Here is a 72,089-nt window from a genome sequence, read left to right as displayed (position 1 = left end):
GAGGAGCAGAGAGGTCTTGGTACAACTTTATAAACATTGGTTAGGTCACAGATGAAGTATTGTGTGTAGTTCTGGTCGACGCACTGTCAGAAGGATGTGATTGCACTGGAGAGGGTGCAGAGGAGATTCACCAGGATGTTGCCTGGGATAGAAAGTTTCAGCTATGAGAATAGACTGGATATGCTGGGTTTGTTTTCCCTGGAGCAGAGGAGGCTGAGGTGGGATCTGGTAGAGGCACACAAATTTATGACAGGCATAGATAGGGTAGATAATAAGAGTCTTTTCACTATGGCAGAGACGCCTAAGACCAGAGGGCATATGTTTAAGGTGAGGAGTGAATGGTTTAGAGGGAATCTGAGAGATTTTCACCCAGAGGGTGGTGGAAATGTGGAAAATGTTGCCTGAGAGGGTGATGGACGCAGGTAGTCTCGCAACATTTAAGAAGCATCTGAATGAGCTCTTAAGTTGCCAAGGCATAGTAGGCTAAGGCTGAAGTGCTGGTAAATGCGATTAGTATAGCTTGGTATTTGATGGTTGGCATGGACATGGTGGGCCGAAGGGCCTGTTTCTGTGCTGTATATGACTGTATGACATTATGACTAAGTGGGCAAAACTTTGGCAAATGTAGCATAATATGGGAAAAGTTGAAGGCAGAAGAATAGAAAAGTTGTGTATTATTTGAATGAGAATGACTGAGAACTCTGAGGCACAGAGGAATTTTGTTGTCCAAGTACACAAATCACAAAATGTTAGTATGCAGATACAGATGATGTTAGGAAGCACTTCTGCACACAAACGTTGGTAGAGGTTTGGAACTCTCTTCTACAAATGGCAGTTGATGTTCGATCAGTTGCTATCTTTAAATCTGAACTAGATAATTTTTTATTAAGCAAAGATATGAAGAGATATGAAGAGATATGGAGTTAAGCCACAGATCAGTCATGATCTCATTAAATAGCAGAACAGACTTGATGGGCTGAATGGCCCATGTTCCTATGTACAGCAAGAAGGCAAATGGAATGTTGCTGGTTTTTGCAAGGGTAACTAAGTATAAAGGTGGGAAAGTCTTGCTACACTACAGGAACTCATTTAGACCGCATCTGGAATACTGTGTAGAGTTTTGGACTCCTTGTTTAAGAAAGGTTACAATTAATTTGGAAATATTTCAGAGGAAGTTCACTCACATGATTCCTGGAATGAAGGGATTGTTTTATGAGGATAGAATGGGCAGATTTGGTCAATGCCCTTTGTAGTTTAGAAGGATGAGAGCTGATCTTATTGAAACATATAAGATCTGAGGGGACTTGACTGGGTAAATGCTGAGAAGTTGTTTCCTTTATGGGGCAGACTAGAACTAGGGGAGGCAGTTTAAAATTTAGAGGTCTCCAATTTAAGACTGAGATGCCGACAATACTTTTTATTCAGATGGTCGTTTGGCTGTGGAATTCCTTTGTCTAGAGAGCAGAGGAGAGTGTGTCATTGGATATATTCAAGGCTGAGTTAGATAGATTCCTGATCGACACAGGTTAGGAAAAGCAGACGGAAAATTCGAGTTCACTATCAGTTCAGCCATGATCTTATTGATTGGCAAGGCAGGCTTGAGGGGCCAATTGGTATAACCCTGCTCGTAATTCTTGTCTTCTTTGTACCTAGGGAGTGCTGCAGCCACGTAAATTGAAGTCCATCCAAAGAATCAAGATGGATGGATAGCAACCATAAGTCAACACTTCCATTTCCCATGCACTTTCAGCCCCAGTTCTGCCCCAATTTTATGCATAAATAGGGTAGTAGGGATGCAAACTGTTTCTAGTAACTTATTTATTCTAGACCCAGATACATATCAAATAAAGAGGAAACATTTGATGCCATTTTCAAAGTCCAAAACATACTGCGATACATATGTACTGTGCTTCTGGTTGGAAATAAAATGCTTAAATTATATTGAGGTTCAGAATTTGGGTAATTACCATCATTTTACTCAATTTAGTCTTGAAAAATTATTTATCACTTAATTTTCAGAATTGGTGGTACTTGGAATGATGCTCTATTGGAAAAGTTATCTGCTGGGAACCAAACTGAGTTGGAGGAGGAGACAGCACCACTCTGTCGGTCTGCACCTTCCGGAAGCCCAATTTCCATTAAATCAGCAAAAAGGATGGTTCTCTAATCAAATGCATTGCCTGTCGGAACCTCAAACATCGAGGTTTGAGAGAAACATAGAAATATAAATTTTAAAATAAATATCTTTGTATCCAAACGTTGCACCCATAGACCAGAAAGTGGATTTCAATCCTTTTTGAATATGCGTTTTTACACTTCTACCGACACCTTGGTGCAGCACTGAGGTCTTATTAATAATCATGTGAAGCCACCACAATTTGAATAACCTGACAATAATGATTCCCCATGCCACTAACCATAAAGAATGGGGGGAATCGAGTGTCAGGTCTAATATTTCTTCACAAATCCTTCAGTCCATTACTTTTGTCCTTCGCTCTCTAACATAACTATCTAAAAGGATTATTGTAATAGATGCTATCAAGCAAATGTGAGCAGTGGGCTGTAAAGGTATCAACCAGTGAATTGCTGAATTAATCAGCTCTGGAAGGACTGTTAAATAATTTAATCGTTATTTCAAAACATACAATAAGTCAAAAACTCACTTGCATCTGGCTTCTCTAAATTTATCAGAAATACATACATACGTTTATTACTGATGATGGTTGTTGGTTATACAGTAAATTGATCTGAGAGTTCAGCCACCGATTGATCAAAAGAGGCCAAATCTAATAATCTCTTTACCCTACAGTCAGGACCATTCTGTCGCAGCCTTAACCACTGAGAAATGGTAAACTTACCTGAGAAAACCTATTATCTAGTAAGTAAGCAGGACCCATTGACCCAAACATTTTTGTCCTTGACAAATTACGCGTCAGATTTTTTTTCTGCACCCTCTCACCGACCTGTCTCACGTATCTCACATTTTTATGCAATCAACACACTGATGGATGATCAGCAGAACCTGTCACTCTCAACCCATCAATGTTGTAAAGTGTTTTTCAAATCACATTTATAATTGACAACCTTTGAGCAAAGAGGCAGACAGGGTTCCCTAACACAAAGGCCTTGGCCTGAGGAGAAAAATTCCTTCTCAAGAATAAAAACCTGACACAAGGCAGACCACACTGATAACCAGGGGCATCAAAATTCAAGCTTATTACTGGGCTGTCTGGCAGGGACTCGGATTGAATTTAAGGTGCTTTAGTCTCCCAGTTGATAACAAAACCAACCTCAGATATTAGAGTGCTGGAATGATCACCTATTGTCACCACATTTCAGAGCAACTATGACTTACAAAACACATTTAATTACTTGTTTTGTGTGAAATAGAAAACACCATTCACAGAATGTAAATGCACAAATTCTGTAACAACACCTTGCCGAATATAAATGAGTTGAAAGACCACATTATAAGGACATATAAATGTATTTATTGTGAAAAGTAAAGCTCCGATAATTCATGGACCAATGAAAATTTCCAGTGAATGAGTGACAAGCCATTACTGCCATTCTATCCAAATTTGAGTCCATTCATGTGGATTGGTCTTGTATGCATTACAAAAATCTCACATAGGGATATTTTCAACTGTAGCTTTAAACAGATAGCAGGGAACTAATGTAAGCTTAATAATTTCTACTGGTTAGTATGTCATTAGTATTTAATAGCAGTCAATAATAGGTAACATAGGGTCATGCAACTGAATAGTCAGGTAAATGTGGGATCAAATCTCTTCACGATACTTTGTGAATTTGAGTTAAGTTAATTGAATACATTTAGATTAAAGAGTTAGTATCAGTAATGTATATTGTCATAAAAATACATAGGTTCACTAACAGTCTTTAGGGAAGGAAATCTGCTGTCCTTTATGTGATTCCAAACCCAAGACAATGTGGTCGGCTCTTAACTGTCCTGTGATATGGTCTAACAAGCCATTACGTTGCATCAAATCACTACAAAAAAGTGTGATAAGGACCACCCTTAGGACACAGCAAAGTCATGACCAGCCCAATTGATGGTGTAAAGTCCTCCTCACTAACATCTCGTTATTTATACCAAAATTGAGAGAGTCAAGCAACATATCAGTGGAATGTAAGATCCAACCGATGGCATCAGTGGAGAAGAGTCTTGTCAAATTAGCTAGCAGTACTCTTCACCAAAATAGACGCAAACAGTGGATTTTAGCAGTTACCACTAGTTATCCCAATTGATAATTACACTTACAGTTCCTTTGGCTCATTATTGAATCAATAGATTTCCATTTGGAATTCCATCCACTCTGAGATCTTCCTGAGAACACTAGAAGGCATGGGTAGAGTAATATGCCATGTGGACGAGATACTTGTTCATGGCTCTGTGAGAGAAGAGCATGATCATAGAGTTAGAGCAGTCCTAAGAGGATCCAAACCGAACACTGAATGAAAATGTGAGTTCACCAAACCTATGATCAAATGTTTAGGTCACATAGTACAAGCCAACGGAATCACAACTGATCGAAAAAATGTCAGAGAATTCCCACAACCCAAGAACATCACTAAACTTCAAACATTCCTCTGAATGATCATCCAAGTGAGCAAGTAACTATCAAACTTGGCAGAGGTCAGTAAGCCTTTGAAGCATCTATTGAGAGAGGGTAAACAGTGGTGCTGGACTTTGAACTAACAAAATGCTTTTGAAAATATTAAACAACTTTTAATCTCCTCTGAAATTTTATAACTCAGAGTTATCATCCATAGTAGCAACAGATGCATCTCCAACATGTCTGGGGGCAGTATTATTCCATGTGTAGAGAGGGGGCGAATGTAAACCAGTTTACTATTCCTTTGGGTCCTTATCAGAAAAAGAACAAAGATATGCCATGATTGAAAGGATGTATTGACAGCAACTCGGGCGTGCAAAACATTCTCATACTGCGTGATGGGATTGCAGTTCAGAATAGAAACTGAACATAAGCTACTAGCTACTCATCTGAATGTCATAGAAATTCATAGAAATCATAGAAATCATAGAAACCCTACAGTGCAGAAGGAGGCCATTCGGCCCATCGAGTCTGCGCCGACCACAATCCCACCCAGGCCCTACCCCCACATATTTACCCGCTAATCCCACTAACCTACGCATCTCAGGACTCTAAGGGGCAATTTTTAACCTGGCCAATCAACCTAACCCGCACATCTTTGGACTGTGGGAGGAAACCGGAGCACCCGGAGGAAACCCACGCAGACACGAGGAGAATGTGCAAACTCCACACAGACAGTGACCTGAGCTGGGAATCGAACCCGGGACCCTGGAGCTGTGAAGCAGCAGTGCTAACCACTGTGCTACCGTGCCGCCCCGGTTTACTATTTTGGTTTACTATTTTTCAATAAGAGCATTTTCACTTGGTACACTTCAAGATTTCACCAAGGACACTTAGGGATAGCAAAATGATTTCTAATTGTCTTCAAATTGTGAAGATACTGGCAAGAATCCAATGATTCAAATTATGATTCATGAGTTATGAATCCGTAACAGAGTATGTTCAAGGGAAGTATCAAATGACAGCAGACACACTGGCCTAAATCTTCCAGTCCCACCTGCCTCAGGAATCATTGCGGGTGGGATGGTAAATATGATGGACAAGTCAAAGATTCATTGATCTTGGGTGGGAATTTCCAGTCCCCACTGTCGTGGATACCATCAGAGGATTTACACTTCATCGAAGAGGTGGAAGCATATACATCCCTAATCACTCAACACTTAACTGTTACTATAAAAATGCTGCAGGAAATTAAACAAGCACAGCAACAAGATGAGAAGTAAAGTTCATTTATTAGTCACAAGTAGGCTTACGTTCACACTGCAATGAATTTACTATGAAAATCCCCTAGTCGCCAACTGCGGCGCCTGGTCAGGTACACTGAGGGAGAATTTGGCTTGGCCATTGCACCTAACCTGCACATCTTTGGACTGTGTGAGGAAACCGGAGCACCCGGAGGAAACCCACACAGACACAGAGAGCACATGCAAACCCCACACAGTGACTCAAGCCAGGAATCGAACCCGGGTCCCTGGCGCTGTGAGGCAGCAGTGCTAACCACTGTGCCACCGTGCTGTCCCGAATTGTCTCCAGATAAGAGAATATTGTCCACAAGGACAGTCAGACTAAATCCCCAGTAATCCAGTACCATGACAATACTCTGAGCAGCGTAAGCACCTCATTGTCAGTGATGGTTTACTATTCTTCAATAAGAGGATAGTCATACCAAGAGCACTTTCACTTGGTACACTTCAAGATTTCACCAAGGACACTTAGGGATAGCAAAATGATTTCTAATTGTCTTATGTGTGCAATGAACAGCCAAGAGCAAAAAGAACCACTATCGCCTCCTACTTTTTCATTAAGGGCATGAGAGCGACTGGGAATGCACCTTTTTGATTTTAAGGGTAACACATTCCTTACTGTCATTGATCACTACTCAAGGTCAATTGAAGTAAACAGATTGTAAAGCATCACTGCAGAAGCAGTCATTTAATCACTGATGAGAATGTATGCAACACATGGCATTCCAGACATTGTAGTGTCAATCATCTGCAATTTGTTAATGAGTTATTCCCAAATTATGCAAAGGAATACGGCTTCATTCATGTAACCAATTCATCTCCTTAGCCTCAGGCAAAAGGAGAAGCTGAGAGAGGTGGACGAACCAGCAGAGCTGTGCTGAAGAAAAATGAAGAACTTAATCTAGCTCTTCTGAGTTACAAAAACCTCACCGCTACAGAACAGTTTCTCACCATCAGAGTTATTGATGGGAAACAGATTGAGAATGCAACTTCCATGTCTGACACAGAAGTTTAAATCCAATATCACTTTGAGCGATCATGAGAGGATGAAACAGCATGAGGAAGAACAGAGAAACAAACAGGCTCAATTACTTCAACCACAGGCACAAAGCATAGTGTTACCAGTACTGAAGCATGGGGGTGGGGGGGTGGCGGGGTGGTGGGGGTGCGGGGAGTATGAAAACAACAGAGAGAATGCACAATAATCAAAAGAGCTCCACAACCAAGATCACCCAGGATTCAGACAGACCAAATAACTATAAGGAGAAACCACAGCAACTTAATAGCCATGAAAAGAAAACAAATAGAAACTCAGACTTACTATGTAGATTCTTACACAATCCCGACAGTGCAGAAGGAGGCCATTCAGCACATCAAGTCCACACTGACTTTCCAACAGAGCATTTCATCCAGGCCCTATTCCCATAACCCCACATATTTACCCCACTAATTTACACCTCTTTGGACACTGAGGGGCAATTTAGCATGGCCAATCCATCTAATCTGCATATCTTTGGACTGTGGGAGGAAACCGAAGCACCCAGAGGACACGGGGAAAATGTGCAAACTCTACACAGTCACCCGAGGCTGGAATTGAACTCGGGTCCCTGGGGCTGTGAGGCAGCAGTGCTAACCACTGTGCCACCGTGCCACCCTGCAGAGAAAGAAGAAACAAGATGAAGCTCTATAGCTACCCAGGATAAGAACACTCACTCTGTCAGAAGGGAGAGCACGGAATATCCTTGACCTCTGAAAGAGATCAGAACAAGGTTAAAGAGATTGGTCAAGGCACCTCAGAGACTAACTCTATGAAGTTTGAGACTTTTGGGGAAGATGAAGGAGGATGTACTTTTGAAAGGGATAAGGATTTGGAGGGAGATGTAAAGGGTTAATAGCATGATGTAACATCACATGATTGAGTAACAGTTTTAAAGTTTTTTTTTAAAGTTTATTTATTGGTGTCACAAATAGGCCTACATTAACATTGCAATCAAGTTACTATAAAAGTCTCCTCGTCACCAGACTCTGACACCTGTTCGGGTACACTGAGGGAGAATTTAGCATGGCCAATGCACATAACCAGCATGTCTCTTGTGGGAGGATAACGGAGGAAACCCACGCAGATACGGGGAGAACGTGCAGACTCCACACAGATGGTGACCCAAGCTGGGAATCAAACCCAGGTTCCTGGCACTGTTGAGGCAGCAATGCTAACCATTGTGCTACCGTGCCGCTCATCTCCAACAGAGATTTGGAGGGAGCAGAGGTTCCAATCCTGTGCTGAGGTCCCAATATGTAAATAGTATCTGTAAATAAAGTGTTATGCCTGGCCCCTAGGTGAGGACTCCAATTTGTAATGATTCCGGGGGAGAGACCTCCAAACTGTTATGCTACCAGGTGAGGAGGGATGAACTGGCTCCCCTTCTTTATACAACCCTTTGGTTAGTCACAAAAAGGTTAATTCAAAAAGTATCCCTTCCCTCTTGGATACCTTTTCTGATTCCAAATCTATTTATATTTTAAATGGAGACTATTCAACTAGGCTTTTTGAATTAAGGAAAGAGTGAGTTTATTAGTTACTAAATGCGAGAAAAAAATAATAAAATGCAACACACATGCACATAGATCAGAAATGTGAACTCAGTCCAAAAATAAAAGTTAAAAAGATATCCAAATCAGTCTTTGGCTTGTCTCCCTGAGCAATAGATGGTGAAATGGTGCGGCTGTTAAATCGGGTGATTCCAGTAGTGCTGACTTTGCAGTTGAAGAGTTGAAAGCATTCCCTACCCCCATCGACAATCATTGTCAGCATTCACTTGCCCCTGAAAATCATCACCAGCATTCCCCCCCCCCCCCCCCCCCCACCCCCCGCCTCCCCCCCCCACCCTCGCCCCCCCGGCACCCACAAACATCATCAGCATTACCTTCACCCTGCCCCAATCATTGCTGCCATTCCCTCCCCCCACCCCTGACAATCATCGTGGCATTTACTCTGCCACCCCCACCACCCCTCCCCCATCTTCGACAATCATTGCTGCCATTCCCTTCCCCCATCTCGACAATCGTTGCTGGGATTCCTTGCCCCAAAATGTATTACCGGCAAGCACCCCCACTAAGTGCCTACTCTTCCCCCACCCCCCCCCGACCACACCTAAATGAATCCTCCCCATGGGCCTCCCATAACAGCCTGCCCTTGGCACTGCTAAGTTGGCACAGCGCCAACCTGGCAGTACCAACCTGGCAGTGCTAACCTGTACTTTCTGGAGGGATGCTCTCAACTGTTTCACGTTTGGGTCAAACCTGCTGTGAACCTTGCTGATGTGATGCCATGGCGGGGAAGTATGAATACTCAGTAAGGCGGCGGGGGTGGGGGGGGGGGTGCAGGGTCATGTGGGGGAAGGGGTCCATTAATATTTAAATTCATGAAAATCCATTTAAGTGAGGACTTCCCCCACCCCCAACCTTGTGAGTGTGAACCTCGTGGCATCACCGACAAAGGGTGGGAGGAATTGGGAATTGTGATGTCTCCGGAGATTAGTATTTGTGTTGCATTGACTAGAATAATTGGATGTGCAATTCTGAGGATGCGAGAACGTAATGTTTAAAAGCAAGTTGTTCCTCTCTATAATCAGCTGGAATATACTGTCCAATTTTGGGCACTACACATTCGGAAGGATGTTAAGGCCTTGGAGAGGTTGCACACAGGAGATTTACCATAATGATACTAGGGATGAAGAGTTGTTCTCCTTAAAGCAGAAAAGGCTAATTGGTGATTTAATCGAGGGGTTCCAAATTTTGGTGACTTTTGACAGAATAAATCAGGAGAAACCTTACACTGGTTGATAGGTCAGTAACCAGGTGACAAGGGGGCAAAGGAAGAATGAGAAGAATTTGTTTGACTCCACAGGTTGCTATGCATTGCCTAAAATGGTGGCGGAAGCTGATTCAATAACAACCTTCAAAATGAAATCAGGTAAAGGAAAAATTGGCAGGGTAATGAAGAAAGATCATGGAAAGAATGGAAAACTAATCGGATAACTCTTTCAAAATGCAAGCACATGCATGATGGGCCAAATGGCCTCCTTCTGTGCTATGAGCTTTTATGATCCTCTGAACACAAAGAATTGAGAGCGATCAAATAAGACGGTTCAACAGCTCTGGCAGAAGTACAGTAGGCGAAATGGCATGTTGTAGTGAAGTTTTATTCTGTGCTACTTTCCTGTGCTATTTTTATTCAGGCATTAACTTGTCTAAATGGGCTAACACCCGCGTAAAAATAGTGCACATAGGGTTGTGTTGCAAGCACATTAAGCGCTTGTACATGAACTTCGCTGATCAGAAGTTCTACCCTATAATGACTTAATGCCCTGCTGGACCATAGGGAAATCAATGCTTAATGACCCATTTAACTTCCAGCAGCATTGACTTTGGCAGGAGCACTGTAAGGTAAATGAGGTAGTGCTCATGCCTCCAGAGACTCCCAGACCCACTTAAAGAAGTAGTTTTTGCCAACATCTCTGGTGACAGCACTACCAGAATATAAGTATTACCTCTGAGGGCAGAGGCTACCATTCCTTCTGGTGCCAGTGGGCTAAACCAGCTCAGTGCCTACATAGAGGCGAGAAAAATCTTTTTCTTTAGTCATTAGGGAAACAAAGCTGAGGATCACAATTCATAAATAACTGTATGGATGGAAGCTTAAGCATGCTTGAGCATGGTTAATACTTAACTGAGTAAAGGGACCCGAGATGCAATTAGAATCATAGAATCCCTACAGTGCAGAAGAAGGCCATTCGGCCCATTGAGTTTGCAATAACTCTTCGAAAGAGCATCTTACCCAGATCCAACCCAGTAATCCTGCATATTTACCATGGCTAATCCATCTAACCTACACCTCTTTGCACACTAAGGGGGGATTTAAGCATGGTGATATAATTCACATCAGAAAATCCAAAGTGTTCTATGAGTCCGCCTGGATCATAAGTTTTGCACTTTGAATTCGGCTAGGGTGAGCATGAGATATTTCACTTCAGGTATGATTCAAATGACCCACTAAGGAGCTTTTATCAAACAAGGTTTATTTAACTATACAGTTAACATGCATGGAAAAAAAATTAGCAATAACTTTTACCAATTACAAACAAGAAAAAAAACAATGATATAATACAAACCTTAACAGCTAAACACTGTTCCAATGAAACAAATCCCATAAACAAAACTTTTGCCACAGGTTTAACACAACAAAGGCTAATGCTTACGTGATGCTGGAACTTAGTGCTTTGGGTGGAGAATTGAAACTCTGACTTTCCAGTTTTGTAACTTCTAGCAGCCCTCTTGATATACACCCAGAACAGCTTGAAGTCAGAACAGCTTCCCCAAAACACCAGGGAGAGAGACTCTAGGCAAGCTAACAACCAACAGCAGATTTTCCACTCAGGAAGGCCAGGAGACCTGCTTCCAGCTAGTCAGCAGACTCTATACCCGGGAGAGAGATAGAAAGACTGCTTTCCAGTCTGATGGTCACCCACTTCTAAACTAAAACTGAAAAAATGAACCCTTAGGTTTTTCTGCGGAGGAACCACCTGACTTTGACTTGTCGGTAAATCTTCCCTCTCACAATGCAAGGTGATAAAAAATTCCAGAAAGTACCTGAGCCCCCAGAGTAAAAATAAACAAAACTCCATTTAAGCTATTGAAGCAACATTAAAAGGACATCTAGCAGACAGCCGGTGCCATAACGAAAAAAAAACTGTTTTAGCTGCAGAGAACATGATTAAATAAAAAAAAACTCTTCAAGGTTCACGAACATCACAATGGCTAATCCCCCTAACCTGCACATTGTTGGACTGTGGGAGGAAACCCACGCAGATACAGAAAGAATGTTCAGACTCCACCCAGTCACCCAAGGCTGGAATTGAACTCTGGCACTGTGAGGCCACTATTCCACCCAGTATACTGTGATTGTAAAATTAGCATCCCTAAAGCAGGCAACATGGTTCATATAAACAGATTGATGACGGTTACTTTTCCCTCTGTGTAGTAAGGAGTTAAAGAAGCTTCTTTCATCTCTTATAAAACTTTAACTTTTTGAAAACACTAACGTTCATTCATGACACAAATGCTCATTTATGCTGGATCTATGACAATGGGGCATACAGATGAATAATGCCAATGATATTTGTGGGTGAAGAGCCCTTAACTCTTACTTTCAAAATGAAGAGCCTGATTATAACTCCTAACAAGATTATTTACATAATTATTACTTCATGTAAATCCTCACTTTTTTATAAAGGAATGAAACACAGAATTAAATATAATTCATTGGATTATGCCACTGTGTGGTGGGGAAAACATTAGGCTGCCTTTCCAAAATTTCTGTCAAGGTAATATGTTCTTACAGGCATTGCAACTTTAATTATTTGATTTTGTACAGGTTGGGAACAATCTCAGCATTATAATACGTGTGGTATTCAGCTTCACTTCATTTGGCATCTATGCTAATTGGCTAATGGATGAAGTTTTATTTATCTTCTGCGAATGACGTTCAAACACAGTACAAAGAAAACATTTCAAAGGACTTAACTTTAAAAATAAAATAAAGCCTTGCTGAATATTGGATGATGAACTGAGAGAACGAACGGAACTGTGCTGGTGAGGTGAGATGTTCAAAGGATTCTGTAGCATCTTCGAACAGAAGGAACAGAGAATCAGAAGGGAAGGTTTTGCCTGGGTACTTGCTGGCATTCCTGATGAATTTGTTAAATATTTTTCTACTGAGGGGTGTCCTCAAGAACTCATTCCACAGGCAGGTGTCAGGGAATACAGGTATTTATTGCAGGTCTTATTTGCTCCACACTCCAAATGTCAACTGTCCTCTCCGGGCGGTTCCCAGGCCGATCACCCCATGCGCAGGGTCACCTGATCTGTTCCCTTAAAGGGACTGCACCTCAACATACATAACAGAATTGATTGTGGGAGGCATGATGAAAGTCTGGAAGGAAACTGATCCCCAAGCATCTTGGTCGCGGAGTACAGACAAAGCTAAGGAATGTGAGGATAAAATGTAAGAGTGTGTGAAAATGAGCATAAATACTATTGATAAATATTAAGGATCCAAGTCTACAAAATCCATTCACCAATTCAACAGGAGGCACAATTGAACTGTTACGTGTGACCATAGTTTCCCAATGATCCTATGTGAAATCCTGGGAAAGATTCATTTCCATATTCACAGTGGGCACTTCCTTTTACCGGGTGTAATTCTGAGGGAGGGAAGCCCAAGAGCTTTATCAAGCTACAGATAGAAAAACAATTCTGCATAGAATGGAGGGTAAGCAATAAGAAGTTCTCTCTGCGATCAATTACTTGCGCTCAATTATATTTCTGAGGCCTGTAGTAAGGCTATGCCAGAATGACTGAGCTTAATAGGGGCAGAATTCCCAGGATAGCTTGAGGACATCCCCAAACATAACCTGAAACGCTATGGGGCTATTGGGGCTTTGGACAGAGGAAGCGCACCATTGGGTCACACTTCCTTCTTAGTGTTAAATGGGATGGTGACCTGGCAGACCTGGTCTCCACCTCAAAATGTGGACTTCCCCCCTTCCTCTCCTCCACACAATACTGTTATAATTCCTGCTCCTCTGGAGCGGCAGGAATTTCTAATCCTTTTATTTTGATCCCTCTGAAATTTTGAATCAAGAATAATGACGCCACAGAAATATTGAAGTCGGAAATACATTCCATTCTATCTGCTGATTAATAGAGAAATAGAAGGCTCAGATACATAGCCACAAACAGTGGCAGAACTGGAACAACTCAATAATGGAACTACATAGAATGAATGACCTGCAAAACCTGTGTAGCTGCCAGAATCAGAAACCACAAAGAGTCAGAGATCGCATCATCTTTTGTTGCACATGTGAATGCAAAAATCTCAGTCCACTCTGCAAACTAGGGATGGATTTAACGCGTGGGATAAAACCTCTCAATCCATATCATCCACATTAATCCAATATTTCCAAACGTTCAAAAAAATCCCTTATTCTCAATTCAGAGTTTCAACTGATAAAAGGAATCATCCATATTAATACAGCTGGATCTTGTAATAAAGAAGTCCTTTTAAGGTTTTTTAGCATAGTGGTTAGCTAATTTTTCTATTCAAACAAAACTTAAAGGTGTGTGGTAATAGCAGGGTACTAATTGGTGGAGAAGCCTAGGGCTGAAATATTGCGGCCCTTTGAAGGCAGGCCATGAAGTGGGGGGCTGGGCAGGGGGGGAGGGGGTAGAAGGGTGGAACAGAGAAATTGGGCCCTGCTGCATCAGGATGGCTCCTGACACATTCCTGCCATTGTGTTGTTCAATTGTTCTGCGTTTGATTATGTGAGTCTGTTTGCTATTGATGCTCACGGTACTTGATCGATTAAGCCTAGCTGTGGACCCTGCGTAACTGTAGAAGTTGCTGGAAGCAGAGAGCTGTAAGGATGGAGCCGATAGCCTAAAGTACAGTGAATAAAACCTATTACATAGAAACATAGAAGTTGTGTGAGCTCTACATAGATCTCCTTCCACAGCACCTTCCATGACCATTGCCACCTTGAAGGACAGGGGCAGTAGATGCATGGGAACACCACCATCTGCAAGTTCCCCTCCAATCCACATAGCATTCTGACTTGGAACGATATCACCGTTCCTTCACTGTTGCAGGTTTGAAATCCTGGAACTCCAATCCGAACAGCACATCCGGTCATACACCACATGGACTGCAGCGGTTCAAAAAAAACAGCATACCAACAACTTCTCAAGGGCAATTAAGAGTGGATAATAAATGCTGGCCTAGCTAGCAACATCCATATCCCTTGAACAAGTATTTTTAAAAATGCAACCACCGCCATCAGAGAATTTTCAGTGGGGATGCAGGGACCTAGATCTGCACCACTGACGTGGGCATCCTTCTAGATTGATTATGCACCCAATTTGGCCCACCTTTACAAGTGCGTGGCATTTTACCATCACTAAAATGACCCCCCCCCATCTCAATGAAGGCAGCCTCCCTGCAGCAGGTCAGATTCATGGTGCTGAATCCACTGCTCCCATTGGGGTTGCCAGCCATATGATTGGGCAGGCAACATCAGGGTCCCACATGCTGTTCTTAACAGGATTGTGAACATGGAGATGACCTATTAGGATGCTGCCTCCAGGAAGGTTGTGCTGCCGGGCGATCTGCCAGTAAGTGCAGGCTTACGATGCCCATGTGTTCCTGCTATCGGAATCCTGAAGTCCATGGGGAAATCTAGCACCTAAAGTCCTGCTCCCAATGCATCTTGCACGCACAATGCTCCAATCCAGGGCATGAAATGCTGGAAGCTTTCACATGAAAAGTGCACAAATTCAATAACAGCCATGAATTATTCAAACTCAAACCTCTACATAATGGCCTTGATTTTCACTTCTGGGTAGGAATATAGCAAAGTGAGTGGAGCGGAAGTAGTTAGGCTTCACTGATTCTATTGGCCAGGCCTCTTTTGGATGCTGTTTGCTGGCATTTGGACCAAATTGCTTGGAAAGTTTGTAAGATGCATCTGTCCAATAATTAGAGCCATGCTTGTTGGAGCAGAGGGAACAGCTCTGGCATTAAGTGAATGAGAATGTTTTTGCTCCTCTTTGTCTACAAGCCAAAAAATGTGTAAATAATAAATTTTATTAGTCCTCTTCTGGCCCTGGTTCCTGTTCTTAATCCTAATCTCCCTGCCAACCACTTCTCTTGACCGCCGCTTCTGATTTGTCATGCTGCTTACCTAACATCCAGTAGTGAAGAGGCAGATATTGCCTCCAATTACATAATAGGATGAGATAATCCATTGTCTTCAGTCCACTCTGCAAACTGGATTTAATGCACAGGTTAAATGGCAGCTGCACTCACTTATTCACAGGAGAGGATCTGCATCAGATACCTGGGAGCAGCAAACCTTTCCCTGATTCAATCAGAGGAAGGAAGGACTGACATGGGATTCCAAGCCACTGGAGGCAGCTCACCATCACCTTCTTAAAGGCAACTGGGATGGGCAACAAATGCTGGTGCAACCAATGATGCCCACATCCTGTAAAATTGGGGACCAGAACTCAGCACAGTATTCTCGGTGCGATTTCACCAACGCTCTGTACATTGTAACTATAATTCCTTATTCTTGTTCTCCAATCCTCTTGCAATAAAGTTCAACTTGCTAGCTGCCTCCCTAATCATTGCTATGCCTGCAAGTTAGCTTTTGCATCCCTTGTGTGACTACACTCAGTCAAACTGAACATCAACAATGACAAGTTTTGCATTTTTAAAAACATATTCTGCTTTATTATTCTTGCTCCCCAAGTTACTAACCTCACATTCTACTCCATCCACCTCCTTGTTGTCCTTAACCTATTTGTATCTCTTTGCAGCCTCTTTATTGTTCGCCTCACAGCTTATATTCCCACTTAGCTTTGTGCCATCAGCAATTCATAGAATCCCTACAGTACAGAAGGAGGCCATTTAGCCCATCGAGTCTGCACCGACCACAATCCCATCCAGGCCCCATTCCCAAAGCCCTCATTTACCCTGCTAATCCCCCTGACACAAGGGGCAACTTGTCATGGCCAATCAACCTAACCCGCACATCTTTGGACTGTGGGAGGAAACCGGAGCACCCAGAGGAAACCCACGCAGACATGGGGAGAACATGCAAACTCCACACAGACAGTGACCCAAGGCCGGAATCGAACCTGGGTCCCTGGTGCTGTAAGGCAGCAGTGCTAACCACTGCGTCACCATGCCACCCAAATTATAGGTACTCTTGGCCTCAGTCATTTTCTCAGTCATTAATATAGATTGTAAATAGCAGAAGCCCTGGCACTATCCTTGCGACACTCCACTAGTTGCAGCCAGCTGCACCGAGTTCCATTCACACATCACCTCCGGGCTTGCAAACCTACATTGATCCATCTTGATTTTGAAGCTCTCAGGCTTGTATTCAAATTTCTCCATGACTTTGTCCTTTCCAACTCTATAATCTCCTCCAAATCTATGACTCTCTAAAATGTCTGGACTCCTCCAATTCTAGCCTCAATTTCCTTTGTTTCATCACTGTTAGTCATGCTCTCAGCTGCCAAGGCCCTAAGCTGTGAAATTCCATCCCTAAAATTCACTGCCCCACTACCATTCAATCAGAGTACAGACTGCATATTTAAAGAGGATGCCCATTCCTGGGGTGGGAAAGGATTGAGGAAGTCCCCCACATCATTTTAACTGCCTGGCAGGTGTTAGGGCTATTTTGGGGCAGATAATAGCAGCCCAGCTATCCCTGACCCTCGTCCCCACCGAGTGGCCAGACAGAGATTTTGGCGTTTTAAATCGGCCTTTATTCAAGTTGTAGCAGGGAAGTCTGCCTTCCACGAGGTGATGTACAGACTTCTTGAGTGATACATGATATGAGTGATACTTTTGGTTATCTTACAAGTAATTTGCATATACCAATCACAAGTATGCATCTATTCTGAAGTGATTGATATCCAATTACAGCTAATAGTTCTAATTACTTAATTCATGTCAGGTAGTATAGTTAACCAGTTACAGTATCTAAAAATTTGTCTAATTATAATATTCAATTACAACAAAACAAGCCTTCAGAGCTACACCATCCAAACATCAATACCTGCAGACTTAGTTGTTGGGGCTATTCTCCTTGTTTATCAAAGTTCCCATTCTCTTGTCCCTTGTTCAGCTTGTTTGTGCAACCCATCTGTAACTGTGGGAACTACACAGAAACTACACAGAAACAACTTCACAGTAGCCTCCCAGGAGAATTCTGCTGGACTCAATTCACAGGGGAAATCTACTGCATTCAATTATTTTAATCCCTTCACAGGGGTATTTAAAATCAGTGTATCTGAAGCAGTCTTCCCATCATTTAGTGCCCATCTGGTGTTTTCTTTTTATTCATTTGTGGGTCATGGGCATCGCTGGCTGGCCAGCATTTATTGCCCACCCTTAGTTGCCCTTGGAGGCAGTTGAGAGTCAACCACATTGGGTGAGAGCAGAGAAGATCAGGATGGCAGATTTCCTTCCCTAAAGGCCATAAGTGAACCAGATGGGTTTTTCCGACAATCGACATGGTTATCAGTAAATTTTTAATTCCATATTTTTTTTATTGAATTCAAATTCCACCATCTGTTGTGGCAGGATTTGAACCCAGGTCCCCAGAACACTAGCTGAATTTCTGGATTAATAGTCCAGCAATAATACCACTCGGCCATCGCCTCCCCACTATGACTGTTTGAAGGGAGGTCCAGGAAGATGGGTGGAGTGGAAACAATACTGCTGTCTAAATATCTTCCTTATCTTTTTTGTCGGGCAATTTGTTTCAACCTTCAGCATTCAAATCCAGCAAGAGAACCAAAATACCAACAGCTGTGAAAGAAATAAAGAAAAAGTAATGGCAGCGTTGTCATCAACCAGTTTTCAATAGGTATTAATGCCTGGCATTCTAGGCCTAGAAGCACCTCAACAATAATTTATTGAGCATATATTTTATTCTCACATGTGATCAGAGCACTTCAGCACAGAACCAACTGGGACCATGTTACATACCCCAATATTTAAATTAGTACAGCAGCAGTCAAGCCCTGAATCCCTCTTCAGAAGATAAATTGCAACAAAGATAACTGCTTTTATGGTTCATGTATGATGACACCCAAATCCTGATGTACCATAGCATTCTGCAGTGTCTCCCCATTTAAATATTGTTCTGTTTTGCTATTACTCCTTCCAAAGTGGACATCCTTTCATTTTCCCATGTTATACTCCATCTGCCAGTAAAATGAGGAGCTAGTCATCGACTTCAGGAAACATAGTGGAGGACATGGCCCTGTGTACATCAATGGTGATGAAGTGGAGATGGTCGAGAGCTTCAGGTTTTTAGGTGTTCAGATTACCAACAATCTGTCCTGGACCCTCCACGCTGACGCTATTGTTAAGAAAGCTCACCAAAGCCTCTACTTTCTCAGAAGGTTAAGGATACTCGGCATGATCACTACGACTCTCATCAATTTTTACAGATGCATCATAGAAAGCATTCTTTCTGGATGTATCATAGGTTGGCATTGCTCCCTTCTCTGACCAAGACCACAAGAAACTACAAAGGGTTGTGAACGTAGCCCAATCCATCACGCAAACCAGCATCCCATCCATTGACTCTGTCTACACTTCCCGCTGCCTCGAAAAAGCAGCCAGGATAATCAAGTACCCCACACACCCTAGACATACTCTCTTCCACCTTCTTCCCTCGGGAAAAAGATACAAAAGTCTGAGGTCACATACCAACCAACTCAAGAGCAGCTTCTTCCCTGCTGCCATCAGACTTTTGAATGGTCCTATATATTAAGTTGATATTTTCACCCTAGCTGTGACTGCAACACTACATTCTGTACCTACCCTTTTCTTTTCCTTTATGTACTTTATGAATAGTATATTTTGTCTGTATAACATGCAAGAAACAATAATTTTCACTGTACCCCAGTACATGTGACAGTAATAAATCAAATCAAATCAAATTTGTAATTTGTTTAATTGGCAGATTTTTGTTTCCTCCTTGCAACTTGCTTTCCTAACTATTTTTGCATCATCAGCAAATTTGGTAACAACGTAGTGTGTGCCTTCATCCAAATTATTAATATAGGTAGTAAAAAGTTTATGCCCCAGCACTGATCCCTGTCTCACTCCACTAATTACAGTTGCCAAGCTTAAAATGACCCATTTTCTCCAACTCTCTGTTTCTTGTTAGTTATGATGTGGAGATGCTGGCGTTAGACTGGGGTAAACACAGTAAGAAGTTTAACAACACCAGGTTAAAGTCCAACAGGTTTATTTGGTAGCAAAATAAAGCCGAGGGCTTAATTTTTGCCCCACCACCAAAATAGACCCCATCAGTCTCGCAGCAGACACAGAGGAATTCATCAGGTGAATGAGGCTGCGGGAATTCTTCCACAAACCCCAAGAGGCCAACAGCGAACACAATGAGACAGCCAATGAACCGGAACAGCCGACAGAGAGATCCGCAGTGCATCCGAAGAGGAAAGAGTCAAATTGGACTCCTCCGGAATGCCGCTGCCCTCGGCTTGACATGTATGCCCAAGCCATCAGGAGGTGCGTCAACACCAAATTCATCAGCCGCACTCACAAGACAGCCCCAAACATCACCCAAGCACAACGCAACGCCATCCGCTCTCTCAAGACCAACCGCAACATTGTCATCAAGCCAGCAGACAAAGGAGGGGCCATCGTCATACTGAACAGAACGGATTACTGCAAAGAAGTGTACCGACAACTGAACAACAAGGAACACTACAGACAGTTACCCGCAGATCCAACCAAAGAACACACCCGTCAACTCAACATTCTGATCAAGACCTTTGATCCAGACCTTCAGAGCACCCTCCGTGCTCTCATCCCACGTACTCCCCGCGTTGGAGATCTCTACGGCCTCCCGAAGATACACAAGGCAAACACACTGGGCCGTCCCATCGTATTGGGCAATGGGACCCTGTGCGAGAACCTCTCCGGCTATGTCGAGGGCATTCTGAAACCCATTGTACAAAGAACCCCCAGCTTTTGTCGCGACACTACGGACTTCCTACAGAAGCTCAGCACACATGGAGCAGTTGAACCAGGAGCACTCCTCGTCACAATGGATGTCTCGGAACTCTACACCAGCATCCCACACGACGATGGCGTTGCTGCAACGACCTCAGTGCTCAGTGCCTACAACTGCCAGTTTCCAGATGCAATTTTACAACTCATCCGCTTCATTCTGGACCACAATGCCTTCACCTTCAACAACCAGTTCTTCATCCAGACACACGGAACAGCCATGGGGACCAAATTCGCACCTCAATATGCCAACATCTTCATGCACAGGTTTGAACAAGACTTCTTCACCGCACAGGACCTTCAACCGATGCTATACACTAGATACATCGATGACATTTTCTTCCTTTGGACTCATGGTGAACAATCACTGAAACAACTATATGATGACATCAACAAGTTCCATCCCACCGTCAGACTCACCATGGACTACTCTCCGGGATCGGTTGCATTCTTGGACACACGCATCTCCATTAAGGACGGTCACCTCAGCACCTCACTATACCGCAAGCCCACGGATAACCTCACGATGCTCCACTTCTCCAGCTTCCACCCTAAACACGTTAAAGAAGCCATCCCCTATAGACAAGCCCTCCGTATACACAGGATCTGCTCGGATGAGGAGGATCGCAACAGACACCTCCAGACGCTGAAAGATGCCCTCATAAGAACTGGATATGGCGCTCGACTCATCGATCGACAGTTCCGACGCGCCACAGCGAAAAACGGCACCGACCTCCTCAGAAGACAAACACGGGACACGGTGGACAGAGTACCCTTTGTCGTCCAGTACTTCCCCAGAGTGGAGAAGCTATGGCATCTCCTCCGGAGCCTTCAACATGTCATTGATGAAGATGAATATCTTGCCAAGGCCATCCCCACACCCCCACTTCTTGCCTTCAAACAACCACACAACCTCAAACAGACCATTGTCCGCAGCAAACTACCCAGCCTTCAGGAGAACAGTGACCACGACACAACACAACCCTGCCACAGCAATCTCTGCAAGACGTGCCAGATCATCGACACGGATGCCATCATCTCACGTGAGAACACCATCCACCAGGTACACGGTACATACTCTTGCAACTCGGCCAACGTTGTCTACCTGATATGCTGCAGGAAAGGATGTCCCGAGGCATGGTACATTGGGGAAACTATGCAGACGCTGCAACAACGGATGAATGAACACCGCTCGACAATCACCAGGCAAGACTGTTCTCTTCCTGTTGGGGAACACTTCAGCGGTCATGGGCATTCAGCCTCTGATATTCGGGTAAGCGTTCTCCAAGGCGGCTTTCACGACACACGAGAGCGCAGAGTCGCTGAGCAGAAACTGATAGCCAAGTTCCGCACACATGAGGACGGCCTCAACCAGGATATTGGGTTCATGTCACACTATCTGTAACCCCCACAACTTGCCTGGAATAGAATAGAATAGAAACCCTACAGTGCAGAAGGAGGCCATTCGGCCCATCGAGTCTGCACCGACCACAATCCCACCCAGGCCCTATCCCCACATATTTACCCGCTAATCCACACATCTCAGGACTCTAAGGGCCAATTTTCAACCTGGCCAATCAACCTAACCCGCACATCTTTGGACTGTGGGAGGAAACCAGAGCACCCGGAGGAAACCCACGCAGACACGAGGAGAATGTGCAAACTCCACACAGACAGTGACCCGAGCCGGGAATTGAACCCGGGACCCCGGAGCTGTGAAGCAGCAGTGCTAACCACTGTGCTACCGTGGACTTACAGAATTTCACTGGCTGTCCTGTCTGGAGACAATACACATCTCTTTAACCTGTCTGAATGCTTTCTCCACTCACATTGTTTGTACCTTTAAGACTTGATTAGCTGTAAGTATTCGCATTCCAACCATTATTCTGTAAATTGAGTCTGTATCTTTATATGCCCTGTTTGTGAACAGAATTCCCACTCACCTGAAGAAGGAGCTTAAGGCTCCGAAAGCTTGTGGCTTTTGCTACCAAATAAACCTGTTGGACTTTAACCTGGTGTTGTTAAACTTCTTATCTTGTTAGTTAGCCAGTCCTCTAATATATCACCCCAACACCATAAACTTATCCTGAGTTGTAACCATTTCTATGGCATTTTACGTAAAGCCTTTTGGAAATCCAAATACACTACTTTCACTGGTTCCCCTGATTCCATCCTGCATGTTACACCCTGAAAAAACTGTAATAAATTTGTCAAATATAATTTCACCTTCATAAATCCATGTGTTCTCTGCCTGATTCTCAGTTTGGGTTCCGCTAGGGCTACTTGGCTCTGCATCTCATTGCAGCACTGGTCCAAATATGAACTAAGCAGTTGAATTCCAGGGGCGATATAAAAGTGACTGCCTTTCACATCAAAACAGCATTTGACACTGAGGGCCCCATTTTACCATTTTGATTCTAAGTGCTGGGCAGATTTGAAACTGGGAGTGTTTCAGATCCGACTTTTAGACCCGTTCTCAGGCGCCCTCATATGCACTCTGTCTGAAAAAATACCAGGAATTCTGAATCGTGCTGCAGAAGCCTGTGGGAGGGGCTTACCTCACCCGAAATCCTGCAGCTCCGATCGGCGCACATGCGCAAAAATAAAATGATAGGATGCGGCTCCCCTGCCACATCGCTCCTGGGCCAGATAATGCCTCCCCGTGCCCCCCACAGACATTGCCCCACCCCCACAACATAACTGACCCCCTTATCCCTCCACCCCCTCCACCACTCAGACCGATTGCGGGCTCCTTCCCCCCTTCTCCTCACCGATCTCAGGCAAAGTAGCAGCGGACCCCTCTTCCCCATCATTGATCTCAGGCAAAGTGGCAGCGGACCTCCCTTCTCCCTCACTGATCTCAGGCAGAGTGGCAGCGGACCCCACCTTCCCCACCCCACCCAATCTCAAGCAGATAGTCTTGACACTCAGCACTTACCTACTCACTAACTGGAACGCCCAAATTGGACTTATGTGGAACATGTCTGTTTTGCGCCGATTCTGGATGGGTGAACGTGGTGGTAAAGGGGGAAGTGCTGGTAAGGATGGGTGTGCAGTCCATTAAGTCAATTTAAATTCATGCAAATGCATTTAAATAGCTGTCTCGCCCATTTTGGGCACAATCCTGATCACCACCATTTTTGGGCCTTGGTAAAGAGGGAACCGGCATGGAGGTGAGCGCAGATCGCGCTACTCGCCTCACGCCCAACTTTACCATGTTTTCGCACCTGAAAATGGCCGCAACTTGACAGCAAAATCAGGCCCAATATGGTAGCTTTAGTAAAAATGAAATCAATGAAAATCAGGGAGAAATCGTTCCACTATTTGCAGTCATAGCCAACGTAAAGGAAGGTGGTTGTGGTCGTTGGAGGCCAATAATCTCAGTCCCAAAATATTTAGGGATAGTGTTCTAGGCCCAACCATTTTTAACTGCTTCATTAGTGACCTTCCTCTAATATAAGGTCAGAGATAAGGATGTTCATCAATGACTGCAAAGTCTGGACCAACCATATGAATACTGTGATCACAAGTGCAAGTCAGAGGCTGCAGATTCTGTGGTGAGAAACCCAAAGCCTGTCCACCATCTATAAAGTTTATAACGGGTTCAAAGCGTGATAGAATACTGTCCACACACCTGGATGAATGAACTCTAACAACTCTCAAGAGACTTGATACCATCCAAGACAAAACAACCTCCTTGATTGGCACCCCATCCATCATCTTAAACACTCATCCCCTCCACCACTGGTGCACAGAAGCAGCAAGATGTGCAATATACAAGATGCAGTGTGTGAACTCAACACAACAAAGGGTATAGATTTAAGGTAGGGGGCAGGAGATTTAGAGGGGATTTGAGGAAAACATTTTCACCCAGAGGGTGGTGGGAATCTGGAAATCACTGCCCGAAGGGTGGTGGAGGCAGGAACCCTCACAACATTTAAGAAGCATTTAGATGAGCACTTGAAATGTCATAGCATAAGTGCCGGATCATCGACACAGATGCCATCATCTCACGTGAGAACACCATCCACCAGGTACACGGTACATATTCTTGCAACTCGGCCAACGTTGTCTACCTGATACGCTGCAAGAAAGGATGTCCCGAGGCATGGTACATTGGGGAAACTATGCAGACGCTGCGACAACGGATGAATGAACACCGCTCGACAATCACCAGGCAAGACTGTTCTCTTCCTGTTGGGGAGCACTTCAGCGGTCACGGGCATTCGGCAGCTGATATTCGGGTAAGTGTTCTCCAAGGCGGCCTTCGCGACACACGACGGCGCAGAGTCGCTGAGCAGAAACTGATAGCCAAGTTCCGCACACACGAGGACGGCCTCAACCGGGATATTGGGTTCATGTCACACTATTTGTAACCCCCACAGAGTTTCACTGGCTGTCTCGTCTGGAGACAATACACATCTTTTTAGCCTGTCTTGATGCTCTCTCCACTCACGTTGTTTTGTTTCTTAAAGACTTGATTAGTTGTAAGTATTCGCATCCCAACCATTATTCATATAAATTGAGTTTGTGTCTTTATATGCTCTGTTTGTGAACAGAATTCCCACTCACCTGAAGAAGGGGCTTGCAGCTCCGAAAGCTTGTGTGGCTTTTGCTACCAAATAAACCTGTTGGACTTTAACCTGGTGTTGTTAAACTTCTTACTGTGTTTACCCCAGTCCAACGCCGGCATCTCCACATCATAGCATACAAGGCCATGGACCTCAATTGCTGGACAATGGAATTAGAATAAAAGCTGCTTGATAGTGTTGTTGGAGCTGCACTCATCCAGGCAAGTGGAAAATATTCCATCACATTCCTGACTTGTCCTTGTTGATGGTGGACAGGCTTTGAGGAGTCAAAAAGTGAGTTACTCTGCACAGAGAGGGAGTGTGTTTCAAAGTGTTCTGGTGATGTGACCATGATAGGTGAATAACTGTTCAAGCTGTGAAATGTGTGGGACCTGCAGCAGTGGCATGCCTGTAGGTTAGGTGAATTGAATAAATATTAAGTACTGCCTGTGCTTGATAGAAAATCTCTCCCCCATCCACCTCTGCACGAAGGCCTCCAGTGCTGTATCAGAGAACTTTGGCAGCACACACTTTTTCCCGTGACACCATATTCGCTCTGTTGGTAAGTCAGATACACTTCCAGTACTGCTGCAGTCAGAATACACCTCCTCATTAAGAAATGCAGCCTTGCCTTAGGAGTGAAATCTACTTTAAAGTGCTGTGAGGCTCATACAAACTTGGATCGCCATCTGAACTATGCACTCACTCAACAGTGTGTTTGGTGCTGGGCTGCAAGCTACTACCTTTTAGATTTGAAGACAGTCTAACTTTTGCTTACCTCATGGTGAATGTGCGGGCATAGGTTAATCCCATTATGATCTCTACAAAGGCTTTGGGCCTTATCTAATGTTTCCCCCAATGACTCCAGGAAGCATAAGTTCAATGTTGTTGCACTGGCATTATGGGTGTTAAATGGCCCCGACATTGACACCTTCAGCAGAGCAATGGTCCAAGCTGAATTTGCCAATAGTGACCCACGAAATTTATTTGAGTTTTTTCTTTTCTGGAGGATCCTGGTTCCTGCCTTGAATAAGCAGAGAGACCTCATTTCAATATTGGAATGAGGGTTCTGCACTTTTTTTCAAGAACTGTTTGCTAAATTTGGTTAAACCTGTTTTTCAGGCTCATCAGCTGCAAGTTTCTGAAGAAACCCAACTGTTAAGTTTGCAATGCAGATTCAGGAGCAGAAGTATGATCTCGGTTAAATGTCTCACAAACTATCAACAGTCTGTCAACAAATGAAAAACTGAGACTGAGTTTGGAGGTTAGAGCCAAGTCGGCTAATGCCACACTGAGCTCAGCCTCATCAGTACACCTTAGTGCGAAATGAGTCTGCCCAAAGCTAATCTCCTCACTAACAATAGCTTAATACCCTTTTAATTAAGGCATATCATCCTGTATTACAGGCCTCACCTTCATTTCATTGCACCCAACGTTAACCTCTCCTCCAAAAAAGATTTTCGTGTTCCAGAAAGCCTGAGGGTGCCTTTCTTTACAGGAGTTTTACCAAAGATCTCCTGTTGAACACTCCAATGCCAATGCTCCATAAAACACTTCAAGGACAGGATGCCAACATTAGTGCCTGAACTGGTTCCCCTCTCTCTCTCTCATTCCTTCTCCCGTTTCCTCTCTCTCTTTCTCCACAGAACATTCTTTTTTCCTTGCCATTTTTTTTCCAGGAGTGGGGGGAGACAAACATTAACTCTCCTAGAATATGCCACCCAGCATTGCTCCAGTAGTTACCAACAGCGAACCAGAACTTGACACAGAATAACAAACAGGAAACAGAAATAAGTCTGAATCAAGGTGCTTGCATGAATGTAGACATTTGTGGTTTTAGAGGTAAAATGTTGCGTTATTATAGAACATACTTGCTATCTTTTGTCCACAATCAATTTGTCCCTCCATACTTATTAATGTTTTCCAAATATTTAAAACTGAATGCATCTGCAGTCATGTAGGTCCTTCTGCCTTTTGCCTTTTGATATAATTCAAAATCTGAAGTGACATCATCTGAGAGAGAGTTGGGAAATCAAGTATTTAAGGTTACAGGTGGCACAATGTTTGGTTTGAGGGTCTCATAGAAATCATAGAAACCCTACAGTACAGAAAGAGGCCATTCGGCCCATCGAGTCTGCACCGACCACAATCCCACCCAGGCCCTACCCCCATATCCCTACATATTTTACGCGCTAATCCCTCTAATCTACGCATCCCAGGACATTAAGGGGCAATTTTATTTAGCATGGCCAATCAACCTAAACCGCACATCTTTGGACTGTGGGAGGAAACCGGAGCACCCGGAGGAAACCCACGCAGACATGAGGAGAATGTGCAAACTCCACACAGACAGTGACCCAAGCCGGGAATCGAACCCAGGTTCCTGGAGCTGTGAAGCAGCAGTGCTAACCACTGTGCTACCGTGCAACCCTGAAATGTAGGTTTTAAAATATTTTTTACTCCATCCTTAAAGTTACAAAGCCGGTGTGCAAAATGAACCGGGCAGATCAAAATCCATTCCTTGCTTGCACCAAAAGCCAAATTCAAATTCCAATTGAATCTGATTCTTGGTCCCCTTGACAGAGCCAAACAAGATCCATGCTGATGAGGTAAGGCATTGTACCCCATCCTGGGCTTGATCTGATGCTTGACCTTAGCCAAAAGGCCGAGTAGTTAATGTAGTTAGCTAATGTAGTCATCGAATGTTCAACAGTTTTCGAAAGCTCATTATCATAGAAAAAAGTAAGTAGTTCGCTGTGTCCTCAAGTATCTTAGTTAAAGAAATAATGTACACACTTCAGATAGTCTTGCAGCCAGTTGCTATATTACAAGTGAAGCTCTCTGACCAGAACATGAAGCAAGCAAATTACATCGGAACTTACACTTTAGACATCTCTAGATGTAGTTGAATGTCTTAGCATCTCTCACTTGACTATTCCAATGCAAAGTCAGCCCCCCATCTTCCAGTCCCCATGAAATTAAGCTCATCCAAAACTTTGCTGCTCATATCCTAAGTCACATCAAGTCTTATTCACCCATCACCTTGCTCTTGCTGACTTACACTAGCTTCTGATTCAATTTGAAACTTCTGATCCTCATTTTCAATTCGCTTCATTGTATTGGAGTTTTCACTCGTCGATGTGGTATATTTGGACTTTCAGGAAGTGTTCGACAAAGTCCCGTACAAGAGATTATCACGCAAGATTAAAGCGCATGGGATTGGGGGAAATGTATTGAGATAGACAGAAAACTGGTTGGCAGAGAGGAACCAAGGAGTAGGAATTAATGGGTGCTTTTCAAATTGGCAGGCAGTAACTAGTGGGGTGCCACAGGGATCGGTGCTGGGACCCCAGCTATTCACAATATATATTAATGATTTGGATGAGGGAACAAAATGTAACATCTCAAAGTTTGCAGATGATATCAAGTTGGGTGGGAGGGTGAACTGTAACAAGGATGCAGCAATCCTTCAGAATGATTTGGACAGGTTGAATGAGTGGGCTAATCAATGGCAGATGCAGTATAATTTGGATAGTGTAAGGTTATTCACTTTGGAAGGAAAAACAAGAAGGCAGATTACTACCTGAATGGCTGTAAATTGGGAGAGGGGAGTGTGCAGCGGGATCTGGGTGTCCTTGTGCACCAGTCACTGAAGGTAAGCATGCAGGTAGAGCAGGCGGTAAAGAAGGCAAATGGTATGTTGGCCTTCATTGCAAGAGGTTTCGAGTACAGGAGCAGGGATGTGTTGTTGCAGCTATACAGGGCCTTGGTGAGGCCACACTTAGAGTATTGTGTGCAGTTTTGGTCTCCTTTTCTGAGGAAGGATGTTCTTGCTCTCGAGGGAGTTCAGCGAAGGTTTACCAGGCTGATTCCAGGGATGGCAGGACTGATGCATGAGGAGAGATTGATTAGGTTAAGATTGTTTTCACTGGAGTTCAGACGAATGAGGGGGGATCTCATAGAGACTTAGAAAATTCTAACAGGACTAGACAGGTTAGATGCAGGGAGGATAATCCCAATTCTGGAGGAATCCAGAACCAGGGGTCACAGTCTCAGGATTCAGGGTAGACCATTTAGGACAGAGGTGAGGAGACATTTCTTCACCCAAAGAATGGTGAGCCTGTGGAATTCATTACCACAGGAAGTAGTTAATGCCAAAACATTGAATGTATTCAAAAGGCGACAGGATATAGCACTTGGGGTGAATGGGATCAAAGGTTATGGGGAAAAAGCAGGATTAGACTATTGAGTTGGGTGATCAGCCATGATCGTAATGAATGGCGGAGCAGGCTCGAAGGACCAAATGGCCTCCTCCTGCTCCTATCTTCTATGTTTCTATGTTTCTAATGCCATCGTGACTGCAAAGCAAACTGAATGTTGGTGTGCTTCTCAATGCGGGCGTATGAATAATATACCAACTGCTCTCAACCTAAAATTGAGGCCATGGTTGGCAGTGCTATTTAAAGAAGTTCCTCTCTATTAAAGCCACTGTAAAATGAGAATGTGTTATTTGAAAGCAGTCTAAAAAGGGAATATCTGTAATATTTGTCCTGATTTGGGAAGAAAATCTTTCCATTTTAATCCCTGATCCTGATGGAGTGCAGCAGTGCAAAAGACGGCTCATCACCCCTTTTTGAGGAAATTAGGGACAAGCAACAAAGACTGGCCTTGCCAGCAACACTCACATCCCGTGAAAGATCAATCCAAATAGATCCTGGCTGACAAACTCTTGGGATTCATTTGGTGAAAAATCATAACCATATAGCATGCAAGTATAATTATGAGCAATAGAAATGCGATTCCATAAAAACATAGAAACATAGAAAATAGGAGCAGGAGTCGGTCATTCGGCCCTTCAAACCTGTTCCACCCACTATACATTATGTTCATGGTTGACCATCCAACTCAGTAACCTGATCCTGGCCCTCCCCCCATATCTTTTGATTTCCTTCGCCCCAAGAACTATATCTATCAGGGTGGCACAGTGGCACAGTGGTTAGCAATCCGCCTCACAGTGCCAGGGACACAGGTTTGATTCCCGGCTTGGGTCATTGTCAGTGCGGAGTTTGCATGTCCTCCCCGTCTTTGCTTGGGTTTCCTCTGGGTGCTCTGGTTTCCTCCCACAGTCCAATAGACGTGCTGGTTAGGTGCATTGGCCATGCTAAATTCTCCCTCAGTGTAACCAAACAGGTGCTGGAGTGTGGCGACGAGGGGATTTTTGCAGCTTCATTGCAGTGTTAATGTAAGCCTACTTGTGACTATAATAAAGAAATTTTTAACTTAAACTAATTCTTCTTGTAAACAAACAATGCTTTGCCTTCAACTGCTTTCTGTGGTAGTAAATAGTAAATTCCTTAGCCTTACCACTCTCTAGGTGAAGAAAGTTTTCCTCATCTCAATCCTAAAAGGTTTAGCCCATATCCTTCGACTATGACCCCTGATTCTGGACACTCCCACCCTCGGGAACATTCTTCCTGCATCTACCCTGTCTAGTCCTGTTAGAATGTTATAAGTTTCTATGAGATCCCCCTCATTCTTCTGAACTCCAGCGAATATAATCCTAAGCGACTCAATCTCCCCTCATACATCAGTCCTGCCATCCCTGGAATCAGCCTGGTAAACTTCACTGCACTCTCTCCATAGTAAGTGCGGATAGTCAGAAGCTGAAGTGGGTAGTCAGAGGTTTAGTTGGAAGGTGGGTGGGGAGGGGAGGGGGGGGGGGAAGGGGGGGAGGTGGGGTGGGGGGAGGTAGGATGTACAAAGGGTGCTTAAGAGAGGTGGAAGGTTCAGTAGTATAGCTACCCAGGAGTTAGAGATGGTTTTAATCCTTCTATCTTTTCCTGGCAACTATTCTGTTGAGAAAGTCGGAACCACCCAAAGTCTAACCTTAAATCAGAGTTTTGGAGATTTCCAAATGGAGGGTTTAATGGAAGTTGAAACTTCCTGGGCAACCCTGTGTTGTCCTTGCATGGGGACTTCCGGGCAGTGTCCCAGTGCATCTCCGGGGTACCTTAGCTTTTTCTGACATGAAAGATGGAACAAAACGGAGTGTGGCGTTTTGTAGTAAGATAGAGAGTTATAGGTAAGCCTAGTAGGTAGGGACATGTTCGGCGCAACTTGTGGGCCGAAGGGCCTGTTTGTGCTGTTGCTTTTCTATGTTCTATGTTCTAAAACCTAACTAAACTTTTTACCTGGTTGTAATAGCTAAATCTGATTTGTGCCACATCATTTAAAGTTGTACATTTCAGGAACACAACTACAATGTAAGCGATAAATTATAGCATATGGGGCTCCGAAGAATGAAAAATTACTGGATAAAGCAAAGTAAAGATGGACAACTTGTTGGGTCGATACAAATCATGGTTTAAACAAAGAATACTCGGGTATCGTATTTTTAAAAGAAGCTTCACTGGACAATATGACTTGTCTATATTAAAAACAGAAAATGCTGAAAAATCTCAGCAGGTCTGACAGCATCGGTGAAGGGAGAACAATGCTAACATTTCAAGTCTGGATGACTCTTCATCAGAGCTAAAGATAACTGGAAATAGAACGAGAATTCAACTGTTGTGGGAGGGAGGGGTGGGGCAGTGGGGACTGCATGCAGGCTAAGAAGAGATTGACAGGGCCCTCAACTGTGGCTCATCTCCCAGGTCTCTCCTCTTACTCCCCTCCCCTCCCTCCTTTGACAAAGATGCCTCAGACAAAAAGATGAAGGAAATGTAAATATTGGTGATCATGGCTAAGAATGGCACTGAAAGCAGCACATTAAGAGATCAAAATGTATTAATGGCAGACCAAAGGTGTGACAGAGGACAACCTGAGAGAAGTAACAGGTGGCCCAATGGGGTGGTGGAGGGATAGAAGACAGAGGTAAGAGAAAAAAAAGATGGGAAGCAGGATAGCGTAGGCAAGGAAAAATGAATCAATGGAAGAAATGAAGATAAATGAGTAGAAATAAAAACAGAGTGAAGGTGGGAGACAAAGTTCACAGTATGAAGTTGTTGAACTCAGTGTTAAGTCCGGAAGGCTGTAATGTGCCTAATCAGAAGATAAGGTGCTGTTCCTCCAGCTGGAGTTGGGCTTCACTGGAACATTGCAAAAGGCCAAGGATGGACACGTGGACAGAAGAGCAGGGTGGTGTGTTGAAATGGCAAGTGACAGGGAGGTCTGGGTCCTGCTTGCGGACAGAACAAAGGTGTTCTGCAAAGCAATCACCCAGTCTGCGTTTGGTCTCTCCGATGTAGAGTAGACCACATTTGGAGTAGCGAATGCAATAGACCAGATTGAAGGAGGTACATGTAAGGTGCTTCTTCACCTGAAAGGAATGTTTGGGCCCTGGGATGGTGAGCAGAGAGGAGGTAAAGGGGCAGGTGTTGCAACTTCTATGATTGCAATAGAAGGTGCCGTGGGAAGGGAGTGAGGTGTTGGGTGTGATGGAGGAGTGGACCAGGGTGTCCCGGAGGGAATGACCCCTGAGGAACGCTGACAGGGGAAGTGAGGGGAAGTTGTGTTTGTGATGGCATCATGCTGGAATTGGCAGAAATGGTGGAGGATGATCCTTTGAATGCAGAGGCTGGAGGAATGAAAAGTGAGGACAAGGGGGCCTTATCCTGGCCCTGGGAGGGAGGGGATGGGGTGAGAGCAGAGGTGTGGGGGTTGGATCAGACACGGTTGAGAGCTCTATCAACCACAGTGGTTGGGAAACCATGATTAAAGGAGAAGGAAGACATATCAGTAGCAACATTTTGGAAAGTGGCACCATCGGAACAGATGCAATGGAGGTGAAGGAACTGAGAGAACGGGATGGAGTCTTTACAGGATGTGGGGTGTGAAGTGCTGTAGTCGAGGTAGCTGTGGGAGTCGGTGGACTTGTAATGGACACTAGTGGACAGTCTATTGCCAGAAATGGAGACAGAAAAGTCACGGAAGGGGCGGGAAATGTCAGAGGTGGACCATGTGAAAATGATAGAAGGGTGGAAATTGGAAGTGAAATTGATTAATTTTTCTAGATCCGAACAAGAACATGAAGTGGCACCAAAATAGTTGTCGATGTACCAATAAGAGTTCTGGGAGGAGGCTGGAGTAGAACTGGAACAAGGAATGTTCCACATACCCCATAAGGAGACTGGCATAACTGGGACCCATACAGAGACCCACAGCCACACCTTTTATTTGGAGGAAGTGAGTCAAGCTAAGTGAGAAATTGTTGAGGTGAGTGAACAAATTCAGCCAGATGGAGGAGAGAGGTGGTGAATGGGGATTGGATTCCTCTGTTCAAGGAAGAAGTGGAGAGCCCTTGAACAATCCTGGTGGGGAGTGGAGGTATCCACCATCTCACTGGGATCATCAGTTATTTGTCTCAGGTTGTCCGTTGTCACACTGCTTACCTTTGTTCTGCCATTAACATATTTTGATCTCTTAATGTGCCGCTATCAGCACCATTCTTAGCCATGATCACCACCATTTCCATCGCTTTGACTTTTTGCCCATGACATCTCTCCATCCTAGTCTCCATCCAACCCCCACTGCTCCACCCCGCCTCACTGACAACAGCAGCAATCTCATTCTATTTCCAGTTCTCTTTACCTCTGACGAAAGGGCATCCAGACTCAAAATGTTGGCTCTATTCTCTCCCCACAGATGCTATCAGACCTGCTGAGATTTTCCAGCATTTTCTGTTTCTGTTTCAGATTCCAGCATCGAGATAAAGGGGGAAAGGTTTAGTGGGAGATGTGCGGGGGAAGTTTTTTACACAGAGGGTGGTGGGGATCTGGAATGCACTGCCGTGAGGTGGTTGAGGCAGCTATGTTAGTCACATTTAAGCCTTATCTTGATCGGCATATGAACAAACGGGGAATAGTAGGATAAACAGTTGGTTTAGATAGGTAAAGGTGATTGGCGCAGGCTTGGAGGGCCGAAGGGCCTGTCTCTGTGCTGAACTTTCTTTGTTCTTTCTTTTATTTTCTTTCTTCAACTGCAGCATTTTGTCTTCACATAAAGCAGCTGATGCTTTTAAAAAAAACTTTCCTCTTCTTTTCTCTGTTAAGGCTGTAACTATTTCCGTAGCCAGTTTAATTTTCCTGTAATCATGTCAAATCTGTGCCCATTTAAAATCTGGATATCAAATCACTAACCCCATAAAGCACAACAACAATCTGTGTAAGTCGTCAGTTTATTCTCCAGTAATTGATGGGTTGGAAAGAGTACAGTTAGAGTGAGTGCTTTATAAAGATAAATGGCCCCCTGCACTCTGGGGAATCCAGCAATCCTGTGGAATGAGATGGACTACTCCTTTACCACGCTGGGGTCCTATCACAGATAATGATACTCTGCAGAGTATGGTATCTGTGACCCGCTAACTCGTAGAACTCTAGGCAATGTTGCCCATGTGCCTGCCTGAAGTGACTAGCATGCATAAAATGTGCATGCTGTAGTTTCCTTCATTGCCACTTAGGAGACCCTATGGGAGCTTGAATGTGGCTCAAGGTCTTCTTTTCATATTTCACAGAGATGGTCGATTGCCTCCTTACTGAAGCACAGCCTCACGCAGACAGTTCCTCAACATCATCTTGAAAGATATCCTCTCCCTCCAGGAGGGTAATAGATACTCCTGGTGAGCTTTTGACCATGGTACCTGATTCTCTGTCGTTATTCCCTGTGTCCCCCTTCAGGATGTTTAGTGAAAATAGAAACACTGGGATACCAAGTGGATAAGCATTTTCCTCCCTCATCTTTGCTTCACAATCCACTTTAAGCACTTGCAAGACTGCTGACAGCCCATAAGTGTGGAAACTAAACTGATACCCAGGTCTCACGGGTCTATCTGCAAACAATCCATAAGATATATTTCCTTTTTGCCTGTCCAGGCTCAAATGACATGTGGCACGATTAATCACCACGTTGTCAAGGTACTTGCATCACTTCAAACCAGCATTATGTATCTGAAATTGATTTGGTTCATACTGATGCTGCAAATTCAACAGGTTTTTGACGTTAATGGGGGGAGTTTTCCCATCCGGCCCACCAGGGGAATCGTAGCAGGTGAGGGGCGAACTATGCAAAGGTCCATTGAGATTGGGCAGGATTTTCCAATTTTCGGGTGAGCGCGGCCAGAAATGTGTGTGTCAACGGCAATGCTGACAGCGAAATGCATGAAGCAAAAAGTGGAGCAGCACAAATCGTCCAGCAATTTGTGGCAATTCACAATTCATGGAGATTCTCTTTCTTGCCACAAGTAGCTAGTCAATTTACATATTAATAACGATGAGTGTCATTAAACTCATAACATTTTTCTTAGCAATTTCTGGTCAGTCTCTCATCTAATTGCTCATCAGAGATTTGATGAGGTGACTTCTCTTCCAACATATGGAGTCCTTCATCAATATTCCTGCAGTTGGACACATAAAAACTACAGGTGACTCACTGCAAGGTTTTGGAGCATATGATAATTTGGTTGCTATTATCTTGCTTATCTTGGTTAATTTCATCACCCTTGCTATTTCATTGCATTATGAGAGCCTTTCAATTTGTTCATTTCACTTCTTTATTTTATTAACTTATTAATTGTTTGAATTGTGTTATTAATTTGTTCTAATTTTGATTTGATTTGATTTATTATTGTCACATGTATTGGCATGCAGTGAAAAGTATTGTTGCTTGCGTGCTATACAGACAAGGCATACCGTTCATAAAGAAGGAAAGGAGAGAGTGCAAAATGTAGTGTTACAGTCATAGCTAGGGTGTAGAGAAAGATCAATTAATGCAAGGTAGGTCCATTCAAAAGTCTGATGGCAGCAGGGAAGAATCTGTTTTTGAGTCGGTTGGTACATGGCTTCAGACTTTTGCACCTTTTTCCTGATGGAAGGTGGAAGAGAAAATGTCTGGGGTGCGTGGGGTCCTTAATTATGTTGGCTGCTTTTTCAAGGCAGTGGGAAGTGTAGATAGAGTCAATGGATGGGAGGCAGGTTCATTATTACAGCATTTGAGTTGTTTTTAAGTTATAATGTTTTGATTCTGTATGTACCTGCTGGCATATAAAGCTCTATGAAGAAATAAGCCAGCCAGATCTCTTGAGTTAACAAGAAAGGAGTTATTTTTTATTGTGAAAACTCACTCAGGTAAAAGTATGACTTATCAAAAAGGAAAAATAACACATCCTGAATCCTGCAACATACACACACACTAGCATGTAAAATAGAACAAGTTATCGGGTGGAATTAATGAGAGTTAAAGTGTGTCAGAAAAATGTAAAAACATGCTCTGATGTTCCTTTGGTGGTCTTGAAATTCCAGGGATGTTGCGGCCAATGTAAGCTGGTAGCTTTTCTGGAGACATTCTATTTAAACAGTAATCCATCATTTTCCAAAGTGATGCTGTGGCACTTGAAGTTCTTTTTGAGTTAAAATCTCTCTCTCTCTCTGGTGTATTCCTAAATATAATAGAGATAGGGTCCAAAATTTGAGACAACCAGGCAGGAAATGATCATGTTATATTCTGCGGTATTTCGGATGGTACTGGGGGTAGTTTCAGTGGGCACAGTGGACCTTTCCCTATGCCTCAACTCCCATTCTTGTGCCTCTCGTTGGAATGCTCTTCCTCATTCCCTATCCTTCTCTTTCATAAGAACATAAGAACATAAGAAATAGGAGCAGGAGTGGGCCATCTAGCCCCTCGAGCCTGCCCCGCCATTCAATAAGATCATGGCAGATCTGAAGTGGATCAGTTCCACTTACCCGCCTGATCCCTATAACCCCTAATTCCCTTACCGATCAGGAATCCATCTATCCGTGATTTAAACATATTCAACGAGGTAACCTCCACCACTTCAGTGGGCAGAGAATTCCAGAGATTCACCATCCTCTGAGAGAAGAAGTTCCTCCTCAACTCTGTCCTAAACTGACCCCCCTTTATTTTGTGGCTGTGCCCTCTAGTTCTAGTTTCCTTTCTAAGTGGAAAGAATCTCTCCACCTCTACCCTATCCAGCCCCTTCATTATCTTATAGGTCTCTATAAGATCCCCCATCAGCCTTCTAAATTCCAACGAGTACAAACCCAATCTGCTCAGTCTCTCCTCATAATCAACACCCCTCATCTCTCGTATCAACCTGGTGAACCTTCTCTGCACTCCCTCCAAGGCCAATATTTCCTTTTCTCTTTCTTCTTTCGCTCCTTCTTTCCTTAGCTTGGAATTCTAGCTCCAAGTGTTTCTGTTCCAGCTGTAATAATGGTGGCTTTTTTCAAACTCTAGAAAACACAGCTACCTATCACTTACATCTGTGGTACTTTGCACTGTCTTAAACCAGTCTATATGATGCCAATTGGTTACCTTTCTGTTACTCTTTCCTGGATGTTTGATTAGGTATATGGTGCATTCGATATGTCCATAATGAAAATGGTTCTTTCCATGGTCCAGTGCCTTTACCACATCTCTAATTTGATATTTAAATTGTCTAACCTTTTCGTTAAAAGATTTCTTAATCTGTCCTTTTGATGACCTAATTCATTTGCATTAAATTTTTTCATACTGCATTCAGCCGAAATATTTTTGCCAACCAAATTTTTCTAAATGTTTCCCTGCATGATGGCGGTCATCAATGCTCATGGCAAGAATCTATAGCAAAGGGAAGAACAAAGAAGGGACGTTTACAGGGAACTGCATGTGTCATACAGTTAAAAAGGACAGGAACCTTAAGACAGGGTGAGAGCAGAGATTGTGAATTGGATCATTCTACAGCCGTTTTAGTTTTACCGTAGCCAACCAGACCATTTAACAAGGTTTATTGAAGGAATCAGTTAAAGGAGTCTCTGGGAAATCTGTACCATTAGGATTGTCATGAACCCGGCAAAGGAGGTTCTGCAGGATGGTGCTGTTCAGGTGACAATCATCTCCGGGCAGCTCAGAGAATAAAGATGCTGACAGCTGGTCCAGCCAACCGTGTACAGGAAAATTTGCTTCAGCAGATTAGTTTTGGTCATGACAGTGGCCTTTATCGCTGGCAGCTCCTTAGTAATCAGATCAAACTGACCGATCGCATTCTCTTTGGGAGCTGACATCATCCTGAGAAGAATACCAAAATTAAATTCCCATCAGTCCTCAGGGGGCGTGCCCGATGTGGAAAGGGGTCCCTTCAGGGAAGCGCCCCACCCTCCTTCCCACCTGAGGTCCAAGCAAGGTGATCTGCCTGGCTTCCCCCTGTACCTGAACACCTCCCACAAGACTCAAAGTTGAGGCTGGGTGCAAAGCGACTCTTTATTGACCACTTACAATCCGTGTTCCTTCTTTGATGTACATTTTCCATATTTCTATCTTTAAAAAGCAAATTACCTGGTCATTATCACATTGCTGTTGGTAGGGCCTTGCTATGTGCAAAATGTGCTGGGTTTCCTACATTACAACAGTAACTGCATTTCAGAGGTATATAGGTGACTATAAAACTAAGATAAAGGACATTCCAAAAATAAAAGCAAATTAATGCGGATGCTGGAATCTGAAACCAAAAGAGAAAATGCTGGAAAATCTCAGCAGGTCTGGCAGCATCTGTAAGAAGAGAAAAGAGCTGACATTTTGAGTCCAGACGACCCTTAGTCAAAGCTGGGGAATGAACTTGACAGAGGGTCACCTGGACTCGAAATGTCAGCTCTTTTCTCTCATAACAGATTCTGCCAGACCTGCTGAGATTATCCAGCATTTTCTCTTTTGGTTAAAGAAGGGTGCAAGTCTTTTTGCTGTAAGATAATGCAACATGAAGTATTTTGTATCGGCAGAACCACAGTTATCTACCATAAAGGAGAACATTGGTACTAATCGTGATGGAAATCAGTCAATGCCAAAAGGACCAGCAATCCTATTCCCACCCACCACTTCACCCCACCCGGTCCCAACCCTTCATAACATAGCCCCATAGGAATTTGCTTTCAGTTCTCAACCTATTTTGATTAATTAATCATTTCCCAGCAGGTGCTGACAAGGCCATCATTTTTCCATGTTAGAAATGAAATATCTTGTAAAAAAAAATTCTTATTGATCTTCTGAAACCAAAGCTCTGATTCCTCGCTCTGACTAAGGGTCACCTGACTCGAAGTGTTGGCACTATTCTCTCTCCACAGATGCTGTCAGACCAGCTGAGATTTTCCAGCACTTTCAGGTTTTGTCTCTGATTCCAAATGCAAGGCTAAATACCAGCAATGCATGGCTTTAATGTGGCCTATCACTGCAAGGAACACAGCGGCCTGGCCCACTGAACTCTGAATCATGGGAGATGACCCATGTCAGGATCTTGGCAACGGCAAAACTCTCCCTGATTAAAGTGAAGGGCGGAAGGGACTGACACGGGATTCCTGGTCGTTGGCAATTGGATATCAATTGACACACAGAACATAGAACATTACAGCGCAGTACAGGCCCTTCAGCCCTCGATGTTGCACCGACCAGTGAAACCAATCTAAAGCCCCTCTAATCTACACTACTCCAATATCATCCATATGTTTACCCAATAACTATTTGAATGCTCTTAATGTTGACGAGTCCACTACTGCTGCAGGTAGGGCATTCCACGCCCTTACTACTCTCTGAGTAAAGAACCTACCTCTAACATCTGTCCTATATCTCCCACCCCTTAATTTAAAGCTATGTCCCCTCGTGTTAGCCATCACCATCCGAGGAAAAAGGCTCTCACTATCCACCCTATCTAATCCTCTGATCATCTTGTATGCCTCTATTAAGTCATCTCTTAACCTTCTTCTCTCCAACGAAAACAACCTCAAGTCCCTCAGCCTTTCCTCATACAATCTTCCCACCATACCAGGCAACATCCTGGTAAATCTCCTCTGCACCCTTTCCAACGCTTCCACATCTTTCCTATAATACGGCGACCAGAACTGTACGCAATAATCCAAGTGCGGCATGACCTCCTGGCTCCGAAACTCAATCCCTCTACCAATTAAAGCTAACACACCGTATGCCTTCTTTAACAACCCTATCAACCTGGGTGCCAACTTTCAGGGATCTATGCGCATGGACACCCAGATCCCTCTGTTCATCCACACTACCAAGTATCTTTCCATTAGCCCAGTATTCTGTATTCCTGTTACTCCTTCCAAAGTGAATTACCTCACGCTTTTCCACATTAAACTCCATTTGCCACCTCTCAGCCCAGCTCTGTAGCTTATCTGTGTCCCTCTGTAACCTGCCACTTCCCTCCACACTGTCTACAACTCCACCGACTTTAGTGTCATCCGCAAATTTACTAATCCATCCTTCCACGCCCTCATCCAGGTCATTAATAAAAATGACAAACAGCAGTGGCCCCAAAACAGATCCTTGCGGTACACCACTAGTAACTGAACTCCAGGATGAATATTTCCCATCAACTACCGCCCTCTGTTTTCTTACCGCTAGCCAATTCCTGATCCAAACCACTAAATCACCCTCAATCCCATGTGTCCGTATTTTCTGCAACAGCTTACCATGAGGAACCTTATCAAATGCTTTGCTGAAATCCATATACACCACATCAACCGCTTTACCTTCATTCACCTCTTTGGTCACCTTCTCAGAGAACTCAATAAGGTTTGTGAGCCACGACCTACCTTTCACAAAACCGTGCTGACTATCCCTAATCTAATTATTCCTTTCTAGGTGATTATAAATCCTATCTCTTATAATCCTTTCCAAAACTTTGCCCACAACAGAAGTAAGGCTCACCGGTCTATAATTACCAGGTTGTCCCTACTCCCCTTCTTGAACAAGGGGACAACATTTGCTGTCCTCCAGTCTTCTGGCACTGTTCCTGTAGACAATGACGACCCAAAGATCAAAGCCAAAGGCTCTGCAATCTCCTCTCTAGCCTCCCAGAGAATCCTAGGATAAATCCCATCCGGCTCAGGGGACTTATCTATTTTTACCCTTTCCAGAATTGCGAACACCTCCTCCTTATGAACCTCAATCCCGTCCAGTCCAACAGCCTGCATCTCAGTACTCCCCTCGACAACACTGTCCCTCTCCTGTGTGAATACCGATGAAAAATATTCATTTAGTGCCTCTCCTATCTCTTCAGATTCCACGCACAACTTCCCACTACTGTCCTTAACTGGCCCTAATCTTACCCTAGTCATTCTTTTACTCCTGACATACCTATAGAAAGCTTTAGGGTTTTCCTTGATCCTACTTGCCAAAGACTTCTCATGTCCCCTCCTGGCTCTTCTTAACTCTTTTTTTAGGTCCTTCCTGGCTAACTTGTAACTCTCAAGTGCCCTAACTGAGCCTTCACGTCTCATCTTAACATAAGTCTCCTTCTTCGTCTTCACAAGAGATTCATCCTCTTTAGTAAACCACGGTTCCCTCAAACGACTGCTTCCTCCCTGCCTGACAGGTACATATTTATTAAGGATGCGTAGTAGCTGTTCCTTGAACAAGCTCCACATTACAATTGTGCCCAGCCCCTGCAGTTTCCTTCCCCAGCCTATGCCACCTAAATCTTGCCTAATCGCATCATAATTTCCTTTCCCCCAGCTATAACTCTTGCCCTGTGGTATATACCTATCCTTTTTCATTGCTAAAGTAAACGTAATCGAATTGTGGTCACTGTCACCAAAGTGCTCACTTACCTCCAAATCTAACACCTGGCCTGGTTCATTACCCAGTACCAAATCCAATGTGGCCCCGCCTCTTGTTGGTCTATCTACATACTGCGTCAGGAAGCCTTCCTGCACACATTGGAAAAAACCTGACCCATCTAAAGTACTCGAACTATAGCTTTTCCAGTCAATATTTGTAAAGTTAAAGTCCCCCATAACAACTACCCTGTTACTTTCGCTCCTATCCAGAATCATCTTTGCAATCCTTTCCTCTACATCTCCGGAACTTTACAGAGGTCTATAAAAAACTCCCAACAGGGTGACCTCTCCTTTCCTGTTTCTATCCTCAGCCCAAGCTACCTCAGTAGACGAGTCCTCATCAAATGTCCTTTCTGCCACCGTAATACTGTCCTTGACTAACAATGATGTGGAGATGCCGGCGTTGGACTGGGGTAAGCACAGTAAGAAGTCTCACAACACCAGGTTAAAGTCCAACAGGTTTCTTTGGTAGCAAATACCATAAGCTTTCGGAGCACAGCTCCTTCGTCAGATGGAGTGGATCCACTCCATCTGACGAAGGAGCTGTGCTCCGAAAGCTTATGGTATTTGCTACCAAATAAACCTGTTGGACTTTAACCTGGTGTTGTGAGACTTCTTACTGTGCTTGACTAACAATGCCACACCTCCCCCTCTTTTACCACCTTCCCTGCACTTACTGAAACATCTAAACCCTGGAACCTGCAACAACCATTCCTGTCCCTGCTCTATCCATTATGCCTGAGCCAATTATGCCTGAGCCCACTATCATTTAGTGGAGGCTCAGAGATTAATTAGAGACAGCATGGCTTTCCCAAGCCCTCGGGAAGCAGCCTGGCAAAACCATATCAGGTTTGCCAATGGCCTCTTGATGGGCGGCCTTCGCTCTAAGGCTCTCTGTGCCCAACCGAGGGTCCTAGCTTCAGCCAGCGTGGCAGCTGTCTTTGTCTCTGAATGCCCCCACCCTGTGACACCACCCGCCCCCACTCTCCCCCACCCACCTCATCCCCATTCTGCTGTCACTCAAAATTAGTCTGTGATCCTGGGACTCTGTTGGGTGCATTGCTGCCAGCAGGCACAACATTTAAAATTTAACTTCTGCAAGAGTGGAGTTCAACAAAGGTGGTTTGAATAAATTTTTGTGATGGTCATGAAAATATTTTAACATTTGATTCTTAATGTTAATATTGATTATGTGCATAACATTTAAATACCCACGCCGAGAGGAACTAAAATTCTATTTATATTTTAATAAAGTGTTTTGATATATTTCATATCTTACTGCATATTTTTGGATGGTCCTGGTTAAGCTGTAAATTTGATCTAAAAGAACAAGTACAAAGAACAAAGAACAAAGAAAATTACAGCACAAGAACAGGCCCTTCGGCCCCCCAAGCCTGCACTGACTATGCTGCCCGACTTAACTAGAACCCCCTACCCTTCCAGGGACCATATCCCTCTATTCCCATCCTTTTCATGTACTTGTCAAGACGCCCCTTAAAAGTCACTACCGTATCTGCTTCCACTACCTCCCCCGACAACAAGTTCCAGGCATCCACACCCACTATTCTCTATGTAAAAAATCTGCCTCGTACATCTCCTTTAAACCTTGCCCTTCGCACCTTAAACCTATGCCCCCTAGTAATTGATTCTTCCACCCTGGGAAAAAGCTTCTGACTATCCACTCTGTCCATGCCTCTCATAATCTTGTAGACTTCTATTAGGTCTCCCCTCAACCTCCGTCGCTCCAGTGAGAACAAACCAAGTTTCTCCAACCTCTCCTCATAGCTAATGCCCTCCATACCAGACAACATCCTGGTAAATCTTTTCTGTACCCTCTCCAAAGCCTCCGCATCCTTCTGGTAGTGTGGCGACCAGAATTGAACACTATATTCCAAGTGCGGCCTAACTAAGTTTCTATAAATCTGCAACATGACTTGCCAATTTTTAAACTCAATACCCGGCCGATGAAGGCAAGCATGCCGTATGCCTTCTTGACTACCTTCTCCACCTGCATTGCCACTTTCAGTGACCTGTGTACCTGTACACCCAGACCCCTTTGCCTATCAATGCTCTTAAGGGTTCTGCCATTTACTGTATATTTCCTATCTGTATTAGACCTTCCGAAATGCATTACCTCACATTTGTCCGGACTAAACTCCATCTGCCATTTCTCCTCCCAAGTCTCCAACTGATCTATATCCTGCTGTATCCTCTGATGATCCTCATCGCTATCCGCAAATCCACCAACCTTTGTGTCGTCCTCAAACTTACTAATCAATCCAGTTACATTTTTCTCCAATTCTTTATATTGCAAACAGCAAAGGTCCCAGCACTGATCCCTGAGGAATACCACTTGTCACAGCCCTCCATTCAGAAACGCACCTTTCCACTGCTACCCTCTGTCTTCTTTGACCGAGCCAGTTTTGTATCCAACTTGCCAGCTCACCTCTGATCCCATGCGACTGCACCTTCTGCACCAGTCTGCCATGAGGGACCTTGTCAAAGGCCTTACTGAAGTCCATGTAGACAACATCCAGTGCATCAATCATCTTCGTCACTTCCTCAAAAAACTCGATCAAGTAGGCCAAGCCTAATAGGCCAGCCTAGAAATGACACACTTTTCAGGTGAAAATGGCCATTTAATTTCCCAATATGGCAGATGTGAATGTAACTCATCATGCGCTGGATGTGCACCATCTACTCTAAAGGCAGTAAAAGAGGCATCCAGGATCTGTGGCTAAAAAGGTCAGTAGACTCTTTATGTTTATGCAAGTAGGTGAATTTAAGGCCTATCTGAGTCATTCTCATATATTTGTGCTGACTTCAGTGCAGTTGGAAATGATGTGCATCAGAGATGTGGTGGCACCAAACTTACCTGAAGCTATATTAGAGAGCAGTTAAGAGCAGACAGATTGGTTGTTGGACCAGGATCCCATGTAGATCAAAGTAGGTCCAGGCCCTGGATTACTAGCCCAGTAATATAACCCACTGCAATTTCATTCACTTTATGGTTTCCAAGAGAAACCTTCAAGAAATACTTGTATTCATAGATTGTGTATGTCTGGTTGCACATATACCTGTGTGGGAGTGAACGAGAAAGCAAAGAAAGCATAAGCATTGCATGGTACTAGCTTGTAGCTTGGATGAGACCTGTGGTTTCGGCTGCACTTACTACTTCAATGTTGTACTATATGGTTATCCAGGTGACCTCCAAAGCATGAAGCAAAGGCTTATCATTTTTTAGCCCTTCTCCAGATTAAAAATGCTCCTTTATGAGCTTCCAGACCATTATGGCTACATAAAAACCAGGCCTGACATTTTACATAAAGAGCATGTGACAATCAGTTACGGAAACTATAGCCCAGCATGGGTGTTATAGAATGACCATCCATCATGCACATAGATTTTGTTACAACACTTTCATATGCAACTCCCTTTGAAGATATGAGTGTGCGAAGACTTTCAACTACAACTTACAGCTGGGTGTATATGACCAATGGCTGGAAGATTGAGTGAGAGTTTGGCATGCATCAGCAGTAGAGGCATAACCACTTGCCTAGGAACAGTTTGTATCGGCTAAACCTGTCAATCTGCTTAACATGTGCTATCTTACTGAGGCATTGAGCATGGTTACTGCTCTCTGCCAGACATGCTGCTCTGTTGTCCACTGCAGTGGCAAACGGATCAGCCATACTTAAACCAACTACATGCAGGAATATTTTCAGTCCAAGCGATCAAATGGAGAGTTTGTGTGCCCTGCTGTTCCAAACTACACTTGTGCTCCAATTACTATCTTCAGATTTACACAAAAAAACAAAGAAACAGCTTATTTGCCCCAACAGGTCCATGTCAGTATTTATGATCTACATGAGTCTTCTGCCATTTTGCTTCATCTAACCCCATCAACATATTCTTCCATTCCTTTCCCTTTCTTGCATTTGGCTCTCTTTTTAGCTGTTTTTCACTTCAAATATTCCAAGCGGTAACAAGTTCCACATTCATTAGGTGATTCACTTAATGATTTAAAGTATTTACAAATCTGAAGGAAGTTTAAAATGTCAGTTTATTTTTTTTAAAAATTCATCCAAATTTGAATAAACTTCAAAATTGAATTGGTTAGCCAAGTGGTTTAACGCTAAACTGAGAGGGGAGATTATTAGTTATTGAAATTCAACCGCCCTTAGCCTCTCATCTGAAACACTATACCTTATATTGCCTCAAATATGGTAAATAACAAGAACTTCAAATTAATGGCTTATCTATTCATTTTGACTGAACTCATTAATTCCAAAAAAAAATCCATGTTTGCTAAGTAGGCTAAAAAAAAAATCATGGAAAGCTGGTCACAGCCAATGCAAATGTCAAAGCCTATTTTGTCTTCAGAGAACCTTGAAACGTTTCACAAACCATCAGCAGGCTAATCTGCGCTTAGTCAGGCTTTTGGGAGTGTTGTTTGGTATTTGCTGGGCCCAAGCTGTGTGCCCTGAAGGTGCGACCTTCTAATCATTATCTGTCTGTGTTATTACCCAACCGAACGGGTTCCACTTTTAAATAAAATATGCAAAGGTTTCTTAAATTATCACCTGAGGCAAGGCAGATTGCCTTTCTTGCTGTTACATGTTGTTAATCTGTGAAATGCAAATTCCTATCATCTTATAGTTTGGCTTTATTAACTTTTCTGAATTTAAAATTCCGGGAACAATGAGTTCTGTCATTTCTGAAATTATATTTTCTTCTTTTCTCTCTCTCTCTTTTCCTGTGAAAGTCAGTTTAAAGCATGAAATTGTCAAGGGAAATAAGAGAGGGATTCATCTCCTTTCTACGTGGTTTTAATTGGCTGCGCGGCAATTATTAGCTTCTTTTTTGCCGACCAAAATTGTTACTTTATTCATCAGGTTCCTTTATTTTATTTTTGGACTGGAAACAAGGCAAAAATAAGGTGGTGGAGAGTTTGTATGGATCATCTTGTGATCTCCATTCAGGACAATACTGATTCTCATTTCAACGGCAACTGTTGTATCAACCTAAAGATTGAAGCACATTTTGTTTTTGTATCCAACCATTGAGATATCGTTCTCTAGCAATGGTGTGGATTACATACAACTCAGAACTCTGCACTAACAATTTGTATTTCAGCTTTTAAAAATGAAAAGCGGTCTCGACAAGTGAAAACTTTGATTCAACTGTATCTACATTAAAGGACAGCACGTTACCAGTCAAATTGAGGTACGTCATGCCTTACAGGCCTTATGTGAGCTAAGGAAACGCTGTACTGAGTAACAACATCAAGCCAATAATGTAGCTGGAGTTTGACTGGCAAACTGGACACAAAGGGAGCAACTTCTCCTGTTGATGAAGCTTTACCAAAAATATGAACGCATAAAAAGTGCTGCATTGTGGGGAGAGTATGGGAATACATTAATCATCTGTATTCTGGGTGTCCCTTCCCTCTGCAAGCAGGTGCTAGAGAAAATTAGAAGAAGTCATTGTGGGAGACATGTGGAGGAGGCGGGAAAAGCTAATAAACGTGTTATAGCCTTATTAAAAGTCATAAAGTAGCAACTAGTGAGTGCAGCATTCCACAGACCCAGGGACACACCAAGAGCCGAGGATTTTATGGACGTTCAAACCTGGTGTAAATTTACGAGCAAAAGTGTTGCAAGTAGCTGAAGAACAGTGATTTGTTTCAGAGCAATTGAGTAAACCTGCCATTGCTGGACATTCAAAGTGGAAGAAGAGAAGGAGTGGGAAGTATAAAAACACAGGGAGCACGGGATGCTTAAATATCACAGTAGGCACATATGGGGAACTTATTAAAGATTCGAGATACCCAGCATCAAGAAGGATCTCAACCCCCAACCCCTCCCCCCCCTCCCCCAGTATAAAGTAGAGAATCCTGTTATTGCACTTGCTGTGGCTCGAGGAGGTAACGAGGAAACTTAAGGAGGCAGAAGCCTCAAGTACTGGAATGAAACTTCTAACTGCAGGCTTCACCTACACCATGGCCTTCAGTACGTAGGTTTGGGGTCAATTGGACTGGAGGGAGATGGTGGCGTAGCAGGGATGTCACTGGACTAGTGATTTAGTAATGCTTTGGGATGTGCCAACTGGTTAGCTTTAAGTTCAATTAATAAAAAAATCAGCAATATAAAGTGAGCCTCAGTAATTTCAACTTTGAAACTATCACTGATTGTCATAAAAACACCCATCTGGTTCTTGAATATCCTTCAGGGAAGAAAATCTGTCATCCTTACCTGCCTGGTCTAGCCTACATGTGACTCCAGACTCACAACAATGTGATTAACTCTTAAGTGCCCATTGAAATGTGCAGTTCGAGGGCAATTAGGGCAACAAATTCTGGCCTTGCTAGTGATGCCCACATCCTGTGAAAGAATTAAAATAATTACAAAGCTCTTTCTCATTGTCAGAACTCAGGCCTCTGTTACCAGTTTCAGGGCCCACCGCCAGATTCCAGCGTTGAAGAAGTGATGGTAACTGGGCCAGAAAGAAGGGAGATCCCTGAAAGCAGGTGCTCTGCTTCTGATAACATTTTTATGCAGTGGACAGGAAAGTATTAGCCAGCGCCAGTGGGGGATCAAATATGGGATGGAAATCCAGTGGAGACTGTGAGATAGGCCTTATTGGTTGCATTATCTGACATTCTGGGCCATAATTCCATCCACTTTATTTTCTGCACAGTGAAAGGAGAACAAGCTGCAAAGTGTAGTAAAAGTGAATATGTTTAGTTCGTATTGTGTAATGTAGATAATGCAATCATTTAATCGGTTTGGACTGCTTTGCCTTTGTCTTTGAATTCTCATTTCCCCAGTAAGTGCCACTGAAATGGCCTCCCTCCTCATTACTAATCATTTCTTCCCATCCTCCATATCAATATCAGTTGCAGTCTGTACATCATGCTAGTGCCTGCTTAGAGTAATAAAGTGATAGTGGTTATGAAGAATATGTCAGGACTGTGGTGTAACACAAATGCACCTAGTATTTAACGGGGCTCTGTTTGAAATATGAAGGCAATAGATTATTTATTATCAGTACATAAACACTGTCTCTTTTGGTCTTCATTGTTATTATGCACACTATTATATGCTGTTGACAACTAGTCTACATGAATATACTGATGTAATATCAAGGGCATAATATGTGTATGTTAAAGATTAGTGACCTGCAGATATAAAGGGTCATTTTCTGACTGCACCTTGGCAGGGAGCACTTATTAGAAATATTAATGCATGCTCTGCATGATATTTTGACCATAAGTTAGCTAGTTGTAAAATTATGTGTGGTGCATGACCAGTGGCTGAGGTTCCCTCTAAAGAACTCAAAGTCAGAAAATTGCTCCTCTAATGTCAAGTCTTAAAGTCTATCCACGGCACCATTGTGTTTGAGAGTACCAGTAACATCAGTAACACTAGTAACTATAAGATAATGAAGGGGCTGGATAGGGTAGAGATGGAGAGATTCTTTCCACTTAGAAAGGAAACTAGAACTAGAGGGCACAGCCTCAAAATAAAGGGGGGTCAGTTTAGGACAGAGTTGAGGAGGAACTTCTTCTCTCAGAGGGTGGTGAATCTCTGGAATTCTCTGCCCACTGAAGTGGTGGAGGCTACCTCGTTGAATATGTTTAAATCACAGATAGATGGATTCCTGATCGGTAAGGGAATTAGGGGTTATAGGGATCAGGTGGGTAAGTGGAACTGATCCACTTCAGATCTTATTGAATGGCGGGGCAGGCTCGAGGGGCTAGATGGCCTACTCCTGCTCCTATTTCTTATGTTCTTATCAACATTAGTACACAAGGAATTGAGCAACTAAGGCAAAACACAATAAAAGTATCACTATGTTCAGAAACAAAGGAAAACAATCATGTAAATTTAACTGGCGCCATGTGTGACATGAATCCTAAAGACTCTTGTCTCTGTCATAAGGGGTATTAAATTGTTATATTTTTAAAATAAGCATTGAAGACATATGGGGTGAATTTCTATTCTTCAACATCTGATGGAACTGACCACTTACCTGTTGTAGAATCTACCGAAGTGTTATTCTTTGATTTCAGTGAAGTTGATAATGGCCGGGATTCTCCGATCTAGACCAGCAAGAACGGAGTACTTGGCGCTCAACCAAATCTCCATTCACAGCAGCAGGACCAGAGAATCCCAGCTGTGGATGAGATCAGAGAATCCTGGCCAACATATCATAATAGACACTTTGGTCTAACACTGATAATGCTCAGGAATGAGTTTTTAATCTAAATCTGTGAATAAGCTATCAAGATTTTTGAGACCGTGTTGAAATAATTTCAATCAGTCAAAAAAGGCAGGACTGCCTGTTGTAATTTCCTGATACAGTTCTGGGAATGCTCACCCTTACTCAAATGTGCTAGGGATAATCAATCCATTACACTTCTGATTCCTGACAACATAATTTCGTAAGCAGGAACAAAGAAGAAAGAGTCAGTGATGGCACTGATGTGTTAGCAATCTTAAGTTGGCTCAGCTATTAATTTAACACAGTGGCAGCACACTTGGTTCTGATTTGGAAGGTTCTGGTTCAAGGTTCACTGCAGGACTCGAACACATAATCCAGACTGCCACTTGATTATAATATCAAGAGAGCACTGCAGTTCTAGTTTTGTCACCTTTCAGATGAGATGTTAAAACAAGTTGAACCAAAACCTTCTCTGGTGTTCAGGTGGATGCAAAAGAATCCATGGCATCATTCAAAGTTTTCAGTCTAATATCACTCCTTCAACCAAAAGCATTAAAACATAAAAATGGATCATTTACCTTGATAGTTCTGCTTGGGGCATTGCTGTGGTTATCTATGAAACAGCAGTACCAGTGGCAGCACGGAGGCACAGTGGTCAGTACTGCTGCCTCACATCACCAGGGACTCAAGTTTGATTCCTGCCTTGATGTGACTGCCTGTGTGAAGTTTGCACGTTCTCCCCATGTCTATGAGGGTTTCCTTTAGGTGCTCCGGTTTCCTCCCTCAATCCACAGATGTGTACGTTAGATGCATTGGCCATGCCAAATTGCCGCTTAGTGCCCAAAGATGTGTAGATTAGGACGATTAGTCAGGGTAAATATGCAGGGTTACATGGATAGGGCAGAGGGGAGAGCCTGGGTGGGATGCTCTTTCAGAGAGTCAGTGCAGACTCAATGGGCTGAATGGTCTGGTTCAAAATAGTTAATTGGCTTGTAGTTCTCTGGAAATTCTTGAGGACATGACAAATGTTTTATACAGGCTATTTCTTTATTGATCTTCAACTAGACAACCAGGGGGCGGCACTGTGGCACAATGGTTAGCACTGCTGCCTCACAGCGCCAGGGATCGGGGTTCGATTCCCGGCTTGAGTCACTGTCTGTGTGGAGTTTGCACATTCTCCCATGTCTGCATGGGTTTCCTCCAAATGCTCTGGTTTCCTCCCATAGTCCAAAGATGTGCGGGTTAGGTGGGTTGGCCATGCTAAATTAGCCCCTTAGTGTCAGGGGGACTGGCTTGGGTAAATGCATGGGGTTATGGGGATAGGGCCAGGGTGGGATTGTGGTTGGTGCAGACTCAATGGACCGAATGGCCTCCTTCTGCACTGTAGGGTTCTATGGATTCTATGAACAATTACCTTACCAGAAAAAAAGGTCAGAAATGTTATTGCTTCAAAAATAGTTGAGCAGCATTTGGTGAGAATGACAACAATATCTGAGAATTTTCAGTCAAGGTGCCATTAGAAACTAAAAGAGAAAAATAAGTGGGGGCAGGACATCTCCAAACATGAAAGTATTTCAGTGTGATAGGAAGTGAACCAGTCAACATAGTGTTGCCATGTGATCTGGAAGAATTGGCATGACATAAGAGGAAGGCTTAACTATTACCATGATATAACAAACAGGAATATATACATTAAAGTCAGAAGCAGTAGGTGGCACACAGAAAGTGATACCGGGATGAATAAATCTGTCTGAAACCTAAGCGTGAATATATAAACAGAAAAAGCGTAAAGAAATTTGCAGGTTTATTGGAAAGAAAGCCTTTAAGTAATTTTGGATACATCACACACAAATAGGAATGGGTTACATCAACCCAAGTCAGTCTCAGAACTTCAGAATGCCTTTTCCAATTATTCAAGTGTAATATTTCTCCATGGCTTCTCTGAACGAGACCTTCAAACCATGTCAAATTGGAGACAGATTTTGTGAGCCAATCTCACACACCATGACGAATTGAGTTAAGAATTTCCATACTCAAGTTTTAACATGTTACAGCCAGTGGACAGAGAAAACCCCTGAACTTAACATCCTTAACAAGGACAGTATTTAAATCCACGAAGCAGTAGTAGGCTCTCCAACATCCAAAATTAGTACATTAAACTAAAGCGTATTGGTAGGTGGGCGAGGGGATGAGTGGTAGGTGGTGGCCAGCAACTGCCTTCTGTTTTAAGAAGCTCCTATTCATGCCAGTCCCACATTCTAATAAGTATTTATTAAAGATTTACTTCTTACGTGGCAGCCTCCAACAGTCTCATGAAGGTCTGTTGTTCAGGCTGAATGTTTTTCATTCATTCCCGGGATGTGAGTGGTGCTGGTAAGGCCAGCATTTATTGTCCATTTGTAACTTGAGAAGGTGGTGGTGAGCTATCTTCTTGAATAACTGTGTTCCATGTCATCAAAGTACTCCTGCAGTGCTGTTAAGTTGGGAGTTCCAGGAATGGCAATATATTTTGAAGTCAGGATGGTGTGCATTGGAAGGGGGTCTTGCAGGTGGTGGAGTTCCCATGTGCCTGCTGCTTTTGGACCCCTGGGTGGTAGTGGTTGCAGGTTTGGAAGATGCTGTCTCGGCGATTTGCTGCAGTGCACCTTTTGCTGAACCCATTGTTGCACAAGTGGCCTCAAACAGACATTACACCCCTTGTTTTCAAATACAAAAACCCTAAAGCCTATTTCAGGTGTTGGTTCCTGAGTAACTATTTTTCTACTTAGATCAATAGGACGTACTTTCAACTTCTGATGGGTGCCCGACTTTGCTTAAGCACCTATTTGGCATTCAAAAATCAGGGACGTCAGTATCAAATGCTTGGCCTCTCTTTGCAAGGAATCCCAATGTTTGTGTAGAATAAAATACTTATTAAGCTATGCTGAGCATATGTGTACCAGATATAACAATGAGAAAGGTCAGGAGAATCAAGATAGTCCAAAGGAGTCCTCCAACAATAATTAAAAGAAAAGCTAGAACAAGAATGCTAATGTTTTCCAGATTTATAAATTGAATAAAAAACAGATGAGTTACTCTGGGCTTTTTTTTTTATTTTTTAAAAACAAATCCAGACCGTAAATTTCATTTACCTTAAGTGAACAACGAGACACACATTTGTGATGGGGGAAATCTGCATCTTTAGTCTCTATGAAGAAGTTTCAGCACTGACTTGTCCCTTAGAGAAATATCTGGAAGCTGCATGTTTTAGGATCATTTCAATAATAGCAATTGCTTTGATCAAGTTAATTCAGTTTTGACTTCAAACTGCTCAAAGTGAAATATTCTATTTTAAGATTGTGTTTTAAACGTTGCTTTCTATCATTTGTAGACACTATTCTTTACTTATATGTGACTTCCATTTTGAGCTCTGATGAAATTTGAAATAAAATATTCATCATTATTGATTGCACAAGGCCAATGGAGAGCTTTATTTGCCTCAAACTTGAATAAGTCAAAAGTTGTCTCTTTTAAACAACTCTGCTTTGCTGTAATTAGCAAAACATGTATTGGCTGCCAAAAGCAAAATCACAGTATGATTGAGTAAATGTGCATTTTCTCCAAGCCGATAACTTACTGTTTTTCACGATTCAGCACTAACATCGAGTTTTGAATCTATCCAGCATTCTTTATCAAACAATATTGAAATCTCCAAGGTAGCCTCACATGGAAAAGTATCGAGAAATGGTCAAAATTAGCCAGTATAACCCAGCTGCAAACGCTGTGATCTTTTTATTCTTTCTGGGGTGTGAGTGTAACTGGCAAAGCTGGTGTTTATTGCCCATCTCTAATTGCTCTTGACAAATTGGTGGCAAACTAATGCAGTCCATGTGGTGAAAGTACACCCACAGTGCTGTGAAGAAGGGACTTCAAGGATTTTGACCCAGCAACAATGAAGAAGCAGCGATATAGTTTCAAGCCAGGTGATGGTGTTCCCATTGCAGCGGCTTTCCTTATCCGTCTAGGTGACAGAGGTCACAAGTTTGGAAGCTGTTGTGGACGTGCTGTAGTGCACCCTATAAATGGTACACATTGTTGCCATTGTGCATCACTGGTGGAAGGAATGAATGTTTACAGTGCGGGTTGGGTGTTTGCTTTGCCCTGGATGGTGTTGAGCTTCTTGAGTGTTGTTGGAGTTGCACTCATCCAGGCAAGTGGAGAATATTTCATCACACTCCTGACTTATGCCTGGCAGATGGTGGACAGGTTTTGCTAAGTAAGGAGGTGAAATAATCGGCATAGAATTCCCAGCCTCTGATCCTTCTTTGCAGCCACAATATTTATACTGCTGGTCTAGTTCAGTTTCTGGTCAGCAGTGACCCAGGATGGTGATAGTAGGGGATTCAGCAATGGTACGATTGCAATGCCATTGAATATCAAGGGGAGAAGGTTAGATTTTAATTTTTTGGAGATGGCCAATGCCTGCAACTTATGAATATAACTTGTCACTTAGCAGCCCAATACTGAGTGTTATCCAGGTCCTGTTGCATGTGGACATGGACTTCTTCAGTGTTTAAGGAATTGGGAATGCTATTGTAATTGGAGTGAATATCCTTTCTTCTGACCATATGATGGAGGGAAGGTCATTGATGAAGCAGCTGAAGACGTTTGGACACAATCCTGAGGAGCTCCTGCTGTGATGTCCTGTATCTGAGATTGACCACCATGCACCACGATTACCTTCCTTTGTGCGATGTTTTACTCCAACCAGCAGAGAGTTTCACTTAGCTGATGATAGACAGGAGGTTGATGGGGCAGCAATTGGGCAGATTGGATTTGTCCTCCTTTCTGTAGATATACTTGGGCAAATTTCCACATAGCTGGGTAGATGCCACTGTTTCAGCTGCACTGGAACAACTTGATTGGGGAACAACTAGTACTGGAACACATCTTCAGTACTACAACTTCGACTACAGGGTACGTAGCCTTTGACTTATCTAATGCTCTCAGTGGATTCATGTGGAGTGAATTGAATTGGCAGAAATCTGCCACCTACAATATTGGGGACCTTAGGAGGAAATCAAGATGTATCATCCACCTGGCACTCCAGGCTGAAGATTGTTGCACATGTTTCAGATTTGTATTTTGCACTAACACGCTGGGCTCCACCTCCATTAAGGATGAGATGTTTGTGGAGCCTCCCCCTCTTGTTAGTGGCTTGATTACCCACCACCATTCACAATTGAATTTCACAGAATCACAGATTACTCCAGTGCAGAAGAGACCCTTCGGCCCATCGAGTCTGCACCGACGCATGAAATGCCCTGACCTGCCCTCCAAATCCCACTTGCCAGCACTTGGCCCATAGCCTTGAATATTATGGCATGCCAAGTACTTATCTGGGTACTTTGTGAAGGATGTGAGGCATCCCGCCTCCACCACCCTCCCAGGCAGTGCATTCCAGACCATCACCATCCTCTGGGTAAAAATGTTTTTCCTCAACTCCCCACTAAACTTCCCACCCCTCACTTTTAACCCGTGTCCCTTTAACTAAGGGGAACAGCTGCTCCCTAACCACCCTGTCCATGTGCCTCATAATCTTGAACACCTCAATCAGGTCACCCCTCAGTCTTCTCTGCTCCAACGAAAACAATCCAATTCTATCCAACCTCTTTTTATAACTCAAATGTTCCATCCCAGGCAACATCCTAGTAAATCGCCTCTGCACCCCCTACAGTGCGTTCATGTCCTTCCTATAATGTGGTGACCAGAACTGCACACAGTACTCCAGCTGTGGCCTCACCAAATTCTATACAACTCCATCATGGCCTCTCTGCTTTTGTAATCTATTCCCCGATTGATAAAGGCGAGTGTGCCATATGCCTTTTTCACCACCCTATTAATCTGTCTTTCTGCCTTCAGAGACCTATGGACAAACGCCAAGGTCCCTTTGTTCTTCAGAACTTTCCAGTGTCAGATCTTTCATAGTATACTTCCTTGTCAAATTACTCCTTCCAAGGTGCATCACCTCACACTTTTCAGGGTTAAATTCCATCTGCCATTTATCCGCCCATTTAACCATCTCATCTATATCTTCCTGTAACCCAAGACACTCAACCTCACTGTTAACCACCTGACCAATTTAGCAGCGCTACAGAACTTTGATTTGATCCATGATATGATCTATGGCAAATGGCACCATAGATTAGACCTTAATTAAAGGTAGGTTCAGCTCAGTTCACAGTTAGGTCGTTGGTGACCCAATGGGCCCGATCTTACCATTTTAATTCTAAGTGCTGGGTGGACTTGAAACTGGGAGTGTTTCAGATCCGACTTTTAGACCCGTTCTCAGGTGCCCCCATATGCACTCTGCCTGAAAAAATAGCAGCAATTCTGAATCGTGCAGAAGCCTGTGGGCGAGGTTTATCACACCCATAGCTCTGATAACAAATAGGTTAGACCAAGGAGAGCCAATGGATGTTATCTATCTTGACTTCCAAAAGGCCTTTGACAAGGTGCCTCACAGGAGACTGCTGAGTAAAATAAGGGCCCATGGTATTCGAGGCAAGGTACTAACATGGATTGACGATTGGCTGTCAGACAGAAGGCAGAGAGTTGGGATAAAAGGTTCTTTCTCAGAATGGCAACCGGTGACAAGTGGTGTCCCGCAGGGTTCAGTGTTGGGGCCACAGCTGTTCTCTTTATATATTAACGATCTAGATGACGGGACTGGGAGCATTCTGGCCAAGTTTGCCGATGATACAAAGATAGGTGGAGGGGCAGGTAGTATTGAGGAGGTGGGGAGGCTGCAGAAAGATTTAGACAGTTTAGGAGAGTGGTCCAAGAAGTGGCTGATGAAATTCAACGTGGGCAAGTGCGAGGTCGTACACTTTGGAAAAAAGAATAGAGGCATGGACTATTTTCTAAACGGTGACAAAATTCATAATACTAAAGTGCAAAGGGACTTGGGAGTCTTAGTCCAGGATTCTCTAAAGGTAAACTTGCAGGTTGAGTCCATAATTAAGAAAGCAAATGTAATGTTGTCATTTATCTCAAGAGGCTTGGAATACAAAAGCAGGGATGTACTTCTGAGGCTTTATAAAGCACTGGTTAGGCCCCATTTGGAGTACTGTGAGCAATTTTGGGCCCCACACCTCAGGAAGGACATACTGGCACTGGAGCGGGTCCAGCGGAAATTCACACGGATGATCCCAGGAATGGTAGGCCTGACATACGATGAACGTCTGAGGATCGTGGGATTATATTCATTGGAGTTTAGGAGGTTGAGGGGAGATCTAATAGAAACTTACAAGATAATGAACGGCTTAGATAGGATGGACGTAGGGAAGTTGTTTCCATTAGCAGGGGAGACTAGGACGCGGGGGCACAGCCTTAGAATAAAAGGGAGTCACTTTAGAACAGAGATGAGGAGAAATTTCTTCAGCCAGAGAGTGGTAGGTCTGTGGAATTCATTGCCACAGAGGGCTGTGGAGGCCGAGACGTTGAGCGTCTTCAAGACAGAAATTGATAAATTCTTGATTTAGAACATAGAACAGTACAGCACAGAACAGGCCCTTCGGCCCACGATGTTGTGCCGAGCTTTATCTGAAACCAAGATCAAGCTATCCCACTCCCTATCATCCTGGTGTGCTCCATGTGCCTATCCAATAACCGCTTAAATGTTTCTAAAGTGTCTGACTCCACTATCACTGCAGGCAGTCCATTCCACACCCCAACCACTCTCTGCGTAAAGAACCTACCTCTGATATCCGTCCTGTATCCCCCACCACGAACGCTATAGTTATGCCCCCTTGTAATAGCTCCATCCACCCGAGGAAATAGTCTTTGAACGTTCACTCTATCTATCCCCTTCATCATTTTATACACCTCTATTAAGTCTCCCCTCAGCCTCCTCCGCTCCAGAGAGAACAGCCCTAGCTCCCTCAACCTTTCCTCATATGACCTACCCTCCAAACCAGGCAGCATCCTGGTAAATCTCCTCTGCACTCTTTCCAGCGCTTCCACATCCTTCTTATAGTGAGGTGACCAGAACTGCACACAATATTCCAAATGTGGTCTCACCAAGGTCCTGTACAGTTGCAGCATAACCCCACGGCTCTTAAACTCCAACCCCCTGTTCATAAAAGCTAACACACTATAGGCCTTCTTCACAGCTCTATCCACTTGACTGGCAACCTTTAGAGATCTGTGGATATGGACCCCAAGATCTCTCTGTTCCTCCACAGTCTTCAGAACCCTACCTTTGACCCTGTAACCCACATTTAAATTTGTCCTACCAAAATGAATCACCTCACATTTATCAGGGTTAAACTCCATTTGCCATTTTTCAGCCCAGCTTTGCATCCTATCTATGTCTCTTTGCAGCCTACAACAGCCCTCCACCTCATCCACTACTCCACCAATCTTGGTGTCATCAGCAAATTTACTGATCCACCCTTCAGCCCCCTCCTCTAAGTCATTAATAAAAATCACAAAGAGCAGAGGACCAAGCACTGATCCCTGCGGCACACCGCTAGCAACCTGCCTCCAATCCGAAAATTTTCCATCGACCACCACCCTCTGTCTTCGGTCAGACAGCCAGTTACCTATCCAATCGGCCAACTTTCCCTCTATCCCACACCTCCTCACTTTCATCATAAGCCGACCATGGGGGACCTTATCAAACGCCTTACTAAAATCCATGTATATGACATCAACTGCCCTACCTTCATCAACACACTTAGTTACCTCCTCAAAAAATTCTATCAAATTTGTGAGGCACGACTTGCCCTTCACGAATCCGTGCTGACTATCTCGGATTAATCCGCATCTTTCTAAATGGTCGTAAATCCCATCCCTAAGGACCCTTTCCATCAATTTACCAACCACCGAAGTAAGACTAACCGGTCTATAATTACCAGGGTCATTTCTATTCCCTTTCTTAAACAGAGGAACAACATTCGCCATTCTCCAGTCCTCTGGCACCATCCCCGTGGACAGCGAGGACCCAAAGATCAGCGCCAAAGGCTCTGCAATCTCATCCCTTGCCTCCCAAAGAATCCTAGGATACATTTCATCAGGCCCAGGGGACTTATCGACCTTCAGTTTATTCAAAACTGCCAAGACATCCTCCCTCCGAACATCTATTTCCTCCAGCCTATTAGCCTGTAACACCTTCTCTTCCTCAAAAACATGGCCCCTCTCCTTGGTGAACACTGAAGAAAAGTATTCATTCATCACCTCGCCTATCTCTACTGACTCCATACACAAGTTCCCACTACTGTCCTTGACCGGCCCTAACCTCACCCTGGTCATTCTTTTATTCCTCACATAAGAGTCGGTACATATTGGTACCGCTGATGTGGGTAGGAAGGGAGAAGGGGTCATGAAAAGGGAGTACAGGGAATTAGGGAGACAGCTGAGAAAGAGGAAAGCAAAGGTAGTAATCTCAGGATTACTGCCTGTGCCACGGGAAGGTGAGGGCAGGAATGGAGTGAGGTGGAAGATGAATGTGTGGCTGAGGGACTGGTGCAGGGGGCAGGGATTCAGGTTCCTGGACCATTGGGACCTCTTTAGGGGCAGGGGTGATCTGTATACAAAAAACGGGTGGAACTTGAATCACACGGGGACCAATATCCTGGCCGGTAGGTTGGCTAAGGTTACTGGGGAGAATTTAAACTAGATAGGTTGGGGGGAGGGGAGCTAGAAGAGTTGACTAGGATCAAGGAACTAATTGATGGGGTGGAGGATGCAGGGGTAAGGGGAATTACAAAATTAATGGTAGAGGAGAGAGTGCAAGTGAATGAAGGCGGTAATTTAGATAAGGGAGTAGAGGGAGAGGGTGTTCGCGACTCATCAAAGCGGGTCCAGATAAAAGCTGGAATAAGGACACTTTGCCTGAATGCACGAAGCATTCGGAACAAGGTAAATGAGTTGATGGTGCAAATCAGCACAAGTGGGTACGATCTAGTGGCCATTACAGAAACGTGGCTGAAAGGTGACCAGGACTGGGAGATGAATATCCAGGGGTATCAGGCGTTTAGGAAGAATAGACAGGAAGGAAAAGGTGGTGGGGTCGCGCTATTAATAAGAGATAATATCAGGGTAGTACTGAGGGATGACATAGGCTCTGAGGAACAAAACGTGGAATCATTATGGGTAGAGATGAGGAATAGTAGAGGGAGAAAGACACTAGTAGGTGTGGTATATAGGCCCCCAAATAATAATGTTGAGGTAGGGAGGGCTATAAACAAGCAGATAAGGGATGCGTGTAAAAACGGAACGGCAATAATCATGGGGGACTTCAACATGCACATTGACTGGCAGACTCAAGTCGGTAAGGGTGGAATGGAGGAAGAGTTCTTAGAATGCTGTCGGGATAGTTTCCTTGAACAGCATGTTACGGAACCGACGAGGGAACGAGCTATTTTGGATCTGGTATTGTGTAACGAGGTAGGTAGAATTAAGGATCTTATTGTGAAGGACCCTCTTGGGTCTAGTGACCACAATATGGTCGAATTTCTGATTCAGATGGAAGAGGAGAAAGTTTGGTCCCAAACCAGTGTCCTCTGTTTGAACAGAGGGAAATATGATAGGATGAGGGATGAATTGGCTAAGGTAGACTGGGAGAGCAGGCTGGCAGGTAGGATAGCTGAGGAACAGTGGAGGATTTTTAAGGAGATCCTTTTCAGTTCTCAGCAAAAATATATTCCAGCAAAAAACAAGGATTGTAAGAAAAGGGAGAACCAGCCGTGGATAACGAAGGAAATAAAGGAGAGTATTAAAATAAAAACAGCTGCGTACAGAGTGGCCAAAAATAGTGGAGAAACAAGTGATTGGGAAAAATTTAAGAAACAACAAAGAGAGACTAAGAAAGCGATAAAGAAAGGAAGGATAGACTATGAAGCTCGGCTAGCAATTAATATAAAAAATGATAGTAAAAGTTTTTATAAATATATAAAAAGGAATAGAGTGGCTAGAGTGAATGTTGGACCCTTGGAGGACGAGAGGGGGGAGTTAATAGTGGGAAATGAGGATATGGCTGAGTCTTTAAATAAGTTTTTTGTGTCGGTCTTCACGGTGGAGGACACAAATAGTTTGCCAAATATTAACGATAGAGGGTTGGCAGCAGGAGAAATACTTAATACCATTAATGTTACCAGAGAGGCAGTGCTGGGTAGACTAATGGGACTGAAGGTGGATAAGTCCCCGGGTCCGGATGGAATGCATCCCAGGGTATTGAAAGAAATGTCAGAGGTAATAGTGGATGCGTTAGTGATTATTTATCAAAACTCGTTGCATTCTGGGGTAGTGCCGGTTGATTGGAAAACGGCTAATGTTACGCCGCTGTTTAAAAAAGGAAGGAGACAAAAGGCGGGTAACTATAGGCCGGTCAGCTTAACGTCTGTAGTAGGGAAAATGCTGGAATCCATTATTAAAGAGGAGATAGCAGGGCATCTGGATAGAAATGGTTCGATCAATCAGACGCAGCATGGATTCATGAGGGGAAAGTCGTGCTTGACGAACATGTTGGATTTTTATGAAGATGTGACTAGGGCGGTTGATGGAGGAGAACCGGTGGATGCGGTGTTTTTGGATTTCCAAAAGGCGTTTGATAAGGTGCCCCATAAAAGGCTACTGAAGAAGATTAGGGCACACGGAGTTGGGGGTAGTGTGTTAAAGTGGATTGGGGACTGGCTATCCGACAGGAAGCAAAGAGTCGGAATAAATGGGTGTTTTTCCGGTTGGAGGAAGGTAACTAGTGGCGTGCCGCAGGGATCGGTACTCGGGCCGCAACTATTTACCATTTATATAGATGATCTGGAGGAGGGGACGGAGTGTAGGGTAACGAAGTTTGCAGACGACACAAAGATAAGTGGAAAAGTGAATCGTGTGGAGGACGGAGAAGATCTGCAGAGAGATTTGGACAGGCTGAGTGAGTGGGCGAGGATATGGCAAATGGAGTATAACGTTGAGAAATGCGAGGTTATACACTTTGGAGGAAATAATAACAAATGGGATTACTATCTCAATGGAAACAAATTAAAACATGCTACCGTGCAAAGGGACCTGGGGGTCCTTGTGCATGAGACGCAAAAGCCCAGTCTGCAGGTACAACAGGTGATCAAGAAGGCAAATGGGATGTTGGCCTATATTGCGAAGGGGATAGAATATAAAAGCAGGGATGTCTTGATGCACCTGTACAGGGCATTGGTGAGGCCGCAGCTGGAATACTGTGTGCAGTATTGGTCCCCTTATATGAGGAAGGATATATTGGCATTGGAGGGAGTGCAGAGAAGGTTCACCAGGTTGATACCGGAGATGAGGGGTTTGGATTATGAGGAGAGGCTGAGGAGATTGGGTTTGTACTCGTTGGAGTTTAGAAGGATGAGGGGGGATCTTATGGAGACTTATAAGATAATGCGGGGGCTGGATAGGGTGGAGGCGGAGAGATTCTTTCCACTTAGTAAGGAAGTTAAAACTAGAGGACACAGCCTCAAAATAAAGGGGGGTCGGTTTAAGACAGAGTTGAGGAGGAACTTCTTCTCCCAGAGGGTGGTGAATCTCTGGAATTCTCTGCCCACTGAGGTGGTGGAGGCTACCTCGCTGAATATGTTTAAAGCGCGGATGGATGGATTCCTGATCGGTAAGGGAATTAAGGGTTATGGGGATCAGGCGGGTAAGTGGTACTGATCCACGTCAGATCAGCCATGATCTTATTGAATGGCGGGGCAGGCTCGAGGGGCTAGATGGCCTACTCCTGCTCCTATTTCTTATGTTCTTATGTTCTTAAGAGTAAAAAGCCTTGGGGTTTTCCTTGATCCGACCCGCCAAGGACTTCTCATGTCCCCTCCTAGCTCTCCTAAGCCCCTTTTTCAGCTCATTCCTTGCTAACTTGTAACCCTCAATCGAGCCATCTGAACCTTGTTTCCTCATCCCTACATAAGCTTCCCTCTTCCTTTTCACAAGACATTCCACCTCTTTTGTGAACCATGGTTCCCTCACTCGGCCATTTCCTCCCTGCCTGACAGGAACATACCTATCAAGGACATCCAGTATTTGTTCCTTGAAAAAGTTCCACTTTTCATTAGTTCCTTTCTCTGACAGTTTCTGTTCCCAACTTATGCCCCCTAATTCTTGCCTAATCGCATCATAATTACCCCTCCCCCAATTGTAAACCTTGCCCTGCCGGACGGCCCTATCCCTCTCCATTGCAATAACAAAAGACACCAAATTGTGGTCACCATCTCCAAATTGCTCTCCCACAACCAAATCTAACACTTGGCCCGGTTCATTTCCCAGTACCAAATCCAATGTGGCCTCACCTCTAGTCGGCCCATCCACATATTGTGTCAGGAAACCCTCCCGCACACACTGCACAAAAACTGCCCCATCCAAACTATTTGACCTACAAAGGTTCCAATCAATATTTGGAAAGTTAAAGTCCCCCATGACAACTACCCTGTGACCCCCACACATATCCATAATCTGCTTAGCAATTTCTTCCTCCACATCTCTATTACTATTTGGGGGCCTATAGTAAACTCCTAGCAACGTGACCGCTCCTTTCCTATTTCTAACTTCAGCCCATATTACCTCAGTGTGCAGATCCCCCACGAAGTGCCTTTCCGCAGCCGTTAAACTATCCTTGATTAACAATGCCACTCCTCCACCTCTTTTACCAGCTTCCCTACACTTAGTGAAACATCTATACCCCGGAACGTCCATTCCTGTCCTTGTTCTACCCACGTCTCCGTAATGGCCACAACATCGTAGTCCCAAGTACCAATCCACCATTTCTCGAGGAATTAAGGGCTATGGGGAGAGAGCGGGTAAATGGAGTTGAAATCAACCATGATTGAATGGTGGAGTGGACTCGATGGGCCGAATGGCCTTACTTCCGCTCCTATGTCTTATGGTCTTATGATCAGCTGCGCAACGTGCAGAAAAAAAAGATAGAGAAATGCTCCCCTGCTACATTGCTCCCGGGCCAGATAATGTCTCCCCTTGGCCCCCACAGACATTGCCCCACTTCCACAACATAACTGATCCCCTTATCTCCCCACCCCCTGCTACCCAGACCGATCGTGGGCCCCTCTCCCCTGCCCCACCCCATTGATCACACGCAGAGTGGGAGCGGACCCCCATGCCCCCACCCTCCTGCCCCTCTTGCACCCCCTCTCCCCCATCCCACTGATCTGAGTCAGAGAGCCATCTGACCCACCTTCCTCCCACCCCATCGATCTGAAGCAGAGAGCCGCTGGAAGCACGGAACCTACCTCTTCAGAAGCTGGAGCCCGAATCGGACCTTTGCAGAGCATGTCTATTTCATGCTAAATCTGAATGGGCGAACACGGTGGTAAAAGGGGAAGTGCCGGTAAGTTTGGGCGTGCAGCCCATTAAGTCAATTTAAATGCATGCAAATGCATTTAAATTGATATCATGCCCGTTTTGGGCGCAGTCCCGACAGTGGCCATTTTCGGCCGTTGGTAAAGGGGGAACTGGCGTGGAGGCGGGCATGGAACGTGCTACCCACCTCACGCCCGACTTTGTCAAATTTTTGCGCCTGAAAACGGGTGCAACCTGATGGTAAAATCGGGCCCAATGTGTTATTAACTTCCTGCCATGGAAAGTCTTACAGTGTCTGGAAACTGCAGATCCTCCAAATCCCAAATCCCCCAGTGGGCTGCTTTAATTTGTGGATGTCATTCCTGCCCTTTCACTGATTTTTCTGGAGTGGCAAAATCAGAAATGTATACTGTAAAAGTCACCATCTGGTGCCCTGGTCTTGCTGTTCACACAACTCTCCATGTTTTCCTACACTGATAACTAGAATGCACTGTGGCAAGAACAGTGGAGAATCAGCAATGTGGTTCTTTTGTTTCCAACAATTACACAAATCCTTCGACAGTGGGACAATTTTCATTTGTAAATCATCTTTAATGAAAATCAGAAGTATGGCACTCATTCAAAGCCCTTTTCCCAACAAACTAATTTCTTCTCTGTAGAACTGGTTCTATCATTCATTACATCTCATGAATTTGGGTGCAAAGATTCTGCGGACATGCTGAGCCTGTTCTCTAGCATCAGACCGGCCCTGAATTAATAATTTGAGTTTTAAAATCTTGAAAAACTCCTTTAAAACCCACCTCGTTCAAACGTTTGGTCCTGTGACTCCCCAATACAATTCACACATGGCAGTGAAGGATGACAACCCAGATGGGTGATTTGGGTGAATTACGGGTTAGGCAGTGACACAATACCCAACATGTTCCTTCCTTCTCCATTGTGATCCTGTCTAATTTGAGGCAGATGAAAGAATTCATGACACGTGATAAAGTGTCGCATCAGTTCTGCTGAGGAGAAAGCAGCCTCATGTTCTAAAACACAGTATTACCGTGGGAATGTCAATGTAATTTTGGGCTGTCCCCATCAGGGCAGATGGGACAATGATCTGGGCCAGGCAAGCTCCATGATGATCATCACGGAAAAGCTGGAAGCAAAATCGACACAGGTCCCAAACCTTTTGAGCAATCCTTCTGCGCCAGCCTGAGTAACAGTTCACCCGGATCCTCTCCTGTGGTGAAAACGACAGGCCCACTGAGCAAGATAGAGATTCACAACACCAGGTTAAGGTCCAACACGTTTATGTGGAATCACGAGCTTTCGGAGCGCTGCTCCTTTATCAGGTGAATGGAGAGGTAGATTCACAAACACAGCATATATAGGCAAAGACGCAATTACAAGATAATTATAGATTCTTCACATTCCAATCTGTGATGATCTTGCAATTGTGTCTTTGCCTATATATGCCGTATTTGTGAACCTATCTCTCCATTCACCTGATGAAGGAGCAGTGCTCTGAAAGCTCCAGATTCCAAATAAACCCTGTTGGACTTTAACCCGGTGTTGTGAGACTTCTTACTGTGCCCACCCCAGTCCAACGCCGGCATCTCCACATCATAGATAAAGATTGTGGAAGGAGGGAGGAAACTCAAGTAGATGGTGCCTTCACTTTTACACTATGAGCGACTGAACAATTGGGGCGGCACGGTAGCACAGTGGTTAGCACTGCTGTTTCACAGCTCCAGGGACCTGGGTTCGATTCCCGGCTTGGGTCACTGTCTGTGTGGAGTTTGCACATTCTCCTCGTGTCTGCGTGGGTTTCCTCCGGGTGCTCCGGTTTCCTCCCACAGTCCAAAGATGTGCAGGTTAGGTTGATTGGCCATGCTAAATTGCCCCTTAGTGTCCTGAGATGCGTAGGTTGGAGGGATTCGTGGGTAAATATGTAGGGATATGGGGGTAGGGCCTGGGTGGGATTGTGGTCGGTGCAGACCCGATGGGCTGAATGGCCTCTTTCTGTACTGTAGGGTTTCTATGATTTCTATGTGTGTATCCATTGTTTCTCATGCCTCCAAGACAGTCTTCCTAGAAATTTTCTCCTGCCTCTTTGAGCCTTCTAAGCAAGATCATCAACCAGAAACCTCCCCCAGGAATCAGACCATTAACCAGAAAATTCTCCCAGGAGTCGGACCATCAGCCGGAAACTCCCCCAGGGATTGGATCATCAATCGGAAAATTCCCCCAGGAATCAGATCATTAACCAGAAACTTCCCCCAGGATTCAGACCATTAACCAGAAAATTCTCCCAGGAATCGGATCATCAGCTGGAAATCTCCCCCAGGAATCGGATCATTAACCAGAAGCCTGTCCCACGAATCGGACCATTAACCAGAAAATTCTCCCAGAAATCGTTTCATCAGCCGGAAAACTCCCCCAGGGATTGGATCATCAACTGGAAAATTCCCCCAGGAATCAGATAATTAACCAGAAACTTCCCCCTAGGGAACACGTCTTCTCGCCAAATCTCCATTCAATGCAGCATGATTAGACACTCCTACTGGCGTGAATGGCCAGAAAATTCTGACTGATGCTTTTGTAAAGAATTGTGCGTGGATCTCTGAAGTAGTCAAAAAATAAACCCAGTATAGGGATGACCTCAAACATAAGCAGCACATAGCGGTGATGAAACAATTTCTTCACTGCCACTGAGGCACAGCCAAAGGCGAATTGTGTGCAACATCATGTGGCTTACCTTTCAGAATCAAAAGCATTCCATCGTTAATTATCCGCTTATTCTTTTTAAATGACATTTTCCATAAACTGGAGGAATACAGTTAGTGTACCATCACTGTTGCTGTAAGTTTTATTTCATGTGAAGTTCCACTAACACTGGCATGGTGGCACAGTGGTTAGCACTGCTGCTTCACAGTGCCAGGGACCCGGGTTTGATTCCCGGCTTGGATCACTGTCTGCATGTTCTACCCGTGCCTGCGTGGGTTTCCTCCGGATGCTCCGGTTTCCTCCCGCAGTCTGAAAGACATGCTGGTTAGGTGCATTGACTTGAACAGGCGCCAGACTGTGGTGACTGGGGGAATTTCACAGTAACTTTATTGCAGTGTTAATGTGAGCCTTACTTGTGACTAATAAGTACAAATAAATAAATAACAGATCAAGCGTTTTATTCTGAACAAATCAAAATAGCTTGTTTTTTAATCAAAGTGGAAAAAAAATGATGTTTGCGGACTAATTTGAATTCAGTGCAGCGAGAATTCAGATAAAAGATTGGCCACGATTCCCCCCAACCCCCGCCCCACAACACAGGTGGTTCTCTCAGGCCTCCAGCGAGATCTTCCAGTCCCAGCATCAGGGAACCCACTGCAGGCGGTCACCTTTGGCGAGGCTGGAAGATCCCATTGACGGGAAGGGCCAGAAAATTCTGCCCATTTGCTTCCATGCAAACATTGCACTGTTTATGCCGAGCCAATTTTTAGCTCCCAACTAACATGATCATGGCTTACATAATAAATAGAAGAAATAAAAGTAAATTACTGCAGATGCTGGAATCTGAAACCAAAAGAGAGAATGCTGGAAAATCTCAGCAGGTCTGGCAACATCTGGAAGGAGAAAAAAGAGCTGACAAAGGTTTGACAAAGGGTCATTTGGACTCGAAACGTCAGCCCTTTTCTCTCCTTACAGATGCTGCCAGACCTGCTGAGATTTTCCAGCATTTTCTCTTTTGATCATGGCTTACAGGCAGGTTAAGTGTATGATTGAAATGTGGCAGATGGAGTTTAATGTTGTAAATTGTGAACCTATCCAATTTTGGCAGGAAGAATGAAAAAACAATATGCTATTTAAATGGAGCGAGATTGCTGAATTCAGAGGTGCAAAGGGATCTGGACATCCTGACACGTGAATCACAAAAGTTTTATGGGACTTTATGGCCGTTCCCGCCAGCAGGATCTTCTAGTCCTGCCAACGGTGACCCCCACCGCAGTTCCCTTGCAGCAACGAAGGTTGCAAACAACTGCAAATCTCTCAGGCGGCAGCAAGACTGGACGATTCTGCCACTGGCCAATGCTACAAAACACACTGTGGGGTTGGGCGGGGGGGTGGAGTGCAAAAATCCCGCCCATTGGTATACAGCTGCAACAAGTGATGAGAAAGTCAAATGGAATGTTGACACTTATTGCAGAGGAAACGGAATATAAAAGTAGGGATGTCTTACTGCAGCTGCACCGGGCCTTAGTGAGGCGACGTGTGGGGTATTGTGTACTGTTTGGTCTCCTTATTTGAAAAAAATATATAATGGCATTAGAAATAAAAGGTTCACCTGACTCATTCCTGGAATATCTTATGAAGAAGAAGGGTTGAACAGGTTTGACCTATACCAATTGGAGTTGAGAAGAATGGGAGGTAATCCTATTGAAATATGTGAGATCCCAACAGGACTTTTTAATTCTTTTGTGGGATGTGGGTGTTGTTAGCTAAGCCAGTATTTATTGCCCATTCCTAAATGTCCTTAAGAATGTGTTGATGAGCTGTCTTCTTGAACCCCAGCAGTCCATGTGGTGTAAGAACATGCAAAGTGCTTTTAGAAAGAGTTTCTCGGATCTTGACTCAGTGGCAATGAAGGAATGGTTACACAGTTCCAAGTCAAAATTGTGAGTGACTTGGTGGGGAATTTGCAGGTTGTCGTGTTCCCATGCATCTGCTGCCTTTTTCCTTCTAGGTGGTAGTGGTCATGGGCTTAGAAGGTCTTGCTCAAGCGCCTTGGTGAACTGCTGCTTTACACCTTGTAGATGGTCCACACTGCCATCACAGTGGTGGCAGGAGTGAATTTTGCACGTGGTGGATGGGGTGTCAATCAAGTGGGCTGCCAAGTCCTGGATGATGTGGAGCTTCTTGAGTGTGGTTGGAGCTGCACTATTCCAGGCAAGTGGAAAGTATTCCCTCCTGACTTGTGCCTTGTAGATTGTGGACAGGAGGTGAGTCACTGGGTCGAATTTTATGAGATTGACACAAGCGTGAAGATGGGAGAGGTCCTGATCCATTTTTTGTGCACATTTTCACTCCCAATCTTATGCACATAGTCATTGAAAATATGGGCAAGACCATTTCTAGCTGCTGCAGGCAATGGGCTTAATTCACCAGCCAGCTTGCGGAGGGAGCCATTGCGCATACGCAAACCTCTGTGTCTGCACATGTGCAATAGCAACAGTAGAGGGAGCTATTACACATGTACCGATCTCTGATGCTGCACATGCGCAATAGCAGCAGCAAGGGTCTGACAGACAGAGAGCGACCTGTCAGGCCCCTGCTGCTGCAGGCAGCCTCACAAACTCACCCCCCCCCCCCACTGTATTTGTGGTGGCCTGCAGCCAATTGCAAGCCCCACACTGTCCAAGATACAGCCCCCACCATCCCCGCCGATGACCAGACTGATCGTGCTCGCCCCCCACCAATCACAGGCAGAGTGGCAGCGGGCTCCCTCCCTCCCCCACTACTCGCATCTGCAGAGTAGCAGTGGGACCCCCTCCCTCCCCCACCGACCGCAGGCAGAGTGGCAGCAGGCCCTCCTCACCCCTATTGTGCCACCCCTTCAGGTCCCACCCCCTTCAGGCCCCCCCCATAGGCCCTGCCCCCTGGCACTGCCCAACGGGCAGTGCCAATGTGCCCAGTGGGAATTGTCCAGGTGACAGGCTGGTAGTGCCAAGGTGCCAGGGTGGCATTGCCAGGCTGGCACTGCCCAAGGGGCACCCTGTCTTGTCCTTGGCCTCCCTGGGGGCCCTCAATGGCCTCCAGTTCCAATGGCAAGGCTAACACAACTGTTTGCTGTTCATGGGGAGCAGGTGTTTTCCTCGCCAGAGAGAACTTCTCCCGGCAAGGCCATAAAGGCGAGCAAGCCCGATGATTGAGGGCTGGGCTCGCTAAAGAGTCGTAAATTTGAATTGAAATAATTTATTCAGCCTCTTGCCAATTTCCAGCGAGAGGCTGACCTCGCCGGAAATCTGGCTCTCGTAAAATCGCGAGAGCGGAGTAATCATGATTTCTCGGCTCTCGCGCGATTTTACCAGCTCGCTCCGCCCATCGATGGGTGCGGTGAGCCGGTAAAATTCTGCCGACTAACTGCAAAATTCCCAGTCTCTGACCTGCACTTGAAGCCATAGCACCGAGATGGCTGGTTCAGTTCAGTTTCTGGTCCATGGTAAACCTTAAGAATCAATTGGGTTTATAACAGAAAGACCTGAATATAAAGCTGGCGCTGTAGCACTGGAGCAATCAAAATAGAATAAAATGCCCAATCATTTTTGTTGCTCGCAATGTTTTTGTGATAACTCCAACAGTGCTAAGACAAGTGGCATTTGTATTATTTTGTTGTGCACTTTTAGTTTAATAGCAGTACTGATGATATATAATGGCGTCTTCTGGGAAAGAAGTCAAGAAGATAATCCTTTAGAATGCAGGCAAGCTGAGAGAGCAAAATCTCTTGGAGACTAGTTTGATACGCCAGAGGTGCCTCAGGGAAATAAGGCTACACATGTGGATGTTTTAAATGTTTTGTTAGATGACACTAGAAAAATAACAGCAATCAGACTGTCATGCTTCTATCTACAATATTTGTACATTCATCCTCTTGTAAAAAAAAGTACGTGAACTTTAAGAACAAGAAGAAAATTCTGAAGGTTCTTTATAAATGTAAGCAAACTCACTCGAAATTAAAGAATAACATTTCATGAATTTCTAATCCAGGTAGTGTGAGGGATGTAGCATGAGGTCTGAGGTGCAATCGTGGTTGTTTGATGCTGGAGGAACAAACTCAACAAAACTTGTAAATAATTCAATCAGTCATGCTCCATCAAAATCAGCTCGAGGAACCTAAAAGTCTCAGAGCATCAGCCATTTTGAGAACTTATATGTCAAAACGCTAGAGATCAGGGATTGTATTTTCTCATGATTACAAATTAAATGACATGTATAGATAGCAATAAGGAAAGGATCAGTTATGAGGCAAGAGGGGAGCATGACATAGAATAGCAATAAAATCTACAATCATTCTAGTTGTAACAAACAAAAGACATTTACAAAAGAGCTGTGTTATATAATGGATGTCCTCAAGCTGACTATAATTGTTTTAGTTCGTTTCCTGAGCTGCTCCTTCAGATAACACTATTTTTCAAATGTTGATCATTTTTGCACCAATTTGTTGTTAATCATTCATTCTGTACCCTCTGTCTGTTATGGGGTCAGTTAATAATGAGATATACAGAACTGAGGGAGACTATTTAGCTTATGACTGTTGCAGCTCTTGGCGAGAACAATCGAAAACTAATTTCACTGCCTTGCTTTCTCACCATTCCTCTGTATGCTTCAAAACTTTTTTCCAATTTTCCCTTCAAAAAAGCAACAGTGTCTGCATTCCTGGGGCAATGCCTTGCATTCTCCAACAACCATTTATGTCAATAAATTTCAACTAACCTTTCTACGTACTATCATAGGTCCAGATTTTTGCTACAACAAAAATGATGGAACTTTCCAAAAATTGTAAGTCCTGCATGTGAGCATGGTACTTGCCATTTTTGCAGCGATGAGAATGGAGGAGGTTTGCATATTGCACATGTGTGATTCATAGAGGCAGCTTTCCATTTAAATAATCAGCTGTCTCCATTGAAGTGAGGTTTTGGTAGCCCTGGAGTGTGAAACCTGAGTGTGCAGACCAGACCTGGTAAGAGCAGGTCTGGACTTTGTGGACTCATTTAGGGATTAATTTGGCAAGTCAGGGTACCCATTTGGAT

Source organism: Mustelus asterias, chromosome 5 (genome assembly GCF_964213995.1).
Source record: "Mustelus asterias chromosome 5, sMusAst1.hap1.1, whole genome shotgun sequence".
Classification (NCBI taxonomy): Eukaryota; Metazoa; Chordata; class Chondrichthyes; order Carcharhiniformes; family Triakidae; genus Mustelus; species Mustelus asterias.
This window is presented reverse-complemented; position numbering follows the sequence as displayed.